The sequence below is a fragment of the Dendrobates tinctorius genome, unplaced genomic scaffold (genome assembly GCF_039654945.1).
Source record: "Dendrobates tinctorius isolate UK_male_01 unplaced genomic scaffold, ASM3965494v1 ptg000193l, whole genome shotgun sequence".
Classification (NCBI taxonomy): Eukaryota; Metazoa; Chordata; class Amphibia; order Anura; family Dendrobatidae; genus Dendrobates; species Dendrobates tinctorius.
Window position 1 is genome coordinate 3,205,135 of NW_027361860.1, and position 72,089 is coordinate 3,277,223.

Sequence of the window (72,089 nt, forward strand, 5' to 3'; positions counted from 1 at the left end):
CGCCTAGGACAGGTAAGAGAGGCCTCCCTAGGTGCCTTCGACACCTCTCTGCCTTTGACCCTTCCTGTTTTGTTTATCCAGGGATCCAAACATTTCTCAGAGCTAGCCTATATTGACTCAGGGGCTGCTGGTAATTTCATCCAACTCGAGGCGGTGAAGAGATTGGGGATACCTGTTAGGTCCTTGGAGGTTCCCCGGCAGTTAGCCTCAGTCAACGGGATTCCCTTGCGCGAGACCGTAACGTTGGTCACTGAAGAGCTGGAATTACAGATCGGGGTCCTGCACCGTGAGAGAATAACCTTCTTCGTGCTGCCGTCTCTATCCCACACCTTGCTCCTGGGCCTTCCGTGGTTGAGGATGCATGAACCTGTCCTAGATTGGCGGACCGGAGACATCCTTCGCTGGGGCTGCGTTTGCCAGACTAGATGTCTTCGTCCAGTACAACCCCTCAAATGCTCGTCTCCTGTCTCGGGTCCTGCGGATTTGCCCTCGGCCTATTGGGCTTTTTCAGATGTCTTTGATAAGAAAGAGGCAGAGGCTCTTCCACCGCACCGGCAATATGATTGCCCCATCGAGCTTGTACCCGGCTCGACTCCGCCCCGGGGGCGAATCTATCCGTTGAGTCCACTCGAGTCCCAGGCCATGTCTGAATATGTACAAGAGAATTTGGCCAAAGGCTTCATCCGAAAGTCTTCTTCTCCCGCTGGGGCTGGCTTCTTTTTTGTTAAGAAAAAGGACGGGTCTCTCCGCCCCTGTATTGACTATCGAGGTCTTAACCAGATTACCATCAAGAACAGATATCCTCTGCCTCTCATCCCCGAGCTGTTCGACCGGCTGCGAGGTGCGCGAATCTTCTCTAAATTGGATCTCCGTGGAGCCTATAATCTCGTCCGTATTCGCTCCGGAGATGAATGGAAGACCGCCTTCAACACCAGGGATGGACACTACGAGTACCTCGTCATGCCCTTCGGGTTGTGCAACGCTCCCGCAGTTTTTCAAGAATTCGTGAACGACATCTTCCGAGACCTTCTGTACTCCAGTGTGGTTGTATACCTTGACGATATCCTGATCTTCTCTCCCGATCTGTCCACCCACAGAAGAGATGTCCGCCGAGTGCTGTTCCGATTGAGGGAGAATCGCCTGTACGCCAAATTGGAGAAGTGCGTCTTTGAACAGTCCTCCCTTCCATTTTTGGGATATATCATCTCCGACTTCGGCCTGCGTATGGATCCGGTGAAGGTGTCTGCCGTGCTCAACTGGCCACGTCCCCAAGGGGTGAAAGCCGTTCAGCGATTTCTCGGCTTCGCAAATTATTATCGGCAGTTCATCCCTCGTTTTTCCTCATTGGCCGGCTCTATCTCATCTTTGATTCGTAAAGGAGCCAACCCGCACGTCTGGACCCCTGAAGCAGAGGAGGCCTTCCTATCTCTAAAACGAGCTTTTACCACGGCTTCCGTACTCCATCGTCCTGAGGTCAACAAACCGTTCGTCCTCGAAGTGGATGCATCAGCAACTGGAGCCGGAGCGGTTTTGTCTCAAAAATCTTCTTCCGGTAAACTCGTCACGTGCGGCTTCTTTTCCAAGTCCTTTTCCACCTCAGAGCGGAATTATTCCATAGGGGACCGAGAACTGCTGGCCATCAAGTTAGCTCTAGAAGAGTGGAGATACTTATTGGAGGGCGCCGCACATCCCTTCACAATCTTCACAGATCATAAGAATCTAGCTTACCTTCGGTCTGCGCAGAGACTCAACCCACGCCAGGCCAGGTGGTCTCTGTTCTTCGCTCGATTCGATTTTGATCTACATTTTCGCCCAGGCAACAAGAACCTCAAAGCTGACGCCTTGTCCAGGTCCTTCCTTCCCGCAGATGTCGAAGAAGAACCCACGCATATCTTGGATCCATCCCGGCTCATCACGGTGGCACCACTCTCTCTTCTCTCACCTCCACCTGGCAAGACTTTTGTGCTGGAGAAGGACCGAGGACGAATCCTTCACTGGGGACATGCTTCCAAGCTGGCTGGCCATCTCGGGATTAAGAAGACACTTCACCTGGTATCCCGCTACTACTGGTGGCCGACTCTTCCCCAGGATGTCCGGGATTTCGTCGCCTCCTGTCTCTCCTGTGCCAAGATCAAGGTGCCTAGGCAGCTGCCTTCTGGGCTTCTACACCCGCTTCCTATACCCTCGTCCCCCTGGCAACACATTGCCATGGACTTTATTACGGACCTACCCCACTCTGCCAACTGTACAGTCGTCCTAGTGGTGGTTGATAGGTTTTCTAAGATGGCACACTTCGTTCCCCTTTCCGGCTTACCATCAGCCCCAGCCTTGGCGAAGATCTTTGTTCAGCACATCTTCCGTCTTCATGGACTGCCCCAACATATTGTTTCTGACAGAGGAGTCCAATTTACCTCTCGCTTCTGGAGAGCCCTATGCAGATCAATGGATGTCACTCTCGACTTCTCCTCATCTTACCACCCCCAGTCCAACGGTCAGGCCGAACGGACAAATCAGTGCTTGGTGAACTACCTCCGGCATTTTTCCAATGTCCACCAGAACGACTGGGCTGAACTTCTCCCGTGGGCTGAGTTCGCCTATAATAACCACGCCAGCGAGTCTTCAGGCAAGTCCCCTTTCTTTATCGTCTATGGACAACATCCTGGTGTACCTCTTCCGGTTCCTCCTGCCTCGGGTGTACCGGGGGCTGACCTTCTGACCGGGGAATTCTCCAGGATCTGGCAGGAGACCAAGGCCGCTCTCGAGTTGGTACGTAACAGAGTTAAGAGACACGCCGACAAAAGACGCCTGGATGCTCCGCCATATCACCCTGGTGATAAAGTTTGGCTGGCCTCCAAGTTTATTCGCCTCAAGGTCCCTTCCCATAAACTGGGTCCCCGTTATATTGGACCTTTTGAGATCTTGTCCCGTATTAATGATGTCTCCTATAAACTACGGCTTCCTGCCTCTCTCCGTATCCCTAATGCCTTTCATGTGTCCTTGCTAAAACCAGTCGTCTTCAATCGTTTCCTTTCTAAGGCCCCTCACTCACCTCCGCCTGTCTCCGCAGACGATGTATTTGAGGTTAAAGATATTTTGGCCATGAGGAAGCAAAAGGGGAGAACCTTTTTCTTGGTTGATTGGAAGGGCTTTGGTCCCGAGGAGAGGTCCTGGGAGCCCCAAGAGAACATCCAGGCCCCTCGAATCTTGGCCAAATTCTTTTCCGGACTGCGGAGGGGGGCGCGTAAGGAGGGGGGTACTGTCACGCGGCGGCTGCCGCACGCTCCTCTCTCTGCCTCCTCCCGGCCGCAGCTTACCCTTCCTCCGGCATCCTGCTTCCCTCTGCGCCGGCGTCCTCGGTCCTCCCCGGCTCCTCTTCTCTGTCCGGCGGTCCCCTTCGTCCGGTCTTCCGGACCGCGCCGGGTGCACGCCCCCGCCCCTCCTGCTCGGCGGGCGCGCGCACATACTGTGCCTGGGCACGCGCGCTCCTCCTCCTCCTCCTCCTCCTCCTGAGGACGCGCGCCTGCTCCTCCTCCACTTTAGGTCACGACCCGGAAGTCCTCCTACTAGCCCCTATATCTGGCCGCCTCTTCCTGCCAGCGGTGCCTGAGTATCACTGCTTTTCCCTAGTGATTCTGGCCGCCCTCTATGCACGCTATCGCGTCCTGTCCATCCGTTGTTCGTTCACCTCTCCATTTTTCCTCTCTCCTAGGTCCTGTGTCTCCCTGCCGTGCCCACCTGTCCTGTGTCTCCCAGCCGTGCCCGCCTGTCCTGTGTCTCCAAGCCGTGCCCACCTGTCCTGTGTCTCCCAGCCGTGCCCACCTGTCCTGTGTCTCCCAGCCGTGCCCGCCTGTCCTGTGTCTCCCAGCCGTGCCCGCCTGTCCTGTGTCTCCAGGCCGGTACCGTCAGTCCTGTACCCCCAACTCGGCTCTAGCTGTCTGTCTGTCGTTACTCTCCAGGGTACCAGCTGCCGTGGTAATAGTTACCCGCGGGCTTGCCCCAAACGCTCCCTGTATAGGGGGTGGTCCACCTGGTCAGCTCGCCCCCGGGAGGTTCGTTGCCACGGTCTAGCGGGTCCACCCCAGGTGTACCTTACAGGAACAATTTACTGCTACACTTCATCCCATATGCCGTTCACTGACATAACTAATCAGCAATCTGTTTCTGCCCTATCAATACCACCATTCAATACCGATGCACAGTATGCCAATGCCAGTGAAAGGAAAGCAGCTTTAGCACTACGACAAAAACAACGCCGTGCTAATGAGACTCCTGAGGAAAAATAGCATCGACTTGACAAGATTAAGGCTTACAAACGCCGTCGTCTCACACACAAATCCCCTAACTCTAAATCTATTACATTGGCTGAAGAAGCCTCTACACGCCATCACCGCCAACAACAGACGGCTTCTTCCTCATCATTATTAGTAGACTCACAACAGGATGCTTCCACATCAGCATGTGGAACAAGTTACTACCACACTTCATCTTATATGCCGTTCACTGACATAACTAATCAGCAATCTGTTTCTTCCCTATCAATACCACCATTCAATACCAACGCACAGTTTCTTCACATACAAGCTGCAGTTAGCCCGCAGAAAGTGCAACCAAGACAAATATACGTTGGTCTCAAAACTAGGCGCACCCCATCGGTTGGACATGCACTTCTACTACAACCTCACATTTTCACTAATGATGAAAATAGTATTACCGAACACAGCTGTGGTGACATGACCCATGTATGTGAGCATTGCGAAGCTTTGCATTTTGTAGCAGAGATACCTTCTGATAACAACTTTACGCTCTGCTGTCAGAAGGGTAAAGTCCATGTACCCATACTACAATATCCTGATGTCTTTACACGTTTGCTGAAAGGGCAAAGTGAATTTAGCAAAAATTTCATGGATAATATTCGAAGTATTAACAGTTCCTTTGCTTTTGCCTCCATGGGTGCAAATATTTCACCACCTCCTGGATATGGCCCATACTGTTTCCGCATACATGGCCAGATCTATCATAGAACTGGAACACTACATCCCTCAGATGACCAGCAACGCGCATTTGCCCAACTTTACATTCTTGATACCACTACCGCAAACGAACAACGCTTACGATGTAAAGAAAATCAAAAATGTCATCCTACATTGATGAACATTATTGCCCTTCAAATCCAAACTATTAATCCTTTTGTGGAAGCTTATCAAATGTTACGTGATGTGGAAGAACAAGAAAAAATTAAATCTCTACAAAACGGAACTGTCATGCCAAACATCACTATGGCTATTAAACAAGATCGTACTCAAGACCCTCGACGCTACAATAATCCCACTGTCAGTGATGTAGCAGTCGTGTTTCAAAATGACAATGGTGAGCCACCTTTCAATAGAGACATATTAATTCATTTAAAACCTGATCCCCATAACCCTTTAGCTCCAAAAACACAACAAATTAGTATTCTCCATAGCAATTTGGATGCCCTCCTCTATCCAATATTTTTCCCTTATGGAGACCAAGGATGGCATGATGGACTCAAACAACAAGGCAAAAGTTCGAGGAGGATCACTCAACTCCAATACTATTGCTATATGTTATCTGTCAGAAATTACTTTAATCCACTCCTCAATGGTGGTAAGCTAACACAGCAATATTTAGTAGATGCTTATGTCAAAATCGAAGCTAATCGCCTACATTACATCCGCAAACACCAAAAAGATTTAAAAGTGGAAGATTACTGCCTCCTTCAAGAACATTTACTCAAAAAATTGGTTCAAAAGGGCATCCCTATTGGGAAAACCGTCATTTTACCATCTTCTTTTGAAGGCAGTCCAAGAAACATGCAGCAGCGCTACCAGGATGCTATGGCTATTGTTACAAAGTATGGTCGACCAGATCTATTTATCACCATGACATGTAATCCTAAGTGGAATGAGATTACTACACATTTAGAACCGTGGCAGCGTGTTGAACACAGACCAGACTTGGTTGCACGTGTCTTTAAAATTAAACTGGAATCCCTCTTAAAAGACATTAGCAGTGGATTATTTGGAAACGTCACTGCAATGGTCCATGTCATTGAATTTCAGAAGCGTGGTCTCCCACACGCTCATATTTTAATTATTCTTGACAGCCTGTCTAAATTACGGACTGAGGCGGACATAGACAATATAGTCTGGGCTGAAATACCTGATGAAACAATCTACCCTCAGCTCCATAACATTGTTCTTCAACACATGATTCATGGTCCCTGTGGAGAACACAATCCTAATTCTCCCTGTATGGATCTTGGAAAGTGTAGCAAAGGTTTCCCAAAACAAAACCAACCATATACCATCAAAGAAAAGGATGGCTATCCCACTTACCGCAGACCCATTGGCAAAACATATGAACACCATTCTAAGACGATTGACAATTCATGGGTAGTTCCATATAACCCATTTTTACTCACCAAATACAAGTGCCATATTAATGTAGAAATATGTGCTTCCATTCAAAGTGTAAAATATTTATTTAAATACGTTTACAAAGGACATGACAAAGCCAACCTTGAAATTTCCCAAAATAACATCCAACATGATGAAACACACCAATTTACGGATACCAGATATGTTAGTGCACCTGAGGCTGCATGGCGGATATTTGCTTTTCCTATGCATAAACAATCTCATGCCATCATTCGCCTAGCCGTACATCTGCCTAATTCTCAACCACTCTATTTTCATGAGAATGACTCTGCAGACAACATCCATCAAAAGCTCAATTCCAATTCTACACTTATGGCGTATTTCAACCTTAATAAGATCGACCACAATGCACATAACTATTTCTACCGCGAAATTCCAGAACACTAGGTTTGGAAACAAGGCACATGGGAACAAAGAAAACGAGGGGGTCTCACAGTTATTGGAAGAATGTATACTGTTAGTGTGAAAGACCAAGAATGCTATTATTTACGTTTGTTGTTACTGCATGTAAAAGCTGCTACCAGTTTTGACAGCATTAAAACCGTCAATGGAGTTATGCATGAAACCTTTCTAACAGATGCTTGCATTCTTAACATGCCTTCCCAACTTAGAGACATGTTTGCTTATATCTGTATTTTTGGCCCCCCCAGTAATCCACTTGAATTGTGGAATGAATTTAAGGACCATTTTTTACAAGACTATTGTCATACATACCACAGCAACACTGAAGAGTGTATCGATTGTGAAGGATATGCTATGAAAGATGTCCAAGATGTCCTCATAGTCCATGGAAAAACTTTTGCTGATTATAATTTACCACGCCCAGCAAAAAATATTAAACAACTCCTTAAACAATATGATAAGGATTATGAGTTAAAAAAAGCTGCAGAGATGAAAGAAACTCTTAATCAGGAGCAACTTTTTGCCTATGATGTCATTACTGAAGCTTTACAAAATAGCAGTTTAATACCAAAGTGCTTTTTTCTCGATGGACCTGGTGGCATTGGAAAGACCTACCTATACCATCTACTTACACATCATTTAAGAGGACAAGGAGAAATTGTGTCACCTGCAGCAACTACAGGAATAGCATCTAACTTGATACAAGGAGGCCGAACAATCCACTCTCTATATGGCATACCTATTCCGATCAACGAAACATCTGTTTCCAGGATTAAAAACGATACAAATGCAGGAAAACATTTACAGAGTACAAAACTTTTTATTATTGATGAGTGCACTATGGTCCAAAAACATGCATTGAATGTGATAGATAGACTTCTACGTGACATCATGACAACAAATGTTGCTGAAAAAAATAAAACACCATTTGGAGGTAAAGTTATTGTTCTTGGAGGAGACTTCAGACAATGTCTTCCCGTCATCGCTCATGGAACAAGAATAGACATTGTAGATTCCTGCATTAAATATTCAGAACATTGGCAACATTTTACCAGACTATCGCTAATTAACAACATGCGCTCCACTGATCCTGAATACAGCACTTGGTTGCTTAAACTTGGAAATGGTGAGCTGTCTAATGAACATAACCTTGGAGAGGATGTCATTGAAATTCCTCCAGACATGCTTTGCACTGGCTCTATAGTAACCGAGATCTTTGGAGACCATATTTGCATTGATGTTAATGACCAACAAAGCCTCGACACTGCTGCATCACATGCTATACTATGTCCGAAAAATGATGATGTCGATTTTCTGAACTGTAAAGTAATGGATCGCATTAGTGGTGATTATACTGTATATACAAGTGATGATTCTGTCGATGCTGATGAGGCAGAGGAATGTGAAAACTACCCTATTGAATTTTTAAACTCTCTGACATCTTCAGGAATGCCATCACATCTCTTAAAACTTAAAATTGGCACCATTGTGATGCTATTAAGAAACCTAAACACCAAGAAAGGTCTCTGCAATGGCACTCGCCTCATTGTCATTGCCTTACTCCGCAACATCATACAGGCTAAAGTGATTACTGGCTCAGCTGAAGGAGACATTGTGTTTATTCCACGCATCGATTTGTGTCCTTCAGAAACTGGGTTACCTTTTAAATTAAAACGTCGACAGTTTCCTCTAAAACCTGCTTTTGCTATGACCATTAACAAATCCCAAGGACAGACCCTCAAATCGAGTTGGAATTTTTTTGCCCGAACCTGTATTTGCCCATGGACAATTGTATGTTGCATTCTCCCGAGTAAAGCAACGCAGCAACATTAGGGTCAAAGTGGTGGATACACCACTTCAAGGACAATTGCTACCTAATAGCCCAAAAATCTTCACTAGAAATGTCGTTTACAAAAATGTCTTACTTTAAACTATTTAAGTTGGTCCTGGAATTGATAGATATATAGATATATAAATAATAGTTACATTCTAAATAGATATAGATAATAGACTTCTAAGACTTCTAAACATAGCTTGATATATGTTATATATATAAATATTTTAAGCAGATAGATATATCTTACACTAATTATCTCTTTCACATATATGTCATAGACATATTTAAATCCATAAAAATATACATAGGTATAGGTATATATAGATTAAAAAAAAAAAGGCAAAAACAAAAAAAATTTAGGCAAACATACGTAGACTTCAACTACATAGCTAACACATACCTACATAACTTAGGTAATAATAATTAATTTTTTATTTATTAATAGAGTACTATTATTTCAATAGCACTTTACATACATCAGTAATACTGTCCTTCTTGAGGCTCACTATGTAAATATCTTATCCACATAAAAACATAGGTGTGATACATCTATCTACTATAATAAATGCGCTAAGCAGCTTCCGGGTTGTAACAACTTCCGTCCAGTTGTAACTGGTGATGTCACAGCACACCTCTTGCCATGTTAACCCTCAACACACCACTCCTCCTCAACACACACTCCTGTCACCTTTCACTATCTCCACTAATGTCCAGTCGCAGGATTTTAGAATACTCAAGATGGCGTGGCCGCAAGAACATGTCGCCGGCGTGGACAACGTCGGGATTTAGGATGGCGCCGGTGGAAGAAGATGTCGGGGATCGTGGAGCAGCGATGATGACGGTGTGAGTATGAGAGACGGAGTGAGAGAAAGGGTCGTATGTGGAGTGAAAGAGTGAGTGGAGATGGTGAAAGGTGAGAGGAGTGTGTGTGGAGGCGGTGTGGTGTGTTCAGGAGGAGTGTGTGTTGAGGGTTCACATGGCAAGAGATGTGTCACTATCCTCCCGATGCGATAGCATCAGGCCTTAATCTACTATAATAAATGCGCTAAGCAGCTTCCAGGTTGTAACAACTTCCGTCCAGTTGTAACTGGTGACATCACAGCACACCTCTTGCCATGTTAACCCTCAACACACCACTCCTCAACACACACTCCTCTCACCTTTCACTATCTCCACTGATGTCCACTCGCAGGATTTGAGAATACTCAAGATGGCGTGGCCGCAAGAACATGTCGCCGGCGTGGACAATGTCGGGATCAAGGATGGCGCCGGTGGAAGAAGATGTCAGGGAACGTGGAGCAGCGATGATGACGGTGTGAGTATGAGAGACGGAGTGAGAGAAAGGGTCGTATGTGGAGTGAAAGAGTGAGTGGACGTGAGTGGAGATGGTGAAAGGTGAGAGGAGTGTGTGTTGAGGCGGTGTGGTGTGTTCAGGAGGAGTGTGTGTTGAGGGTTCACATGCCAAGAGGTGTGTCACTATCCTCCCGATGCGATAGCATCGGGCCTTAATCTACTATAATAAATGCGCTAATCAGCTTCCAGGTTGCAACAACTTCCGTCCAGTTGTAACTGGTGACGTCACAGCACACCTCTTGCCATGTTAACCCTCAACACACCACTCCTCAACACACACTCCTCTCACCTTTCACTATCTCCACTAATGTCCACTCGCAGGATTTCAGAATACTCAAGATGGCATGGCCGCAAGAACATGTCGCCGGCGTGGACAATGTCGGGATCCAGGATGGCGCCGGCGGAAGAAGATGTCGGGGATCGTGGAGCAGCGACGATGACGGTGTGAGTATGAGAGACGGAGTGAGAGAAAGGGTCGTATGTGGAGTGAAAGAGTGAGTGGACGTGAGTGGAGATGGTGAAAGGTGAGAGGAGTGTGTGTTGAGGCGGTGTGGTGTGTTGAGGAGGTCTGTGTGTATTGAGGGTTAACATGGCAAGAGGTGTGTCACTATCCTCTCGATGCGATAGCATCGGGCCTTAATCTACTATAATAAATGCGCTAAGCAGCTTCCGGGTTGTAACAACTTCCGTCCAGTTGTAACTGGTGACGTCACAGCACACCTCTTGCCATGTTAACCCTCAACACACCACTCCTCAACACACACTCCTCTCACCTTTCACTATCTCCACTAATGTCCACTCGCAGGATTTCAGAATACTCAAGATGGCATGGCCGCAAGAACATGTCGCCGGCGTGGACAACGTCGGGATCCAGGATGGCGCCGGCGGAAGAAGATGTCGGGGATCATGGAGCAGCGACGATGACAGTGTGAGTATGAGAGACGGAGTGAGAGAAAGGGTCGTATGTGGAGTGAAAGAGTGAGTGGATGTGAGTGGAGATGGTGAAAGGTGAGAGGAGTGTATGTTGAGGAGGTGTGTGTGTATTGAGGGTAATCATGGCAAGAGGTGTGTCACTATCCTCTCGATGCGATAGCATCGGGCCTTAATCTAGTTGTGAATAACTGCTGTAGAGACTTAATTAAGAGTACAGTGTTTGTGGATTATAAGACTCACAAGACCTTGGGCTGCAAAAAATCAAAAGAAAAACCTTTTTAAAGAAAGTGGAGGTGCATCTTATATTTCCTTTATAACAGTAGGTAATTTTGGGTGCAGCTGAGCAGAGTAGGGTCAGAGGAGGCAGGGTTGTTGCTTCAATATGCCGTGATGGCAGCAGGAGAGGGGCAATGGGATATCATAGGAAAAATGGACCCCCGCTAACTGGTGCCAACACCGTCTGAGATACCTCAGCACAGCCCATTCCTGTTGCTGCTGGCTTCCTGAAGCAGTGACCATGTCTCCTGTCACCCCTCCCCTCTGCCACAGGCTCCCAGTAAGTTCACATCGGATTAAAAGACACACTCCCACTTGTCTCCCAAATTTTGAGGGAAAAAAGTTCATTTTCATAAACCAAAAAATTGGATAATACAAGCCAAAGTGTTGAAGTGACCGAGGGGACTGTAATACAACACATGATGGAATGCTATTTTAATGATATCAATGTTCATGAATTAGTTGTGTGTGCCCCGTCCTGCCCCAGCTTGGACAAGTCTGACAAATTTTAGAAAAGTCGGCCATTTGTGGCAAAAAAAAATCAGCTCACAACATTTTTGCGCAGGCAATAAAGTTAATTTTTCTACATGACGGGTTCCCATTTATGGTTGGAAATATTTTTATCCATGATAAAATCTAAATCGCCTGCGATGAAAGGTGCTGGACACAACAGGCAGGTAGGTAGCAACTACTTACCGGTTAGTGCCTAAGCACTTTTTTTTTATAAGTCCCAAATATAAACCTTTAATTTATGGACATCTATGGTTTGCTTTCTTTTCCTGTGTGGATTGGATGGGTTGTTATCGACATCTGGTATGAAATTCATGTCAATAGCACTTTAGATAATTGGTGACGTGTTTCATACTTATTTCAGCATGTCACTTTTTTTTTCCTTCAGGTCTGCATTTCTCCTGATAAGTAGGGTTCTCATGGATCAAATTTGAAGGGCTTCATTTAGAAATAATTCAACATTTTCTATTGTTACATAAACCAATGATAGTGAGCAGTTATTGACTAAAGGCCCCGTCACACACAGAAATCTCGCTAGCAAGATCCCTGATTTTATGACATCACAGCGATCTCACCAGCGAGATCGCTGTGTGTGACGGGGATCAGCGACCGCCCCCCTCGCCGGGTATCGCTGATCATGCACTATCGTTCACGGCCGCTTTTTGATCGTTTCTCTTCCGTTGGCCAGCGCGTGGCAGCCGGAGCCAACGATCATCGAGGCTCCCAGCGGCACGCGCCGCTTAGTAAACCGATGTGTACCTTAGAAACCAGTGTCCTCGCTGGTGCTGATCGCTGGTGAAGCTGCCTGTTTGGCTGCTCACCAGCGATCATGTAGCAATGCACCAGCGATCCTGACAAGGTCGTATCGTTGTCTGGATCATTGGTGCATCGTGTAGTGTAACAGGGCCTTAAGACATAGAACCTCAGCCACAGCCCTGGTGCCGACATTAAGTGCAAATCATTATGGAAAGTAAGGGAGATTAGTTAGAGCTAATTGTGTAAGTGATGTTAGAAGAGTGTAACATAACATCAATACATCCCAAATGTTATGCAAGTGGCCATTACATCCAACCCTGATGGGAAATGAGCTGTAATTGTCCCATGGACGCTCCATTGTATTCATGCCCTGATATTAAGGAGATGTTCTCTGATGAGCACAAGGATCCTTCCCTGGGGGGTTTTCGCTCCTTCCTTTTTCAAAGAGTACAAGGACTGTACAAAGGTTTGTTTTTTGCAGGAGGAGTTTTAGTTTGGAGTTACCTCATTAATTTTACCATACAATGTACTGAAAATATGTGCAAAAACCAATCCGAGTGGGAGGATATGGTAAAATAAATGAAATTCTGCCATTAGCATTTTGGGATTGAAGTATTCATGGTGGAATAGAAATGAGTTCGAATTCCCAGGTCAGAACGATGACGGTGAGGCCAAACTTCAGTACACTAGATGTTTTTTTTCTAACTCTTCAAACAAGAGATCATTATAACGCTTTCTTTCTTCCTATAGATCTGTGTATCGGAATTTTTTTTGCGTTGATGCCTTTACTGAATACTTCAAAAAATAATCAAAACATTATGTTCCCTAAATAGCTTATTTTTCCTTACGAAGGTGCGGAGGCGGAACTAAGTCAGAATTGTGTGGGGGTTACCTGCTCTTTTAATCACAGCATTTACCGATTTTCCCTCTGAGTCCTTGAAAAACACAGCACACAGATGTCGTCAGTGTGATGTCCGTGTGCCGCCCATGTTTAAAATTGCAAACTATAGGAGAATTTCTAATTATTTGTTTTATAGATGCCACAGAATACTGATGACAACTCTTAAGGTAGTGTCACACTTAGCGATGTACCAGCGATCCTGACCAGCGATATGACGCGGTCAGGATCGCTGGTACATCGCTAAGTGGTCGCTAGTGAGCTGCCACACAGGCAGATCTCACTAGCGACATCGCTGGGGACGGGGATCGCTACTTACCTGTCACACCAGGCGATCCTGCGTCCTCCCGCCCGGCTCCACGCGTCGCTCGTCGTCACAGCAGGAAGCGCCACAGGAAGCTGACGACGAGAAACAGTCCTGAACGTTCTCGCGCGATCAGCGATAAGCAGCGGGGGAGCCGGTCAGAGGTAAGTATCAGACATAGCGATATCGCTAGCAATATCGCTATAACGTCACTAGTTATAGCGATATTGCTAGCGATATCTCTTAGTGTGACATGCCCTTTAGCAAAAATTTATCCTAAATACTGATGACACTTTTTTTTTTATGTACATGTCTAATAACGGATTTGGGAAGGAGGCCTAACACTGCGGACATGCAAATTTGCAGGCGTGCAGGATCCTCTGAACCACACGATTGATCTCCAAGTTTTCCTGTCTGATATTGTGGGTGATCATCACTGCTCGTGGGGCAACGGCTGCTTCTATACTTCAACTTGATTTATAATGTGGATGGAGCATCAACAGGGGTGGTTGGAGTGGCGTGAGAACACTTGCTAGAAAACCTTTCTTCTCATTCAATTTTCTATTTTTGCAAGTTCATTTCTTCCAAATAAGAATACATTTTTCATTGACCTGGTCGCACACTGGCTTTGATTTTTGTTGGATGAGCCATAGACTTAATAGACCCCATTCACCTGACAATATAAAGTACTGAGAATGAGGAAAATTAATTAAGTGAAATGGTGAAAAAAATCTTGTTTGGGGATTATACTTGATGCCGTCACTCAGTAATAAAAATGACCAAGTAACCTGATTCTCCAGATTAGTGAAAAATGCTTTTGACAATAGCAGACTTGTAGTGTCATGGATTTTTTTTTTCTTCAGGGTTTTTTTTGTCCCCAATTTGAGACCCATTTGTCCACTGAATTAGATTTTCTGCAAGCTGACATGACACCCTCACTCCAATGGGTCGGGTAAAGAGCGGTGGGTTCCATCAGTCATAGACCCCTGGAAGCTGCCCGAGGCCTATACTCTCAGCCCACCCTAAAGGGCCTGTCACACTAAGAGATATCGCTAGCAATATCGCTATAACTTGTGATGTTATAGCGATATCGCTGTGTGGGATACTTACCTACAACCCGCTCCCCCGCTGGTTATCGCTGATCACGCGAGAATGTCCAGGACTGTTTCTCGTCGTCAGCTTCCTGCGGCGCTTCCTGCTGTGACGACGAGCGATGCGTGGAGCCGGGCGGGAGGACGCAGGATCGCCTGGTGTGACAGGTAAGTAGCGACCCCCGTCCCCTGCGATGTTGCTGGTGAGATCTGCCTGTGTGGCAGCTCACTAGCGACCACTTAGCGATGCACCAGCGATCCTGACCACGTCATATCGCTGGTCGGAATCGCTGGTGCATCGCTAAGTGTGACAGTACCTTTACTTTCCATCATGGTATGCACACACACATGTTGATTGTATAAAACATGTAAGAAAAGAAGAAACTGAGAGTAAATGTTATGTAAGCGGCCACAACATCGAGCGCTCATGGTTAATGAGCTGTAATCGCCCCATGGAGGCTTGTTTATATTCCTGTTCTGATACTATGGAGATGTTCTCCGGAGGAGCATGATGCTTTGTCCTGGGGTGGATAATATGTTCCTCATCAAATAGGGTTTCACTACTTTCCTTCTTAGATTTGAGCTGTCTACAAGATGCCAGCGTCCCAGCGCACGTGGATGTGGCGCCCCTGAGGGTCAGTCGCCACAGAGGTACTGCACCTCCTCCTGAGGTGTGGTGCCCCACCATCCAGGTAAGTTGGAGGCTCCTGACCATGCTCCAACACTTGTACCCCACACAACACAGTAGTTCAGCAAACCACATTGCGGCTCCCTGCTTGGAGTGTAGCAGAGCACCTTTGGTGGCTCCCTGCTTGGAACACGAAACGTGCTGGGAGGCGGGTAGAGTTGAGAATACATAAAAGAGCGGGAAGGTTTAGGATTACAGGTCAGTCAGACAGTGGGTCAGTCTGGGAGAGGAAGCCACTCAGAGGAGTGAGGAAAGAAGATCCCTGAGAGAGGGATGGAGGAAGGAGGTGATGCAGCAGACCTCAGTGACCTGGGTCTGCTGGCACGGGAAAGTAAAGAAGGAGAAAGACATTGAACTGAAACCTGATCTTCCATAAGAGAGAGATTAGTACGGAACGAAGGAGTAAAAGGGAACAGAGGACGTGGGTTAGGAGAGAACCCTGCCTAGTAGTTCTAAGCGCAAGGCCGGGGTCCAGTCCCCGAGGTTGTATGGATGCTAATGGTCCTGCAGCAGACACCGGTGGAGTAGTGGGCTGTAAATGCACTACTCCCATCTAAGACTTGGGGCACAACAGCAACTTGGAGAGTGAGCCGGGACTCAGGAGTGAGGAGTCCCCGAAACAGGCTACAGCTGTCTGCCTTACAAGTAGAGTTCTTGGGAACATCTGTCAGGAGGAACTCCAGTGTAACTCAGTACTAGGAGATCTTCACACTTAAAGGCGCTATAAGAGGAGACGTTCAGAAAGGTACATGTTGGCGGAGCGTTGGAAGGGAGCATTCCATTTTTCCTGGAGGTTGACTGAGTCCCTGACCCGGAGGACACGGGACGGAGGTGGGCACCAGTGTGTACTAAAGACTGTGAGTAAAGCTTTGGAACTACAAGCCCTGGTGTCCTCCATTCATTCTTGCGCCAACGCACCCAGCACCGTTACACCTGGGTACCAGCTTCTACACCACTTGTGCCTCTCCTCTTCCCCTACATCTACACTGCCCTGGGGCTACAGCTCCACCTGTGGGGAGCTTCACCATCTTGGCTGCAACACACCACCAGCCCCAGAGGATCTGCATGCAGCATCGGCCTAACATCTCACTTGCCAAACACCACAGGTGGTGTCACGAACTATTCCATTCACTACATTCTACCATTCAATTTCCCCCATTAATTGGGCGCCCAGGGCCATGGACCGGGTCACCGCTGCTGTGACACATCCCGCCGACACCAGCCCGGTGCCGAGTACCCCACAGCCCTTGGAGGGTGACCCATGGATACATGATGTCACGATAGTGCTCCACACACATTATGGGTGCACTAACATTTTTTTTTATTTCAGCGGTGGTGGCACAAAGGTTGAATTAATACTTTCTCGGCATTTGAGGGACTATAACTGAATTAGGGTGTGCCATACTTGCCTTGCTCATGGGGCTGGCTGCAGTGATAAAGCAATATTCATGTTAGACAAGTCTTAAAGGTGAATTCCCATCTCCAAGATCCTATCCCATTATGCAGTAATAATTTTACTAAATGACTCCATTTAGAAATGTAGTATAGTTCTTCTGATTGGCTATGTCACTTATCCTATGTGAAGGCCAATGCAGTAGCTTAGATATCCATGGGTATCCATATTATCAATGACCTCCCTTTTGATCTTGTGGGTTTTTTTTTAATCCAAATACAAAACAACGTAGCTAAGCATTCTTACTTTGCAAAAGTTATAGGCAGGTGTGGGAGAAATGCTGCCGGGTAAAAACATTTGCTTTTATCCTGCCAATTTGCACATTTTTTTTCTATAAAAAGAGAGCGATTTGGTATCACCATGTCAGTAATCGCCAAAACAAGAATGTGCTTGTGATTGAACCTTCCAAAAAATTCCCTAATCCTGGAAACAAAAGCTTAAAACGTGAGCCAGAAAATATTTTCCACCCCAAAATGGAACCAATGAAAAGGTCTTCCCACACAAAACGAACAAACCTCAAAGCAAGTGTAAAATCACGTACAGGATGTGTCACTAACACCACACATCTAAGATGGCTCCAAGAACACAGGCAAATATTAAGGTGCGGGTGTCCATCCAAGTATTGGGTGCGCCTTCTGGAATATTGATTCTGTCCAGCACATTAATTGACCCCTGTACCTCAATATTTCATGTAGTTTTGGCTTTTATCCAATTGATCAAAGGTTTTGTACCAGTTTTTAGCCTCATGTTGCACATTATCGATAGCAGTGGTCTAGTCAGCCATGTGATGTGTAACGTGTCTTCTCCCGCGTGTCTGAGGAAGGGCCGAAAAATATTTGAAAACTGAAACGTTGCATCACGGGAGAGAATAATTCACTGCTGGATTTTACCTCCTTATCGAACGCTACCATTGTCTAATAGATGACAAATGAGATGAATGGACAAAGAACATCTCATAAATCTCATATTGTGGACGTCATGTTGTCTGTGTTTCAATATTTAAACAAATCATATCATAATTTTTATGATTTCTATGAGAGAAAAATAGACATTACATAATGTGGGTTTATTATGGTCTTTTCATGGTACAGCGCCGACGTCTACCAGATATTCCTTTAGCCATTTATTTATTTCCCTGACTAATGAAACTAACCCTAATCTAACTCTAGTATTTTTTTTCCTGCTAACCCCAACTGTTATACGTGTAAAGGTCCTGTCACACTTAGCGATGTACCAGCGATCCCGACCAGGGATATGACGCGGTCAGGATCGCTGGTACATCGCTAAGTGGTCATTAGTGAGCTGCCACACAGGCAGATCTCACCAGCGACATCGCTGGGGACGGGGGTCGCTACTTACCTGTCAGATGAGGCGATCCTGCGTCCTCCTGCCCGCATCCACGCTCGTCTCTCCACAGGAAGCGCCGCAAGAAGCTGACGACGAGAAACAGTCCTGGACGTTCTCACGCGATCAGCGATAACCAGCGGGGGAGCGGGTCGTAGGTAAGTATCAGACACAGCGATATCGCTAGCAATATCGCTATAACGTCACTAGTTATAGCAATATTGCTAGCGATATCGCTCAGTGTGACAGGCCCTAAACCCTAACCCTAATATGTGTGACCCTAACCACAAAAAATTATTTAAAACAAATTATAAAAAAAAAATATATATATAATCCCCTGACAATGAGGATGCAGGGATTACAGAGCACAGGGGTGGGTAATAGGAGATTTTATGAAGTTGTGGACACAGAAATAAATTTTTACAATTCTGACAGGGCAGCACTTCACCTGTAGTCTACCTCTCTTCTCTCCCAGAACAACTAGAAGGAGAGAAGAGAGAGGCACAGCCCAAATGCTGCCATATTTACCAGACATTGGGGGTTTGATCACTGTGATAGGGTCTATCAAAACCCAGCAGCCATTGAGAAAATTCTCATTGGGTGCAGGCAGGCAGATCTTGGCAGGTGCACTGTGCATGTACCCGCCATTTTCTTTCTACCGAAAGAAGGAAGGAGGGTGCCGGGGGACTGGGGAACAACCTAATCCAGTACATAAGGTATTGGGGACATCAGCGGACCCTGTTTGCAATCACATCAGATCACATCACAGGGTTTCATCAGAGGAGAGAGACATTAATTGGACTTTTTTTTTTTTTGAGGTCGCTGTTAGACCATTAACAGCGATTGCAACACAGAGGTCGGTGAAAAAACAACCCGAATCATGTTCTCTGGGGACTCAGCTAACCCCGGTAGCCAATAGCCCAGAGAAACTTTGACTCTGGGTGGCGCTATACCCTTAAACCACAGCGCCATTAATTAAGAGCGCTGTGGTTTAAGTACCCTTAACTGCTGCCGTTAGAAGGCGTATCGGCGGTTAAGGGGTTAATATCAAGTGATAAATATCCTAAAAAAATTACCGATTTTATACACAGATAATGCACTAAAAATATTTTATGCAATGGATGTAACCTTGTGTCAAAACGTAGCTTTACAATTGGCAAAGTACACCAAGTTACCACACTAATATGGGTATCAAAAATAAAAACAAAACCTGGTTATCAATTGTCGGCTCTTACAGATGCAGACAAAAATACGTGGACTGTGTCCATATATGTACAATTACCAAGAAATGCAAATCAAAGACAAGACATGGATATAAAATAGATGATTTCATAAACTGCAGTACAAATTAATTTATGACATAACATGTAAAAAATGTAGCGTACAATATGTTGGGTTCACTACCAGAACTCTGCGCAGACTCATCTCAAAACACATACCAAAATGAGCAATTGAAGGACAAAGATCGAAATTATGAAAAAATATAAAATTCAATTTTTCTTTAAATTACATAGAATACCACATAGTAGGGACCAATTCTCACAGAAGCACACAGGATTATTTGTACAAAAATATGTGTCAAATAATCAAATGCATAAATACCCAGGCTGTCTGGTATGCATGCAAAGACAAATTGATTATGCAAAGGTATATATTAGATAATTAGATGTGTAAATACCTAAGCTGCCTAGTACAAAGACAGATTATATATATGTTAGATAATTAGATACATGAATACCTAAGCTGCCTGGTACATATACAAGAAGGATAAAGAGTGTTAGCAAAGAGTCACCTATCTGTACAGATAGATGACTATGGCGTTTAGTATAATAACATAAAGCTCCAACAACAAACAATAGCCTCATTATCCCGCACCTATAACTGCTTGAGATAGTATATCAACGGTATATACCTTCAGTCATGATGCTTGTGGGGTAGCCGCCTGTGATATAGCACCTCGACGCGCATTTCACCGCCACAGCACGCGGTTTTGTCAAGAGGTCCTGAACAGTCTCTAAGTGAATGCAAATCAAAAAAGTCCCTCCACCCAAAATGGAAGGAGACAGATCATGTATTTTAAAACAAAGAAGCATCATGGATTTTGAAATTAAATACAGGAATGCCAAAAGGCATGAATAGACAAACAGATCTAATGTTTATACATTGATTGTTTTAACACTCAACACAAAATATATTTCTGTATTATAATGAAATGATGCAGTCACTATATAAAACCAACCTTGTGATAGTCGGTATCTTGCTACACTACGAATAATATTGTTCATTACAAGTCAGTGCCAGTATGCCTAGGTGTACATAACAACCTTTATTTTAATCATGACTTTTTAAAGATTAATGTTCAATAACTATTGTTTTTATAACAATTTTTCATCTGAAATTGTTGCTGGATGTTTGTTGGATCAAATTGTCATTACCTGGATACCAACCCAAGCCTCACATCCCTGCACCAACCGGACAAATCAGGCCCCCCTGCCGGTATCGCTGATCGTTCTGGGAAATCTCTGGACATTTCTTTCGTCGCTGATCTCCCGCTGGCCAGCACGCATCGCTGCGTGTGACAGGCGGGAGACCAGTGATCAAATAATAAAAAAATAAAAAATATTGTTATTCTCACCTTCCGACGTCCCGCGCAGCATTCCCGCCTCTCTCCATGCTCCGGTCCCAGTAATCCTTTGCAAGAATGACCGCGAGACTTCGCAATCCCACGAGAACGGACGTCATCGCGGTAATTCTCGCAAAGGATTACTGGGACCGGAGCCTGGAGAAAGGCAGGAAGGCTGCGTGGGACGTCGGAAGGTGAAAATAACAATATTTTTATTTTATTTCTATTTTTGACATGAATCAGCGCTGAACACAGCGATGCCGCACGCGGCGTCGCTGTGCTAATCGCTGGTGAAGCTGTCTGACAGCTCACCAGCGATAACATAGCGACTCACCAGAGATCCTGACACGTTGATATCATTGTCGGGATCGCTGGTAAGTCGCTATGTGTGATGGGGCCTTTAGATTTGTATTAGCAACTTAAAAATAGGACAATTAGACAATTCTGTTCTATCCATGTGATAATAATCTCAGCTGGCACAAGCCCATTCTAAAAGATATGTTGAGTGAATTTACTGCCATAAACACTGGATACAGGAGCCTGCAGGACAAATGAATTTCTATAAAAACACAGGTCCAGTTTCTCTTTTGGTGAAACCAGCAGGAGGTCGGGAAGGTGAGATGTGACTGTAGGAATAAAATAACTTCAGAACTGATCACATTAGCATTTTACTAGAAGCATAAACAATACTAAGTTGGGCCTCCCTTATACCATTGTGGCCCAACCAGCTCCTTCCATCATCGGTTTACAGCCAATTAAAGGATAATAGAGTGTACATGAATGTCCTGGTTCTAGGTGACACATTCCTCAGTAATTCAATAGAAGATCTTGACATCCAATTGGAAAAGGAGTAGGATTTTCATCAATGTCAGCTGCTACTGTATAAAAAGTCTAGAAGCTCATTGGTGTTTCTCACTTATTCCTGAGAGCTTCTCTGTGGAGATAGGACCTCTTAGAGCAAACCAAAAGAAACCAACATCACTCAACTTAATGGAGCAGAAACCAACTTCTCAACTTCACCAAAAAGCCAAGCCAGGTAAGACCAGACCATATTTCAATACTATATTTGTTGGTGTTATTTATTGTGTGTTTTGCGTCTTCTCCACATATGGCCATTGCACAATTATTCCTCTTTCTAGTAACATTACACCTGGCATAGATTCTAAATTTCAAATTTGTCTTAAGCACCAAAAATGTAAAACATATTTATATAGAAATACTTCTGTAATAACTATTTAGAATTATCTTAGTTTGGACCTTTTCTTTCATGGCAATAACTTCATGGAAAGGTTCATTCAAAAAATGTGGGGTTCTTCAGGGGTGAGGTGTATCAGGGAGCACAATTTCCAAATGTAATGTAGAATCATTGTCTGCAGACCATTTACACAATACAAGGGACAAATAGTGATATTTATGGCTGACATTCTATAATTTATATCTCTTATTCATGGGCAGTCATGGAAAGTAATATAGCTTAACTATAATAGAAGCAGTCTAATTTCATATACGGTATCCAGCATTTGGCGTATACCTCAATGTAAACTACACAGACTTCATTATAAAGTGATATATCTGATGATTTTTGCTTCCGATATGCAACAAAACTGATGGCTGTTCTAGTGCTGGAGATGTATTCCTGTAATGATGGTGGCTCTGTTGATGTAGTTATGATGATTCTAGTGATGAATTAATCACCGCAACCATCATCGCTATGAGCACAAAACTAAAATCATCAAAAGCCCATAAATAAACACCAGAACTATCAATAGTACATGAATCATCATCAGTATATAAATGCCACCAGAACCATCATCAGTACTTGAATACAGCAATAGAACTATCATCAGAAAATAGATACAATATCAGTACATGAATATATCACTAAGAAGTCATCAGCACTGGAATACATCCCCAGAACCACCATAAGTACTCGAGTACAAGAACCGTGCTTAGCACAATATTCAATTGTAATGGCAAGTTAGCCCTATATAGGATTGTATTGCATTTACCTCCAATTCAGAGTATTTACTTAGCAATGTTGAGGAGATACTGGGAGTTGTTGTATTTAGACCATACAGGAGCCACAATACTGATAAGACATTTTCACACATAACCATTTACCCCCAGCCACCTTCTAGGTGACATTTTCTCTGAGTAGATCTTTTTCTTTTCATCGTGTCCAGATACCACGATGACATTTCACATCCACAACTCATCTTTGCAGATTTCCATCTTCTTCCGTCTTCTGCAGCACATCCCAACACCCAATGACATGTGCACTATATTAATTTTTTTTATTTAATTCTGAGGCTAAGTCCCCAGACCGGTGCATTCAAAAATACTTTTTCAATGGGTGAAAATAGAAGACCAATGAGGGTAAACTTTTAATGAAAAAAAGGATTCTGTCATGGAAATTTTCTTTCCAGTGTTAATGTAGTTAATTTAATGTAGTTAATTTAGTTTGTTAATTTCCAGTGTTAGTTTAGGCTGAACTGAATGGACTAATGTCTTTTTCGGCCTTACTAACTATGTTAGTATGTTAGTTGTACAGACATCACAAAATGATTCTTCATGTCAGTTACATCTGTCCTGGTGACAAACACGTATGAATTTCATTACTTAAAAGTTGAGAGAAAATTAGTTTTACATATAGAAAAATAGATTTGTGTCTCAAAATTCTGAGACCTTGGAACATTTATTTCATCAGATTGATTGAGCTGTGTGAAGGCTTGATTTTTTTTCTTGTGTATCGAGTTGTAGATATTATTGATGCCTTTTCTGGACTGGCAGGACATGGGGATCTCTCTTTATTGCATTATTTGGTGCATTCGATTAGAGAAAAACACTTCTGGGGTTTCAACTTTTTTTTTTCTAATTTCAGTGTGTATGGTTTGGGTTATTGGATTAATTATACATTTTTGTACTTATTCAGATATAGTCATACCAAATAGGCTAATTATATTTTATTTCTTATTGGGGAAAATTTGGAGATTCAAATACAATATTAATAAATCTTGTATAATCCCTGCAGTTAGACGGTATATGAGGACCTGTGATGCTGCAGACATGCTAGGAGAAATTGACAACACGAAAAAACCTTTTGACCTGTCCAACTTTGACTTCTGCAAAGAGCTTGGTGAGGGAGGATATGGAAAAGTAAGTGTGGATTTATCCTCAACAGTGTTCCCCAGTGTATCCTGCACCAGATACACTGGAGGGACATACATATTTATTGTAGTGATCCATTACACAGATTCATATAATATGGCAGTTTGTTCTGATCTGTTGTGATTTTCCTCCAGGTCATCTTGGTATCAGATCAAGTCAGCAAGGAACTGCTGGCTGTCAAGATAATTGAAAAAAGTCAATGTAAAGAGAAAAAAGTATTTACAGAATTAGGAATCCTGCAAATGGCCACCGGGTGCCGTTACTTGATGTCTCTGCGGGCATTTACGAAGACACCAGAGGAATATTTAATTGCTATGGAGTATATGGCCGGAGGAGACCTTTTCGACCACATGAGACATTGGATGCCGTTTAATATTCAGACGACAAGGTAAAAGTCTTATACTGAACTCTGACAATCATGCGCCCGTACATTGAAGCCCTTATATGTAACCACTGATCCATCCTCTACTTTCTACTACACAGGCTTTTTGCAGCAGAGATGGTATGCGGCCTCCAATTCCTGCATGAACATGGCATCATACATTGGTAATCAGTTCATTTTCATAAATCTGTCCCCTCTGTCTCCTTACATTGGCTTTCTAATGGTATATCTTACTGACCAGTCATGAATAGAAATGTATGAGATTATACCAGAACAATCCTGCTGTTATGTTGTAATTCATGTCTATGTTCTGTTGCTGTGATGCTGTAGTTTCCCTCGGTATCAATAGTATCGTATTTATTGTAGAAAATTATTTTCATGACTTATTCTCACAATCGGTGTCTGCTCCTTCCTCTTGCAGTGACCTGAAGCCAGAGAACATTCTTATTGATGACAACGGACACATAAAAATCACAGACTTTGGCTTATCAGCCATAAATGTGTTTGACAGAGTCATATTGAAGAAATTTGTTGGCACTAAGGGATACATGGCACCCGAGGTAAGGAACATCCCCGTATGATTAGTGCCAATAGTAGGACTGAGGCGTAATCTGATCCCAATATATCCTGCTCATATCTAATCACAGACCGGTCCTGACTGAGTGTGTGCAGAACTCCTCAATGGTATAGTCAGCTCATCTCCTATCTTATTTTCCAACAGGTAATGAATGGTCAAGGTTATAACCATCCAGCCGACTCCTTTTCTTTCGGCGTGATCTTATATAAAATGACTGTTGGTGATCAGCCATTTTATAGCAGAGGATCACTGGAGGAGTACCGCCAGTCTCTGGAGGAAGACGCTCTGTATTTTCCACCCGGGATCTCCTTTGATGCCGTTGACATCATAGCAGGGGTGAGTAGTATTATATAAAGATATATGATGGAGGATGATAAGGAGAGATAAAAGAGAAAATGTGGACATTGCCTAGATATTGTGTAATAACTTGTTACATGATATAATGACTAATGGTCTCAATTCTTTTCTAGCTTCTGTGCAAAACTCCTTGTTTCCGGTATGCCATAACATCGTACTTCAGAACCCACCCTTTCTTCTCCTCTATATCCTGGAGTGATGTTGATTCCGGCAGATCCGACCCACCATTCAGATGGACCATCTGTAAGTACAATATGTAGGGACATCCATGGTGTGATCACTACCCAGTAACACACTTGCCAACTTTACACCTTATCGTTATATCCCACAGTATACTGTATATACATGAACAGCTAATTCTTAGACATGTATATTTCTTTTCTTACAGGAGTATTAGACTGATAACAATCAGCCCCATGCAAGTATCATCCATGAAGGAAGTTTTTCGTCATGATATGAAGATAATCTGACATCGAGTCCTCTGGGTTAGTTTTTTTTCCTTTCTCTGGATCAAAATAGCAAGTTTTTAAAAGCTGAAATTGAAGGACGTATTTCAGCCATACTTGCTCTGCCACCATCTGGTAGACTCATCTACAGCTTGATGGTAAAGAGAAGACAACCTGATATGGACAGAAAGCAGGCAGCAGCTGCTCACTGACCTACCTGGCCATGTAGAAATAAAAATTTGCCCAAGCAACATGAGCAGAAAATCTGTGGTTGTTTCTCTAAGATGTTTGGATAAACCTCCCTACCGAACTCCTTCAAAAACTGTGTGCAAGTGGCAAATACCTAGATGAGCTGATGAAGACAATGGGTGGTCACTAAATATATATGTAATTTAGATTTATGTTTTGTTTAATCATTTTGTATTTTATTAATAAAAAAAACTATTTACACTTTTTTTTTAATCTTACTTTAGAGGTTTTTCTCCACACATGCCTAAGTGTATCTGCACACGTTGCGGATTTGCGTGCGGAATTTTTCTGCACAGATTCTGCATCTCTTGGTGCAGATAAAAATCTTTGCGTGTTTGATGCTTTTTTATGCAGGTTTTCATGAGTTGTTTTCATACAGCTTTGTATGCACTTTTGTAAGCTAAATAAAGATATATATTGTTTAACAAAAAAGAGTTGTGTTGTTATTTCTTTTACATACTGCATTGAAGAATAATGTTTACACACACAGATAGATAGATGTATAGATAGATGGATATAGATCTATAGATAGATGGATATATCTGTAGATCTATCTATCTATAGGTCTATCTACCTATCTATTTATTTATACAGGGTAGGCAATTTATATGGATACATCTAAATACACCTAATGGTTGGTGATATCAGCTTCCTGTTTGTGGCACATTAGTATATGGGAGTGGGGAAACATTTCATGATGGGTGGTGACCATGGTGGCTGTGTTGAAGTCAGCCATTTTGGATCCAACTTTATTTTTTTCAATGAGAAGAGGGTCATGTGACATATCAAACTTATTAAGAATTTCATAAGAAATACAATGGTGTGATTGGTTTTAACGTAACTTTAATCTTTCATGAGTTATTTACAAGTTTATGACCACTTATAAAATGTGTTCAAAGTGCTGCCCATTGCGTTGCATTGTCAATGCAACCCTCTTCTCCCACTCTTGACACAATAATAGCAGCACCGCAGAAGAAATGATAGCACAGGCTTTCAGCATACATTGTTTCAGATGCTGCACATCTCGTATATTCACAGCATAGACAATAGCCTTCATATGACCCCAAAGATAAAAGCCTAAGGGGGTCAGATCGGGAGACCTTGGTGGCTATTCAATTGGCCCATGACAACAAATCCACTTTCCAGACAACTGTTTAAGTAGGAATGCATGGACCTGTACCCATAATTGATGATATCGTGTGGCATTTGGGGTACAAGATAGTGGGGCAATTCTTCATCAATGTAAATTGCTACATGACGATGTGTTGCACTCTTTATGCACTGAATATGGCATGTTTCCTGAGTTTTTCCAGCAAGATGGTGTACCACCACATTATGGGTGTCTGGTCCGAGCATTCCTGCAAGGAATCTGACCCCCTTAGACTAGCATTTCTTCTGCAGTGTTTCTATCAGTGTGTGAAGAGAAAAAATAAAGTTTGATCCAAAATGGCTGAAGTCAAAATGGCCGCCACGGTCACCACCCATCTTGAAAAGTTTCCCCCCTCCCATATACTAATATGCCACAAACAGGAAGTTGATATCACCAATCATTCCCATTTTATTTAGGTGTATCCATACCTTGTAGATCTATCCATCTATACACACACACATACATACACACACACACACACACACACACACAAAATCTGCATAGGCCGGTGTCACACTTGTGAGAAACTCGCATGGGTCTCACACCTCAATACCCCGTACTACTGCCGACACTCGGGACTGGAGAGTTCAACTGCATAGAAATACATGCAGTTGCATATTCTGGTCCCGAGTGACGGCGGCAGTGTCTCGCATTGAGGTGAGAGTTTCTCGCAACTGAGACCCCAGGCTTAAAAGCAATATCTATTTAATTTAAAAAAAATTGAAAATAAATGGCATCTGCTCCCGCATAATTTTCTGCACCAGAGAGGTAAAGCCAACAACTGGAGGCAGATATTCATAGCCTAGGAAGGGACCATAGTTATTGCCCCCCTCGGCTACAAACATCTGCCCCCATCCACTCCAGAAATGGTGCATCTCTAAGATGCACCAATTCCGGCACGTAGCCTCTCTCTTCCTACTGCCCTGTAGTGGTGGCAAATGGGGTAATATTTGTAGAGTTGATGTCACCTTTGTAATGTAAGGTGACACCAAACCCGGCTTAGTAATGGCGAGGCGTCAATAAGATACCTATCCATTACTAATCCTAGAGTTGGTAAAGGGTTAAAAACACAAAGCCAGAGTAAAGTATTTTAATGAAAAAAACACAAAACACCGCTTCAAATCTTTATTTCCTGCAACGTCCTCGATCACCTTTAAAAAAAATAAACCAACAATATACTCCTTGCTCTGACGTAGTTCATTTAATAACGATTGTCTCATGATGATCTCCCCTTTAGAGCAGTCACATCAGGAGATGTGACAGCGCTATAGGGCCTCCAGTGACACACTGACAGGAGACAATGGCTCTTGCAGTGTTATCACTGAGTGTTCACTGAAGTTCATGCTCTCACTTTATGGCATTGCTGCTTGAGAATTTTCCCACACAGCGGTGCCACAAGTGACAGCCTGAACTCCATTGACCTCGGACAGCGGAGTGATACACTGCGGGAGGATACGTGCATTCATTGTATCACAATATCCCCTGGAAAGCGGTCACATCTATCGATGTGATCGCTCTCCATGGGAGATCGTCATGGGATAATCGTTATTACATGGATTATGTCGGAACAGGGAGTATATTATTGCTTTATTTTATTTTTTTACATGTGATCAAGGGCGTTGGGGATTAGCTGCATGGCAAGTATGTACTCTGTGTATGTTTTTTTTTTACACTTGAACACACTAGCCTGATGATTGGACTACCACTGTCCCATCATTGGCTAGCTGTCACTGAAGCAGGTATAGTCGAATGGGACTAGTAGTTCCATCACATGATGCCTGACTACATACAGACACACACCCACAGACCCCCGCACACATGCACACAAAAACACAGACACACGCACATACACCCGCTGTTAGGAACGGTGGAACGCACTAAATAAAAATAAAAAAGTGCGTACGCCGCTCGGGGTCCACCGTGCAGTAGGTGTTACACCGCTGCTAGGTAATGACAAAGGAGCAATATGGCGGTATAATGCGCATGGGTTCAGCTTCACCCAAAGTGCGCAGAGCGGGCTCTGTTCACACACAGAGGCGCCGCAACATAAACATACAAAAACGCTGAGCCTGTTAGTGTTAGAGGCCTCAGGAAAATGCCCACATGGTATCCGGTCACAGGAGCAGGACCTAAGACAGAGGAGCTGCGTCCGTCTAGATCTATCGTGTGTGTGCGGCGTCGCTACTGCAACCGCAAAGAAGGGCTGCATCGCGGCGTAGGACACTGCCACTTGACGACAAAGCTAGAAAGCATGCGTAATGTCGGATGCTAGCGTAGAGGTGCGGTGTGCACAGTGGCCTAAGGCTAGCCACTGACTGGCGCTGACTGCTAAACTAATTCCCTATCCACATGCGTAATATCACAGGGAAGGGGTTTAACATCCGTCACCATTCACACATAGCAAGTATAGTCTACACTAGCGCATGGCGGAATGGCCATGCGTGCTTTTTATAGCCGTGTGGGACCTTCCAGATCTCCGAGATGGACCAATGAGATCTGGAACAGGACCTGGGCACATGAATCCCCATCTCCAATGGGAGATCGTCTCGTGACCATGCCCAGTAGGAGCACACAGGGACTTAGTCTCTGGAGCGGTCTGCTGCAAAGTAATCTCCTCTGCAGTAGAAAGACAGCAGGAGACCGCAGAATGTGAGGCTCTGGATTCCTGCAGAGCAGACACAGAAACCTGACGCCTAACACCCGCACACACGTACCCATACACACAGACACCCACACACTCTTACTCCTTCCTATCTGCAGCATTTCTCGCACCCACATCTGCAGCAAAACAGCAGATCTTTTTAAACCTGCTGTTTTGCTGTGGATTTGCTTGACTCAATGGAAGTCAATGGGTGCAGAAACGCTGCAGATCCACAAAAAATTGACATGCTACAAAAATAAAACGCTGCAATATTTTTCCACAGCATGTACACAACAAATCTCCATTTCCCATAGATTAACATTGGTGTTGCATTACACTGCGGATTTGATGCGATTCCGCGCATCCAAAAATGCTGTGGAAACTTATCAAAAGCCGCAATGTGTGCACACAACCTAACACTTTTCCAAAGTACTGTATTTTTTTTAGCCCTGCTAATGTACAATCAGGTCCTCTCCAGAGGTGTCCCCTTTCCCCATTATTATTTGCAATATTGCTGGAACCTTTAGCAACACTGATTAGGCAGGATAACAATATCAGGGTCATAAATAGAGTTGAGCGAAACGGGTTGAAAAATTTCAAAAGTCACCGACTTTTGGCAAAGTCGGGTTTCATGAAACGAAACCCGACCCTAGGATGAGGTCGGCCACGAGGTCGGCGACTTACGCGCCAAAGTCGCGTTTCAAAAGTTTGTTTTGCGCTCTTTTTCAGCCAATCAGGATCCACGGACACTGTGGGCAACGTGATGACATAGGCAGGGGTCACCACCATCTTTCAGAAGGGCATGCAAGTGATTGGCTTGCTTTGGTGGGCGTCACAGGGGTTATAAAAGGGCGTGCACGCCGACCGCCATCTTACTTCTGCCGATCTTAGCATAGGGAGAGGTTGCTGCTGCTGATTCTGTAGGGAGAGCGTTAGGCAGGGAAGAAGAAAAAAAACTGCTTCTGCTGCTAGCGATTTTGCCTGTACAACACACCAGTCACTGTGTGTGCAGTGCAAGGGGAGGCTATATTGTGGTGGATCAGCGGTGTTGGTTGTTAGGCTGCCTTCTAAGGCTTCCTGACAGCTGCATTGCTGTTTTCCCACTGCTCTGCAAACTGCTTTTTTAAAAGCAATCCCAATTTTTTTTTTGTCCTGCTGAGGTACTGAGCGTGCATTTTTTCACACCATACAGCAGTGTACGCTCCTCACACAGTACCGTGTAACGGCTGTTATCACAGCCACAGTGAAGCTATCTGTGTGTCACTCTGTGAGAATAAGTCGAGGACATGTTCCGTTCTTACAGACCTGCACCTACTAGTTTTGTCTAGCTTTCAAACAGTTAAATATATTTGCTGTTTGATCACATTCAAAACTATAGAGAGACAGCGTGTCAGTCCGTATACTTAAAAAACACGGAGCTTGACAATTTTACGTACACCGGACAGCCGTGTACGTGCACGCTCCTCTCAGTACCGTGTAACGGCTGTTATCACGACCACAGTGAAGCTATCTGTGTGTCACTCTGTGAGAATAAGTCGAGGACATGTTCCGTTCTTACAGACCTGCACCTACTAGTTTTGTCTAGCTTTCAAACAGTTAAATATATTTGCTGTTTGATCACATTCAAAACTATAGAGAGACAGCGTGTGTCAGTCCGTACACTTAAAAAACACGGAGCTTGACAATTTTACGTACACCGGACAGCCGTGTACGGGCACGCTCCTCTCAGTACCGTGTAACAGCTGTTATCACGGCCACAGTGAAGCTATCTGTGTGTCACAGTGGAAGGATAAGTGGAGGACTTGTTCCGTTCTTACAGACCTGCACTCTAGGGAGATTCCTATTCTGCCCAATTCTACATACACCTTGTAGGTTGTGATACACTAGCCAATTTCTGCCTGTGACTTAGCGCTCTGATATTCAGTGGGCCTCACACAATCCAAAATTGTCCAGTGTCCACTAGTGTGTGCAGAAATTCAAAATCTCCCTTATCCTGTAGTCACTTTTTTCACACCTGTGCCATCGAGCCTGTGACATAGCACTCTGATATTCAGTGGGCCTCACACAATCCAAAAGTGTCCAGTGTCCACTAGTGTGTGCAGAAATTCAAAATCTCCCTTATCCTGTAGTCACTTTTTTCACACCTGTGCCATCGAGCCTGTGACATAGCGCTCTGATATTCAGTGGGCCTCACACAATCCAAAAGTGTCCAGTGTCCACTAGTGTGTGCAGAAATTCAAAATCTCCCTTATCCTGCAGTCACTTTTTTCACACCTGTGCCATCGAGCCTGTGACATAGCGCTCTGATATTCAGTGGGCCTCACACAATCCAAAAGTGTCCAGTGTCCACTAGTGTCTGCAGAAATTCAATATCTCCCTTATCCTGTAGTCACTTTTTTCACACCTGTGCCATCGAGCCTGTGACATAGCGCTGTGATATTCAGTGGGCCTCACACAATCCATAAGTGTCCAGTGTCCACAACTGTGTGCAGAAATTCAAAATCTCCCCTGTCCTATAGACACCTTGTACCTTGTTTTACATTACTATATAGTTTGTTGGATTTTGTCTACATTTCTACCAAAAATGAGGAAGGCTGGTGGAAGAGGCCGTGGAATTGGGCGGGGGTTGGCAGCTGGTAATGATGGAGTTGGTGGTGGATCTGATGGTAGTGGCAAGAGCAAAATAGGACCGAATGCAGGAGATGTTGAGCCTGCGTCATCGTCTGGCTCCATATGGCTTCGAAGGCTTAGTTTTCTAGGAGTTGGCAAACCGCTTTTAAAGCCAGAGCATCAGAAAAAAGTTTTGTCTTACATTGCTGACTCAGCCTCCAGCTCTATTACCTCCTCTTCTGAAGTTGTAAAAAGTAAAAGCACTGAGTCGTCATTGGAGGCTCATGTTCATGAACCACACCTTTCCTTGTGCCCTTCACTCCAACCAAGATTGAAGGATGACGCAGGCCATACTACTGATTACTCCATGGAGCTGTTTTCACATACCATGCCTGGATTATCAAGTGAAATGGTGAATTACCCAGGCCAAGATGAATCTGACATGGAGTGCACTGATGCACAGCCGCTGATAGATGATTCTGCTGGTACATTCACTCAGAGCACTACATTGTCCTCGCAGTGTACAGAGCCAGATTCTGACCCTGATGAGACTCAGGTGCCCCTTCCCGCACACTATACCACCATACACGGTGACACAGAGGAAGGTGCACATGACATTGAAGAGGAGGTGATGGATGACCCAGTTGTTGACCCAGATTGGCATCCATTGGGGGAAGAGGGTGCTGCTTCCAATAGCTCAGATGAGGAGCATCAACAGCAGACATCGACATCGCAACAGCTGTTATCTGGCAGGCCCGGAGTACTCCAAAGACAGGTTCCAAAAATCAAAAGAGTTGCTGGACAGCTTGTCCAGACGGTCAAAAGATCACAGCGTGCTAGGCTGCAAAATGTTGGCCAAAGTAGGAAGAGTGCAGTGTGGCACTTTTTTGAACAAAATCCTCATGATCAGGCCAAGGTTATCTGTAAGAAGTGCGCAAAGACCTTTAGCCGAGGGAAAAATCTGAAAAATTTGAATACCAGTTGCATGCTTAGACATTTAACCACCATGCACTTGCAAGCGTGGACACAACACCAAACCTCAAGTGCCACATGTGCAACTGATCACAAAGAAGGTAGTCAGCAACGCTACATTGTTTCCCCCCCTGTAAGCCCACCGGTTAGCACAGCAGCAAATGTTGAGGTGTCGTTGCAAGGCCACAGCAGTCAGGGAATCCCACTGTTATATCAACGAAATACTGAATCTAGGCCATCAGAAAGAACACCAACTCCATCACCATCATAAACCCTCTCTCAGTCTGCCCTGTCCACCGCTACTTCCACCATATGCAGCTCTCAAGTCCAGCTCACCCTCCCAGACACTATGAGTACGTCAAGAAAGTACTCAGTCTCTCATCCGCATACACTGGGTTTGAACGCCCGCATTGCCAAACTAATCTCGTTTGAGATGATGCCCTATCGGTTGGTGGAAAGCGCAGCTTTCCGCGAACTCATGGCCTATGCAGTACCACGCTATGACCTACCCAGTCGCCACTTCTCTCGCAAAGCCATCCCAGCCCTCCACCATCATGTAAAAGACCACATTGTCCATGCACTCAAGTAGTCAGTGAGTGGAAAGGTGCACCTCACAACTGATGCATGGTCCAGTCGGCATGGCCATGGCCGTTACGTGTCCATCACTGCGCACTGGGTTAATGTGGTGGATGCAGGGTCCACAGGGGACAGCGGTGGTGGGACAGTGCTGCCTAGCCCACGGTATAGGAAACAGTTGGCTGTAGGCGTTCGACCCTCCTCCTCCTCCTCCTCCTCCAGAAGCGAAAGCTCGTCCACAGAGCGCAGTCGTACGAGCAATCCATCTGCAGCTGCCACTGTTGCACACAAGGTGTCCCCCTATCGAGCAGCTAGTGGAAAGCGTCAGCAGGCTGTGTTGCAGATGATGTGTTTGGGCGACAGACACACCGCCGACGTGCTGGCCGAGTACTTGAAGCGACAAACTGAGTCATGGCTGGGCAGTGTACATCTTGAGGCAGGCAAGGTAGTTAGTGATAACGGCCGTAACTTTGTGGCAGCCATAGCCCTTTCAAAACTCAGCCACATACCTTGCTTGGCTCACACCTTGAACCTGGTGGTGCAGTGCTTCCTCAAAAATTATCCGGAGTTAACAGCCCTGCTCCAGAAGGTGAGAAGACGGTGCGCGCACATCCGCCGGTCGCCTGTACACTCCGTTCGTATGCAGAAGCTGCAGCGATTGCTCCACCTTCCCAACCACCGCCTCATTATCGACATTGCAACAAGGTGGAACTCCATCCTGCACATGGTGGAGCGGCTGTGCGAGCAGAGGCAGGCCATAATGCATTTGTGGGAGGATACACGGCCAGGCACTTTGAGAGCAGACATGGAGTTGACAGGTGTGCAGTGGTCGAAGCTGAAAGACCTCTGTAAAGTCCTTCAGTGTTTTGAGGAATGCACACGGCTGGTAAGCGCAGACGACGCCATCCTAAGCATGAGCATCCCACTTATACGTCTGCTCATGCAAACTTTGACGCACCTTAAGGAGCAGGCATCTGCAGCCAATGTTGATGAGGAGGAAGAGGAGGAGGGAATCCTTGATGACATTCAGCCATTGTCTGCTCAGGGACCTCTCCTGGACGAGGTGGAGGAAGAAGAGGAGGAGGAGGATGATGATGGGGATGATTACTTAGGGGAGGAGGATGCATCTCGTGGGGCAAGTGAAAATGTTGGTGTGGCAAGGTCTGGTACAGGGTTTGTGCGTGACTGGAGGGATGTGGATTTGCCAGAAAGTGCTCCTCCACCCAGCACTCGCAGTGCATCATTGACACCGGGAACATTGGCCCATATGTCAGATTATGCCTTGCAGATCCTAAAAAGGGACCCTCGCATTGCCAAAATGATGAACGATGACGACTACTGGTTGGCCAGCATCCTGGATCCATGCTATAAAGGTAAATTACAAAACATCATGCCACAGGAGAACCTTGACCTAATATTGGCTAATAATCAAGCAACTCTGGTATATCGGTTGCTTGAGGCATTCCCAGCACACAGCAGCGGTGATGGTTCTCACACGGGCCGGGGGCCGCTTGGCAGAGGTGTTCGTGGTGCACACAGCAGAAGTGGCGTTGGAGACAGGGGTTTCATGACAATGTTGTGGACTGATTTTTCAAGTACCGCTCACACAACTGGTAATACAGCATCGATGGAAAGTGACAGGAGACAGCAGTTGTCAACTATGGTTACAAACTACTTTTCCTCCCATATCGATGTTCTCCCACACAGGTCATTCCCCTTTGACTATTGGGCCGCTAAACTGGACACCTGGCCTGAATTGGCACAATATGCCTTACAGGAGCTCGCTTGCCCAGCTGCAAGTGTGCTATCGGAAAGAGTCTTCAGTGCAGATGGATCATTCCTTACAGAAAAAAGGACCCGTCTATCAACCCAAAATGTGGATGATCTAACCTTCATTAAAATGAACCATGCATGGGTTTCCAAGGATTTTGTCCCACCTTCCCCTGATGACAAATAGGGTGACAGAAAAATGGCTTGCTTTGGTCCACCTCTTCCTGGGACTTGACCTATTTCGCCTTTTGCATCAGCTGAATGTCCAACATCAACATATGTCACTTTCTAAAACTACCTAACTGGGCTGCCCCCCCCCATGGCCGGGGTCACCACCTAGCGCACGACACCGTGCTAGTGCCGTTGCCCTGGACAGGTGGGTAGGCCGACTCTTGGGCGCGGGCACTGGCACAGGGTCCCTCATAGTGCAATCAAGTGTCTCTGACGGTGGTGGTGCACACCTGCCGTCAGACACACCGCCGTACAATGAGGGGCCCAGTGCCAGTACCAATGCCCACGAGTGGGCCCCCCTTGCTTGGGCAGGGCCCCAGCATTTGCAATCTTTACCTCTCCCTGCTCCTCCTCTGTGTAGTCTGGGCCGTCAAATCCATACTGTGCCTGTCACCGTCTGAGCCTGCTTCCTGATGTATAGACATATATTTTGAATGTGTACGCTATCCATACATGTTATCCGGGGATACGGTACCCTTTCTCACCTTTGTGCAATCACGTGCAATCCATACTGGGCCTAACACCGTCTGAGCCTGCCTCCTGATATATAGACATATATTTTGAATGTGTACGCTATCCATACATGTTATCCGGGGATACGGTACACTTTCTCACCTTTGTGCAATCACGTGCAAGCCATACTGGGCCTAACACCATCTGAGCCTGCCTCCTGATGTATTGACATATATTTTGAATGTGTAAGCTATCCATACATGTTATCCGGGGATACGGTACCCTTTCTCACCTTTGTGCAATCACGTGTAATCCATACTGGGCCTGAGAACGGCTGGCGAGCTGTTAAGCAAGCTACAGCACCTGTGGTTTGCACACGTAAGTTTTTCATTTTTTCAGGAATGATAGTTAGGCCTAATTCCGGAACTGCGGTTGACCTGCACTTACTGGGAAATCATCGTTCGCGGGTAATAATTGTAATCAGTGATCCCCATCACTAACGTTGTTCAGCGGGTTATCTGCACCTGTAAGCGACAAACGCTGGCCTTTTCAGTGTAGCGCACATGCAGCCACGGACATGTAAGGGCATGACACACCAGTTATTGGCCAATCTCATGTGCCAGAGCCTCACGTGTCCCTCTAGTAAGCCGGACTCGGACCGTGGGGCATGATGGAGTCTCGTTCGTTAACGGAATTAAGCTTGCAATGTGTGCATCTTTTCTGTAGCTGGCATGGTTGAGGTTTCCCAGGTGGAGTCGAATTTAACCGTAGGCTCCACTCCTGGTGGTGCCCTTCTGGACATTCCTTTAAGGTTCAGCTTTGCAACCATACTGCCCACGTAAAACAAACACTTTGCCTTCATGAACGCTGTTTGGAGGGTCATGACTCGTGGGAATAACGCCGCCCAAACAGTTAACCTGCTAGAGAGATCCTTCATTGCTCCCAAGCATGACATCACACTCCCTAGGAGGAAGGTAATGCCACTGTGGCGACCGTACTCCTGGGGGCGACACAAGTGCACTGATGCCCAGCCACTGCTCGATGAATCTGCTGATACATTGACCCAGACCACTACATTCCCCTCGCACGCTACACGGCCTGAATCTGACCCTGATGAAACTCAGGTTACCCTTCCCATATACAGTTCCATCTTACACGGTGACAAAGAGGAAGCTGCAGATGAAAGTGCAGGTTCGGCCCACCCGCCATCAGACACACCACCGTACTATCAGGGGCCCTGTGCCAGTGCCGTCGCCAACGAGTGGGCCCCCCTGCTTGCTCAGGATCACAGCACTTGCAAGGTTGAAATACTGTGCAGTGAGATGGAAGATGGGGACGACGAGGAGTCCAGACTAGTACAGGGATTCCCTAGCGAGGAGACTTATTTGATTGTTTTCAATGTTGGGACAGCAATTTTTGGGGAGCACTATACTCTGGAGAATGATAGATGGGGCCCACCATACACTGGAACATTCCAAAGGTGGACATCAGACACTGGAGCAGGATTTACAGGGCCCATTATACACTAGAGCATTAGAAATGGGGCCCATTATGTTTGGAGCATTATTTGGGCCCATAAGACAGTGGAGCTTCATCCATGGGGACCAACATATACTGTAGCATTCTGTGGAGCTCATCATATACTGTTTCAAACATTATATGGGACCAATGATTCTGTATGGAGAAATAGATGGGCCTCGTCATGAGATGTAAAAAGTGAAGTATTTTTCATTGTACTATACCGCTATTTCTCTGCCGTATCGGAGCATGATGAGTTGTGGTATGTGTTAAAGGGGCGCTCTTTCGCCCAGGGCACATGAAAACCTGGAGCCAGCCCTACCCCCCCACAACTTTAGCCAAATAACCCCCATTTTTCAGTGCGTAACTTGTATTATGAAGTTAATTAAGGTTGACAAGCTTAAGTAAGAAGAATTGATGCTTTTGGCATTCAAATGGGCACTGTAGGTGTGTTTCCTGTCCTCCTCTCACTGCCGACTTTTTGTTGACTTACATTGGGTTTCGTGTTTCGGGACGACCCCCACTTTTCCCTATAATCGGCCGATCTTGGTCGACCCGACTTTTGGAAAAGTCGGGTTTCACGAAACGAAACTCGACCCTAAAAAAACAAAAGTCGCTCAACTCTACTCCTTACCAAATCCGTTATTAGACATGTACATAAAAAAAAAAGTGTCATCAGTATTTAGGATAAATTTTTGCTAAGAGTTGTCATCAGTATTCTGTGGCATCTATAAAATAACTCTAGTCATAAATATGGAAGTGAAAATGAAGAACGGAATACAAGTTGATATAATGTTACTTCAGGAGACTATTGGTGCTATAGTAAGGGCCTTAGGAGAAAAAATATCCCAATGCATACATGTGACAGAAACAAGTTGTGGCTAAGGAAAGGTCTGTAAAATATCTGAGGATCAATGTTTGATCACAAGTTGGGGATTTTTATACATTAAATTAATTGTCCCTGGTAGATAAAGTGACAAGGAAAATGCAATTGTGGAAAAAACAAACTTGCATGATTGTGGAGCCTACTGAAACAAACTATAGCCGTTTTTTCCAGACGCCGGATTGAGACACATTGCCGGATCGGGCGAAAACCGGATGAAACGCATGGCCATCCGGCCCGATCCGGCGCAAATGCAAGTCAATAGGGGGGAAACCGGATCCGGCATTGCATTTCGCCGGATCCGGTTTCTGTCAAAAGCGCCGGATCGCGCCTGACGGCGAAAACCTGATGTGTGAAAGAGGCCTAAGCGACCTTTTTAAACACATAGGAAGCCTTTCCAGGTGTTTTTTGTCAATAATTCAAATTTACTGAGATAATGACTTTGGTTTTTCATTCCCTGAAAGCCCTAATCATCAACAGTAACAGAAATTTGCAAAAATAAAAACCCTGTTTGGGAGAGAAGAACAGACAAATTGCGGCACCCTAAGTGCGTAAACACAATATTACAGTCTTTAAAGGGTGCACAATTTTATGCACTCACCTGATAGAAGACTAATAAGGCTTTACAGTCATGGCCAAAAGTTTAGAGAATGACACAAATATTAATTTTTACAAAGTCTACTGCTTCATTTTTTCTAATGGCATTTTGCATATACTCCAGAATGTTATAAAGAGTGATCAACTTAACAGCAATTACTTGCAAAGTCGATATTTGCCTAGAAAATTAACTTTATCCCCCAAAACACATTTCAACATCATTGCAGCCCTGCCTTAAAAGGACCAGCTAACATCGTTTCAGTGATTGCTCCATTAACACAGGTGTGGGTGTTGATGAGGACAGGGCTGGAGATCAATCTGTCATGATTAAGTAAGAATGACACCACTGGACACTTTAAAAGGAGTCTGGTGCTTGGCCTCATTGTTTCTCTTCTGTTAACCATGGTTATCTCTAAAGAAACACGTGCAGTCATCATTGCACTGCACAAAAATGGCCTAACAGGGAAGAGTATCGCAGCTAGAAAGATTGCACCTCAGTCAACAATCTATCGCATCATCAAGTACTTCAAGGTGAGAGGTTCCCTTGCTGCCAAAAAGGCTCCAGGGCGCCCAAGAAAGACCAGCAAGTGCCAGGACCGTCTGTTAAAAGTGTTTCAGCTGTGAGATCGGGCTACCAGCAGTGCAGAGCTTGCTCAGGAATGGCAGCAGGCAGGTGTGAGTGCATCTGCACGCACTGTGAGGCGGAGACTCTTGGAGCAAGGCCTGGTCTCAAGGAGGGCAGCAAAGAAGCCACTTCTCTCCAGAAAAAACATCATGGACAAACTGATATTCTGCAAGAGGTACAGGGAGTGGACTGCTGAGGACTGGGGTAAAGTCATTTTCTCTGATGAATCCCCTTTTCGATTGTTTGGGACATCTGAAAAACGGCTTATTCGGAGAAGACCAGGTGAGCGCTACCACCAGTCTTGTCTCATGCCAACTTTGAAGCATCCTGAAACCATTCATGTGTGGGGTGGCTTCTCAGCCAAGGGAATGGGCTCTCTTTCAGTCTTGCCTAAAAACACAGCCATGAATAAAGAATGGTACCAGAATGTCCTCCAAGAGCAACTTCTCCCAACCGTCCAAGAGCAGTTTGGCGATCAACAATGCCCTTTTCAACATGATGGAGCACCTTGCATTAAAGCAAAGGTGATAACTAAATGGCTCAGGGAACAAAACATAGAGATTTTGGGACCATGGCCTGGAAACTCCCCAGATCTTAATCCCATTGAGAACTTGTGGTCAATCAAGAGACGGGTAGACAAACAAAAACCTTCAAATTCAGACAAAATAAAAGCATTGATTTTGCAAGAATGGACTGCTATCAGTCAGGATTTGAACCAGAAGTTGATTGAGAGCATGCCAGGGAGAATTGCTGAGGTCCTGAAGAAGAAGGGTCAACACTGCAAATATTGACTTGCTGCATTAACTCATTCTAACTGTCAATATAACCTTTTGTTACTCATAATATGATTGCAATTATATTTCTGTATGTGATAAAAACATCTGACAAACACACATAAAAACCAGAGGGCAGCAGATCATGTGAAAATATAATATTTGTGTCATTCTCTAAACTTTTGGCCATGACTGTATATTGTGTATCCTCAAAATCCTTCCTTCTGGGATACTTCTCAATAGACAGGGCTTGCAGCTTGCCTCCGATGGATCCAAGTGAAAGAGCCAGATGAGTAAATTAAGAAAGGCACATCCAGCCCATGAATGGCAGTGCTTCCCTGGACTCATATCCAAAGATAATATTTCATATTTTTTTTTATTTGATAGGTTAAAAAAGAGGAGATACAACGCGTTTCGGATACAGTGTATATCCTTCATCAGGTATCATAAAATCACGGAACAAATCCTAATAGCATAAAATTCAGTTACACTTATATATAGCAGCAACCTTTTATCCCAGTCTCAAAAATTTGATTTATGGTGTGGACCAAGCTCAGGAACACACACACTGATTGATCCAACCTTGACAACATAGATGCAAGAAGACGAAAAGAAAAAAAACCAGAGGAAAAAAAAAACAGAAAAAAAAGGCAGTGTTCAAACTCTCTATGATATCATTCCATCCATTTGAATATCATGTTCCCAGACGATATATCCAAATTGTTTCTTTCCGGTTTAAAAGATCATTCCTTTTTGCAACACCAGAGGGTATCTGTTCCACCAGAGTTACTTTCATGTTAAAAAATTTTGTTATGTTTAATTAGCAGATGCCTTGAGAGACTGTTTTAAAAAGCCATTTTTTGCTCTATTTCTGTGATCATTAATGTGGGACCGCAGTGTCTGCACAGTGCGTCCCACATATTGCAAACCGCAAATGCATGTGATGACATATACAACAAAATCACTGCTACAGCTGAGTCTTTGTGGAATCTCAAACACCTCACCAGTACTATTACATTTGATAGTTTTAGCCCCATGATCTAGGATCCCACAGGTACAACATTTTTTAGAGGTGCATTTAAAAACTTCGGTTCCTTGAGAAACACCACAAAAAATTTGATGAGTACTTTTTTTTTTTTTATTTTGAAGTCCAACTATTTTTTTAATTTACTGGGGGCCACCAAATTTTTCAAAGTTTTCCCCCTTCTATATGTAATCCCTGGTTTATCAGGGAGATGTTTTCCCAAAACAGGGTCACGCTTCAAGATACACCAGTATTTTGAAAGCACAGTTCTTATGACTTTGCTTCCCCTATTGAATGTTGTCACAAAATTCAATTTCCAGAAATCATCACTTTTTTCTTTACCAATGGTCAAATTATCCCCCTTCCTATTTTTTCCTTTTAAACATTCCTCCTGTGTTTTTACTTTGTTATCCCTATATGCATTATTTATCAAATTTTTTGGGTATCTTTTTCCTTAAATTTTCCTTTTAAAATTTTAGACTGAGCTACATAATCAGATTCTCTTGTACAATTCTTTCTTATACAAAAAAAATTGGCTGTGGCGTATATCATCCTTCCACTTCTTGTAATGTGCACTGTTCAAATCTAAAAAGCCATTTGAATCCACCTTTTTAAAGTGGGTTTTTGTAGTAATTTTTTTCCCACTATGGCTGATCTCTAGATCAAGAAACACCATTTTTTCTTTATTAATTTATGATGTAAAGGTAATCCCCCAGGTGTTATTATTGAGCTCCTTTATTAACTGTGCCGATTCCTCCTCTGTCCCCTTCCAACAATCAGATCATAAATGAAGCGCTTATAAAGCCTTATTTTGTCATTTAAAACAGGCTTAGAGAGTGACTATGAGGACTCGAATCACCACATGAATAAGTTTGCGAAACTTGGCGCGACCCAAGTCCCCATAGCGGTGCCGAGCAACTGTAAATACAGTATGCCTTCAAAAATGAACACATTGTGTTCAAGAGTGAATTTAAGACCCTTTAACAGAAAATCTCTTTGTTCAGGGAGCATCTCTGTCTTTGCTAAATAAAAACCCAACGCATTTACCCCCATTTCGTGATCTATGTTGGAATATAATGAATTTACATTCAACGAGATAAAGGAATAGTTATCTTCCCTTTCAATACCCCTCAGTTCCTCGATTAATTGTGTGGAATCTCTCAAATATGAAGGAAGAGACTTTACTAGATCTTGTAAAAACAAGTCAATATAATGAGAAAGATGACAAGTCAAAGACCAATTCCTGATATAATCGGTCTGCCAGGTGGTTTTTCAGGGTTCTTATGCAATTTTGGTAAATGCTAAAATAACGCCATGGTTGGCGCAGGATTTGCTAAAAACTTTTTCTCTGTTTTATTAAGAACTAGCTGAAGAGCCCGGCGCTGCCCGGGGTATATTAACTAACTGTGGTTAGTTATAGCAAATTATAATTATCCTCCATCCCATAGTCCCGTGCCCATTAACCCATCATTCATATCCATGATCCCATAGGCCCGTGCCCATATACCCATCATATGTATCCTCCATCCCATAGTCGAGTGCCCATATACCCATCACACATCCTCCATCCCATAGTCCCATGCCCATATACCCATCATACATATTCGCCATCCCATAGTCGAGTGCCTATATACCCATCACACATCCTTCATCTCATAGTCCCATGCCCATATAACCATCATACATATCCTCCATCCCATAGTCCCGTGCCCATATACCCATCATACATATCCGCCATCCCATAGACCCGTGCCCATATACCCGTCATACATATCCTCCATCCCATAGTCCAGTGCCCATATACCCATCACACATCCTCCATCCCATAGTCCCGTGCCCATATACCCGTCATACATATCCTCCATCCCATAGTCCAGTGCCCTTAAACCCATCACACATCCTTCATCTCATAGTCCCATGCCCATATACCCATCATACATATCCTCCATCCCATAGTCCCATGCCCATATGCCCATCACACATCCTCCATCCCATAGGCCCATGCCCATATACCCATCATACATATCCTCCATCCCATAGCCCCGTGCCCATATACCCATCATACATATCCGCCATCCCATAGTCCCATGCCCATATACCTGTCATACATATCCTCCATCCCATAGTCCAGTGCCAATATACCCATCACACATCCTCCATCCCATAGTCCCGTGCCCATAAACCCATCATACATATCCTCCATCCCATAGTCCCGTGCCCATATACCCATCATACATATCTGCCATCCCACAGTGTGATGGGACTGTGCCAAATTTTGTGGCTGTAGCTGCGACGGTGCGGATGCCCATCCCAGACATACATACACACAAACACACACTTGAGCTTTATATATTAGATATTCCTCTCATAGGCTTCCTTGATCATATGGTGATAGTCCCGGACAAAGCATTGTGTAGGATCTTCTTTTAAAATGTTATAATATCTCATATCAGACAATATGTTCAAAGCTTCCTCAATATAGCCAGATCTGTTTTTCACAACTACTCTCCCCCTTTATCAGCTTGTCTTATTACTATATCTGTATTTTTTCTCAAATCCTCCAATGCCACTTTTTCTCTTTTAGATATATTGTTCTCCTTTTTTACCTTATTTTTCCCAATTACATGCTTTTCAATTTTATTTTTATTATTTTCCCACTTTCTAAATTCTTCAGATACTAATGAAAAAAGTGTCTATATTTGGTCCTCTGTGTTGATGAGGATTAATTAGAGATTGTGGGTGTACCTCCTTGTGGATATAGTCACTTTCTTTGTTTGTCTCTGTTGGGATCAGTATTTTTTTAGATCCCCAATGTCCCCATTTTTTTCAGTCAACAAGAAATGTCTTTTAAGAGTAAGTTTGCGAGTGTATGCATTTAAATTGAGAAAAAGATCAAATGCATTCATATCCTGAGCAGGACAGAAATTAAGTCCCCTACTTAAAATTTCTATTTCTGAAGAGGATAAAATGTGGGATGATAAATTAAATATTTTGACCAGAGGCAGATTTGGTTGTTTATTAGTTTTTGGGCTCCTTGGTTTTTTTTTTATATATATTCTCAGATTTCTATTAGATCTCTTTCTTCTTTTTCCTCTTGCTCTACTTTTCTTTTTTTGGACCTTGATGTTACAGCAGGTGCAAAGTAATTTGTAATATGATTCTTTTGTATTGGACTTAAAATTTGGGCTGTTTGTGAAGAGTTGATTAGTGGTGGTAAAATCATTTCTGAAACACTTGGACGTGTGGGACCTATCTATAAAAAAGGAGATTATGGATATTACTGAGGATGGGGATGGTGTAGGCGCTTTTATTACTGTGGGTATCTGTTCCACCGGAGTTACTTTTATGTAAAAGATTTTGTTATGTTTAATTAGCAGATGCCTTGAGAGACTGTTTTAAAAAGCCGTTTTTTGCTCTATTTCTGTGACCATTAATGCGGGACCGCAGTGTCCGCACAGTGCGCCCCACATATTGCAAACCACAACTGCATGTGATTACATATACAACAAAATCACTGCTACAGGTGAGTCTTTGTGGAATCTCAAACACCTCACCAGTATTATTACATTTGATAGATTTAGCCCCGTGATCTAGGATCCCACAGGTACAACATTTTTTAGAGATGCATTTAAAAACTCCGGTTCCTTGAGAAACACCACAAAAAATTTGATCAGTACTTTTTTTTAAATGTTTTTTCCTTTTGAATCTGTTTTTTTCATTTACTGGGGGCCACCAAATTTTTCAAAGTTTCCCCCTTCTATATGTAATCCCTGGTTTATCAGGGAGATGTTTTCCCAAAACAGGTTCACGCTTCAAGATATACCAATGTTTTGAAAGCACAGTTCTTATGACTTTATTTCCCCTATTGAATGTTGTCACAAAATTCAATTTCCAGCGATCACTTTTTTCTTTACTAATGGTCAAATTATCCCCCTTCCTATTTTTTCCTTTTAAGCATTCCTCCTGTGTTTTTACTTTGTTATCCCTATATGCATTATTTATCAAATTTTTTGCTTTTTTTCTTTAAATTTTCTTTTTAAAATTTTAGACTGAGCTACATAATCAGATTCTCTCGTACAATTCTTTCTTATATGAAAAAATTGGCTGTGGGGTATATTATCCTTCCACTTCTTGTAATGTGCACTATTCAAATCTAAAAAGCCATTTGAATCCACCTTTTTAAAGTGGGTTTTTGTAATAATTTTTTTCCCTCTATGGCTGATCTCTACATCAAGAAGCACCATTTTTTCTTTATTAATTTGTGATGTAAAGGTAATCCCCCAGGTGTTATTATTGAGCTCCTTTATTAACTGTGCCGCTTCCTCCTCTGTCCCCTTCCATATAATAATCAGATCATCAATGAAGCGCTAATAAAGCCTTATTTTGTCATTGAAAACAGGCTTAGAGAGTGACGATGAGGACTCGAATCGCCCCATGAATAAGTTTGCGAAATTTGGCGCAATCCGAGTCCCCATCGTGGTGCCGAGCAACTGTAAATACAGTTTGCCTTCAAAAATAATACATTATATGTAAATTACATACAATATATATACAATGCAAAGTTGACATCAACCCCAAAAATATGAACCCCAATTGCCAAAGCCAAAGGGCAAGTGTGAAGAGCAGGGCAAATGCCAGAATTGGTCCATCTAATAGATGCACCTTTTCTTGGGTGGCTGCTGGCTGATATTTTTAGGCTTGGGGGAGCCAATATCTATGGCCTTTTACCAGCCTGAGATTAGTAGCTACCAGCTGTTTGCTTTAGCTTGGCTGGTTGTCCAAATTATGGGATCCCAAGCCATTTTTTAAATTATTTAAATCATTAAAAAATGTGGTGTGGGGACCCCTTTATTCTTGATAACCAACCTTGCTGAAGCTGACAGCTGAGGGTTGCAGCCTGCAGCTGCCAGTTTTGCCTGGCTGGTTATCAAATATACAGGAAAATCCAACATCATTTTGGGATGCGTCTCCTATTTTGATCAGCAGGAAAGGCTAAGTATACAGCCATGAACTGATGGTAATAGTCTGGAAACCTTTATGATTATTACCTTTTCCCAGAATATTAATATCAGACCCCAGATGTTGGCTTTCCTTCAGCTGTTTATGACATTTATGGGGAATTTTCATTTATTTACTAGTAAAGTAAAATACACACCCCAGGTAGTCTTAGTTTAGAGCATTCAGATTTTCCAGCAGCTGGAGACATCAGGAACCTGAAAATGGCACTCAAAGTTTCATATGAGGTTTTCGGGCCTCCCAGCTGTGTGGAAAAGGTTACCTGAGTTCAAGCCACCAGGTCTTAAGATAGCTCCAGTACAAGACTGTTGAATGCCAGACTGCCGAGTGCAATGAACGGCCGTTCATCAGTGCAACGCTGGCACTTGCAAAGCAAGAGAAACAGCTGAACTCTGGTGACCTTACTGTTCTTGTTGACAATTAAAAAAATTTGAAAAAACGGATGGGGTCCCCTATAATTTTCATAATCAGCAGAGGGAAAGCCAATGGTTGGGGGGTGATGTTAATATTCTGGGAAAGAGATAGTATTCATAAAGCTTCCCAGGCATTTAATATCAATATCAGATCACAGCTTTATACCTAGCCTTTCCTGGCTATTTAAATGGGTGAACCCCCCAAAAAATGATGTAGTGTCCCCCTATATTTAATAACCAGCAAAGGCTATGCAGAAAGTTGTGTATTAATATTAATAGCCTATGAAAGGGCCATGGATATTGGCCCCAACCAGACTAAAAATATCAGTTCTCAGCCGTCCCAGAAATGGCGCTTCAATAGGATATGTCAAATCAGACACTTAACCTCCCCCTTCTATTTCCCCTGGTGTGGTGGCAATTGGGGTGATAGTTGGGGTGATTGATGTCACCTTTGTATTGTTAGATGAAATGAAGCCCAGACGATGGTAATGAAGAGGCATATATAAGACTCCCCCAATACTAACCCCATTGTCATATTGGAAAACCAGATCCTGATGCTAAAATAAAGCCAAGATCAACAACAGAGCATTCAGTGGTAAAATCCACTTTTATTAATTCACATATAAAAAATTTAAAAAAGTTTTTTTATGTTTACAACAGAGGTACAAGAAAAAGAAGAACACAAAACTCGCATTGTCATAAAAATTGCTGTATGGCTCAGGACCATATGCCTACAATTCATGAAAAATAACACAGAAGGTATAATTAATTGAACAAGTAGATGTGTGCTGATTAACCCAGTAAATAATGATGGCTGGAAATGCCAAAACAGTTTTCAAGAGGCACAGGCACAACTACTATTCTGACTGAAAGCACCCACTATGTCCTGACAGCCACAGATGATTAGCTATAGTATTAACCCACAGTTGTAAGGGCTGTATATTTATAAGGACTGCTGTCTCAACCAGACACAAAGGAAAAATCTAGTGAATGTAATTCGTGATAGGAGCCACAGGGGCCATTACCTGGATCCTAGTAGCATATTCTGTGTGTGTAAGGTGAAAGTCCTGTCCTTCTGCCCCGACGTGCACGTTTCGCCCTGCTTCCTCAGGGGGCATGTCTAGGCAGAGGGTGTGTGTGGTTTATATATGAGCAACATCCAATCAACAGGGTTCTTTAATTAATGCAACTTAGGATGGCAAAACGGCGCATGCGTCAGCCTCGCGACGCTCACAATAATAAAGACATGTAGCGGTCATGGTGACTCATCCACCACCCTCCACCCTCAGTCACGTGGTGGGGAGTGAGTGATGTCAGTGTGTAAGACCGCAATTAACATGTCGAGAGCGCGCCGGCCTGCGCATGCACACAGCGATCCACAGAGCTGATAGTGTCTGAAGAAAAAAAAAATAGACATCTAATTAGTGTGAATGTTAGTTTCACCTAATTATTCATCATAAGAGGATAAAGAATGGGTATAGTGCCAATTGCCACCATTGTCATATTGTATAAAAAAAACACACACCCAGAATAAAGTCCTTTAATTTAAATAATGACACAGACTCCTTTAATGAATATTAATTAAACCATACTTATCGCCCAGTCCACAGAAGAAAATGTCTCCTGTAACAGAATTAAAATAATAAACAAAGTTATTCCTCACCTGTCTACAGTGATTATAATCCATTTTTCCCATGATTGGTCTAACTCTGCTACATCTAGAAGATAGGCTGCATTGTTGCATGATGCGACTATACAGCCTGCCATCCAGCAGAGACACTGAGTAGCGTGTGCTACCGCTGCTCAGTGTCTCATGGTGTACTCCTATGACCTGACTGATGTCACAGTGAGTGTGAGAAAGCCAATGAACTCAAAGCTAATGAACTTTGCTCAACTCACTGACAGCACGATCGCTGTTGCAACCTTTCCCACTGCGCTGTAGCTGACATCAGGGCTTCTAGCTCCTTCTGCAACTCCTAGCTAGAGGTAGCCAGAAGTGATGCTATGGTTCCAACCTCTCAAGAACCCTCCAAGACCTGTTGAGGGCCAGTCCCTGGCTCTGTTATTCCGCTGGCTGATGAACGCCTGGAAAGCAGAACGTTACCTGCATTCTACCCTCCAAGGCGGTGAGTAACAGCACCTAGGTAGCCTGTCTCTCCAAGGGACAACAACATAGACCTATCGGACCCAACTAAACTACTATCCGGACCGGCTGTAAATATTACCTCCCTGCCACTCTGACAGTTTGTGGGACATACCTGCAAACCACCCTGACCGACTGGAGACACAATTTTCCCACCCCTCTGACAGGCTATGGGTGTCTCTTTCACATCATCCAGACAGATGGAGGAAAAGATATTGTTGTGGGGTGTACCTTTCTCCATCCCACACAAGCTGGGGGTAAGACCTTCTCTGCCCTCCTTGCTAAGAGCTATGATAACTATGAGGAAGCAACCCCTGGCCATGTCAGAGTCTGTCGCGACACTGGTCAGCTGCATGGGATCACCTGCTTTTTGAACTCCGTACCAGCTCCCATCACCATCACCCTGCAGCATAATGTGGCTTAGTTCTCCTTTACCAAAACACAGATTTTCATTAGGCATGACATTCACACTAATGTAAACAAAGAGAAAATTTCAGCTCACCCCTGAGCTGTAATCCTGGTCTGGCACGGAGCGTGATATCCTTGCTGCTGCACAGCGCCAGGGACAATGAGGAAATGGAGGTGGATCCAGCTCGACACACCTGGCAATTAATTTAAATTCAACAATCTTTATTGGAAAATCCTTTCAAAACTTGTAGTGGGGTGGTGTGTGTAAGAAATATTGCCAATATATGCTTTGTCATCTGAGATGTCAATTTTTTGGTCTTTTCTACAAGTTTTGAAAGGATTTGCCAATAAAGATTGTTGAATTTTAATTAATTGCCCGGTGTGTCGAGCTGGATCCACCTCCATTTCCTCACGACATTCACACTATTAACTTTTTAAATGCATGACGTATCAGATCTGGGAGGGTTGTCAGATAGGTATTGGGCAACTGACCATCCCAGAACAGTTGCCAATAATACATTTGTGAGGAGATTCTTGGACACCTTATCCTACCTCCCCGCACCCCAATCCAGGAAAACCCAAGCCATCGATAAGGGACAGTGAATACCCCCCCCAACATGGTGACATTCAGGGTCTTCCCAGGGATGAGTTATTTCAGTAACACAAACTCAGAGTAGATGAGGAAACGTTTTGCGCACATGTCTTGCGTCAAATAGCCACAGTGTTGCCCACAGTAACCAGCTGCAAATTTTCACTGGCCATCCCAACTATCTCACCCACAAAAATAATAGCTGTACTTAGCCCCATTTGAGGGACACAGTCTCCCATTTGCTGCAGAAGGAGGGGCACACAGGAGTTCACTCCATTCTGGCAGCTGTGGTTTCTGCTAGTTCCCCCTCTGAGTCTGACCGCTCTGAAGCTGGAACCATGGTGCCACATTGTGCTCGTCACTGGCATCCTTAAACAAGTACGGATTAACATCTCTTTGATTTTGTCAAAAATATCAAGAACTCGCTTCTCACATAGAATGAACAGCACCACTTTCTCTTGCTATTTATGAGCTCAAATGGGCCTCTTTAGCTCATCCCAGTTGCAGTCACTCTTTTTCTCTGGACTCTGCTTTGCACCTGACATGATCTAAACATGACACATAGGTCAGCAAGGGAAGCCAAAACAATCAAATAGGACCTCTAAGGCCCACAAACACAGTCAAAATATCTTACTAACCTAGCAGACCCGAGTGGGCTCTTCTCATTATCTCAGTTGTAGACAACAATCCTTTTTCAGACTCTACTGTTTCTGGGATAATCTGAAAAAGACCATCAGGTTGCCTTTCCTGGACAATGCTCTTTCCTTGGAATGATTTGAAAAGATCTTCTCAATGATACAAAAAGAGTGAGAACATCTTGCTCATCTAGTGCACTCAAATGGGCCACTTCAGCACACTGCAAAATGGCCACTCAAGTCCAGAAAGACTGCTGGAGCATCTGACTCATGATGCAGAGTTGAGTGGGTCTCTTCAGCTCATCCTAGGTATTTAGGTAGTTATCCCTTTTTTCAGTCAGTTAGGGTCTTACCAGACAATGAGGACCCTTCACATGGGTTGTGAGCTTACAGAATTTCAGAAAAAATATTCAAAATTTATTTTTTGTTTGATTATTTTGGGTAATTTACTCTGATATGCTCTGAACACTGTATTCACAGTGTCGGGGAGTGGTGATCAGCAGCCTGGTATTGTACTACTAACCCAAGGCTATCTGTCATGATTCCAGTGCAGGTTTTTGAGCTGCACACCGGGGGTTAATGTCTGGAGCTCTGTGCAGGTTTTGACCTGCACACTTGGGGTTAATGATTGTGGCCTCTTTCTGGTTCTGGGAGAGCTTCCTAAACCTCTGGGTAGCTTCAATCCCTGCCAGTTATACTTTTGCCTTTGGCCTAGTGTGCTGACCCCCCGTGTGCCTGTTTGTTGCTATAGCTTGTTTATATGGTTCTGACCCGATTCTGTTTCCCGTTGTGAGTTTGCCTGTTGTTTTTGTACTGCGTTATTATCTGTGTATGACTCATTGCTTGTGACCTGACTACTCTCTGCTCACCCCCTTTGGTACTTTGCAGCTATCTCTGTGTGTGACTCATTGGCTATGCCCTGACTATCCTCCCTGTCTATGCCCCTTGGTAACTTTGTCTCGCAGTTACTCTGCTAGGAATTGTCTTGCAGCTCCTAGTTCTGTGGAGTTTAGGCCACGCCTCTAGCAGTCACGTGCTTCAGGCCCTGCAGCTCTGAAGTACGCATCTATTCGGTTGCTGCCCGCTCCACAGGTATCTTTGAGCACGCTTTCGCTTTACTCAGGACACGCGCACTGGCTCAGTGAGCAAGTTCAGTGAGGTGTCTCTGACATTATAACAGGCCTACAATTTTTTTTTCTCTCCTCACTTCTGCAGCATGGACCCAATGTGTGCTTTATCTGAGCAGGTGAAAAGCTTGACTCAGTCACTGCAGAAGCTTAGTTTGGAACACCAAGCTCTGGCCCAGTCCCAACGGCGGGTTGAGGACTCAGTTCAGGGGGTACTTTCCGCTGGCTTCCAGCAGGTGGGGAATAGAGATGTCATTTTAGTCCCACCTGAATCCCCGGTTAAATTACCAGATATGTTTTCTGGTAACAAGGATGGTTTCAGGGCATTTAAGGAGGGCTGTAAGCTTTTTTTTTTCTTTGAAACCCCGCTCCTCTGGGTATGAGAAACAGAGGGTGGGGTGGTGATGTCCCTGCTTAGGGGGTCCCCACAAGCCTGGGCATTCTCGCTTTCCTCTTCTGCCCCTGAGAGAATGTCTGTGGATGCATGTTTTGAAGCCTTAGGGCTTATTGATGATGAGCCTGATAGAGTGCGGTTGGCTGAGGACAAAGTGATGAGTGTCTGTCAGGGGGAGCACTCGGCCGAATGGTTCTGTACTGAATTCAGACGTTGGGCAGCGGAGATTTCCTGGAGTGACGCCGCCCTGCGGGGGCTGTTCCACAGAGGCCTGTGTGAACGTCTGAAGGATGCTTTGGCACTTCATCCTCCACCTGACTCCCTGGAGGATGCCATGGTCCAAGCGGTTCGCATGGATCGCAGGCTGCGGGCTAGAGGCATTATGCAACGGGAAACGCCCTTATTCTTCAGTGGAGATGAGACCCAGACTCTTCCTATGGCTATGGAGGTGAACGCTGTCACCTGTGAGGGAAAGGAAAGGATACGCCACCGGGAAAAGCAGTTGTGCTTCTATTGTGGGAAATCTGGACATTGGAAGAAGGACTGCCCCTCCTGTCCGTCATCCTCCAAGATGGCGGGAAACGACTAGGTCTGGGTAGTAATCGAGGAGGCTACCCAGACCTTCAGGTACAATTTTCCTCATGTGCAAAAATGGTGCTGCAGGTGGAACTGGAACTTGGTTATGGTCCTGTTCAGACTACTGCTTTTATTGACTGCGGTTCAGCTGTGAACCTGATTGATACCAAGGTTATGACTCTTTATAAGATAGGGACAGTCAGGCTTCACGATCCTGTTAAACTTGTGGCAATTGACTCATCTCCTCTTACCCAAAACGGTATCTGTTGCAGGTCTGAACTTTTTTCTCTAAAAGTGGGTTCCACTCATGTGGAGAAACTAAGTTGTCAGGTGGTAGATAACTTGCCTGCAGGACTGGTACTGGGGATGCCTTGGCTTCAACGCCATAATCCTACCATTGATTGGGTTACAGGAGAAATCACTCAATGGGGATGCAATAGTAAATGTGGTAACCGGGGACATCTTGTTAACGCTGTTAAATCAGTGTCTGTGTCATCTGTCGATCTGGAAGGTATTCCGGAGTACCTGAAAGATTTCAAAGATGTTTTTTCCGAAAGTGAGGCTGAGGCGCTGCCACCACATAGACCCTATGAATGTGCCATTGATTTAGTACCCGGAGCCAAGTTACCTAAGGCTCGATTGTTCAATTTGTCTGGGCCTGAGCGCCAAGCCATGAAGGAGTACATAGCTGAGAGTCACCGCAAAGGGCATATCAGGCCTTCTGTGTCACCTGTGGCAGCAGGGTTCTTCTTTGTGAAGAAAAAGATGGTGGTTTGCGGCCGTGCCTCGACTTTCGGGAACTGAACAAGATAATGATTAGGAACTCTTACCCGCTTCCACTCATCCCAGACTTATGTAACCAGTTAGCTGGGGCCCAATGGTTCTCCAAGTTGGATCTGTGGGGGGCCTACAATCTGATAAGGTTTCGGGAAGGGGACGAGTGGAAAATGGCATTCCTCACATCAGAAGGACTCTTCGAGAACCTGGTAATGCCATTTGGGTTAACTAATGCACCCGCTATTTTCCAAAACTTCATCAATGTTGTGTTTTCTGATCTGATAGGCTGTTTTGTTATTATTTATTTGGATGATATTTTGGTGTATTCCCCGGACAGTCAATCTCACTTGCAACATCTAAAGACAGTTCTCCAGAGACTCAGGGAGAACCAATTGTTCGCCAAATTGGAAAAATGTTCATTTTTTGTACAGGAGCTGTCTTTTTTGGGGTTGATTGTGTCCTGTGAGGGGTTTCGTATGGATCCTAAGAAGGTGCTGGCGATCGCTGACTGGGTTCAGCCTCGAGATCTCAAGGGGCTCCAGCGCTTCTTAGGATTTGCAAACTATTACCGGAGATTCATTAAAGGTTTCTCACAAGTGGTTAAACCACTCACGGATCTTACCCAGAAGGGAGCTGATGTAAAAAATTGGTCTGTACTCGCTAAGGAATCCTTCTCAGCTATTAAGAAATGTTTTATGTCTACCTCGGTGTTGGTGCAACCTGACCCGTCCAAACCATTCATTGTGGAGGTGGATGCTTCTGAAGTGGGGGTGGGGGCTGTGCTGTACCAGGGTCCGGCCAACCTTACCAATCTCAAACCCTGTGCCTTCTTCTCCAAGAAGTTCTCTTCAGCTGAGAAAAACTATGATGTAGGCAATAGGGAACTTCTTGCGGTCAAGCTGGCATTTGAGGAATGGAGGCACTTTTTGGAAGGGGCAGCTCACCCTATCACGGTTGTCACGGATCACAAAAATTTGGCATACCTTGAATCTGCTAAGAGGCTTACTCCTAGACAGGCCCGTTGGTCATTTTTTTTTTCACGATTTCAGTTCTCAATTACTTTTCGACCGGGATCCAAAAATGTTAAAGCGGATGCCCTGTCCAGAAGTTTTGATCCAGTGTCTCCCCCTGAGCCGCCGTCCTCCTTTCTTCCCCCGGGGTGGTAGTGGTGGGGGTCTCAACTGAGTTGGAACAAGAAATCCTAAGGGCTCAGGCCCATGCTCCGGCAACCAGGCCAAGCGATAAACTGTTTGTTCCTGATTCATTGCGGCCTAGACTTCTGCAGGAGTTTCATGATTCTAGGCTGAGTGCTCATCCAGGTATCACGGCCACTAGAGAGGCAGTAACCAGGGGTTTTTGGTGGCCTTCATTAAGGTCCTATGTCAAGGAATTTGTTTCTGCTTGTGGCATGTGTGCCCGTTCCAAAAGCTCGCATAACCGACCGGCTGGGGAACTCATACCTTTACCGGTTCCTGATAGGCCATGGACTCATCTTTCCATGGATTTTATTACCGGTCTTCCACCTTCCAGGGGCAATACCATGATCTGGGTGGTGGTGGATAGGTTTTCTAAACAGGCCCATTTCATTCCCTTGGCAGCATTACCTTCAGCAGAAACATTGTCAAGGTTGTTTGTGCAGCATGTGGTCCGATTGCATGGGGTATCCCTGAATGTTGTGTCTGACAGAGGTGTGCAGTTTGTGGCCAAATTTTGGAGGGCGTTCTGTATGAAATTGGGCATCTCACTCTCCTTCTCGTCAGCATATCACCCGGAGAGCAATGGTCAGACGGAACGCACCAATCAATCCCTGGAACAAATTCTCAGTTCTCTGACCTCAACCAGACAGGAGGATTGGTGTGATGCGTTACCGTTGGCTGAATTCGCTTTTAACAACCGGGTGAGTCAGTCCACCAACATGTCCCCATTCCTGATTAACTACGGCTTTAATCCGCATTTTGGGGAGTTTTCTCGGGTGGATTCCTGTTGTCCAGGAGCAGAGGGGTCCGTTCAGCGGTTAAAAAACCTCTGGGCTGAAGTCCGGCGTAATATCTCTCGGGCCCAGGGGAGATACAAATATTTTGTGGACAAAAAGAGAGCCTCGGGAGACATGTTTCAGGTGGTAGAGAAGGTTTGGCTCTCCACACGTAACTTCAACTTAAAGGTACCATCAGTTAAGTTGGGACCAAAGTTCATTGGTCCGTACGAGATTATGGAGATAGTCAACCCTGTGGCATATAGGTTGCGTCTCCCCGCCTCCTTAAAAATATCTAATGTGTTCCATAAGTCTCTGTTGAAACCAGCAGGATCTGTCAAAGAGAACTCTGAGACTGTTGTTCCTCCAGTGCTGGTGGAGGGTCAATTGGAGTATGAGGTCGGACATATTGTGGACTCTCGGAGGGTGCGCCGCTCTTTGCAGTACCTGGTCCACTGGAAGGGATATGGACCAGAAGAGCGCTCATGGGTCCCTGCTCGTTCGGTACATGCAGATCGCCTGGTTCAGGCGTTCCATGCCAAGTACCCGGGGAAGCCTGGGGGTCCAGAGGCCCCCCGTTGAGAGGGGGGTACTGTCATGATTCCAGTGCAGGTTTTTGAGCTGCACACCGGGGGTTAATGTCTGGAGCTCTGTGCAGGTTTTGACCTGCACACTTGGGGTTAATGATTGTGGCCTCCTTCTGCTTCTGGGAGAGCTTCATAAACCTCTGGGTAGCTTCAATCCCTGCCAGTTATACTTTTGCCTTTGGCCTAGTGTGCTGACCCCCCGTGTGCCTGTTTGTTGCTATAGCTTGTTTATATGGTTCTGACCCGATTCTGTTTCCCGTTGTGAGTTTGCCTGTTGTTTTTGTACTGCGCTATTATCTGTGTATGACTCAATGCCTGTGACCTGACTACTCTCTGCTCGCCCCCTTTGGTACCTTGCAGCTATCTCTGTGTGTGACTCATTGGCTATGTCCTGACTATTCTCACTGTCTATGCCCCTTGGTAACTTTGTCTCGCAGTTACTCTGCTAGGAATTGTCTTGCAGCTCCTAGCTCTGTGGAGTTTAGGCCACGCCTCTGGCAGTCACGTGCTTCAGGCCCTGCAGCTCTGAAGTATGCATCTATTCGGTTGCTACCCGCTCCACAGGTATCTTTGAGCACGCTTTCGCTTTACTCAGGACACGCGCACTGGCTCAGTGAACAAGTTCAGTGAGGTGTCTCTGACACTATCGTGCTAATCTCACCACTGGAAGAAGTCAACTCTGCAGACCTGGTCTCACCACTCAGAGCAGTACTGTGGTAGTAGTTTCTCCAGCACTGTGATCAGCTCAAAATCCAGGGATTAGCTGTAAATTGTGAGGCTGTTGACCTTTGCTGCACCTCGGCACCTCCCGTCATTGCTTTTGCTGAGCACTGTGAGTGGAGACGGGATAACTTGTACCTCACAGCACAGCTGCAAGCTACAATAAAATTATTCCTTGATCTGCCAATGGCTATGACCTGGACAGCCCAGGGGATGAGACCAGTTCACATCTGGAGGCAGCCACAGTGTAGGAGATACTGTAAGGGTACCGTTACACTTAGCGATGCACCAGCGATCCCGGCAACGATATGGATGGCTGGTGCTTCGCTAAGTGGTCGCTAGTGAGCTGCCACACATGCAGATCTCACCAGCGACATAGCAGGGGTCGGGGGTCACTACTTACCTGTCAGACGCGGCGATCCTGACGTCCTCCCGCCCGCATCCACGCGTCGCTCGTCGGCGCCACAGGAAGCCCAGCAGGAAGCGCCTGACAAGAAATGGTCCAGGATGTTCTCGCGCGACCAGCGATGAGCAGCGGGGGAGCCAGTCGGAGGTAAGTATCACATGTAGCGATATCGCTAGCAATATCGCTATAATGTCACAAAATCGGTGATGTTACATCGATATTGCTAGCGATATCACTATGTGTAACGGGCCCCTTAGACATGGACTGTGGCCTCCTAGAAATTCTGCTGTGTTTAGCTGTCCAAGCAAAGTGGATGTGATTTCATGAAAACTGCATCTGCTGTGGTCTAAAGACACTGATGAGCTTTGCGGTTTTGGGTCTTTTTTTCTCTTTTGTCTTCTATGTGCAGTCTACAAAAATGCATGTAGAAAACTAGTTACTTTTTAAGTGCAGAGTCAAAGCTTTTCTTTGACATAAACCATGGCCTCCTTTGCCCAGGAGTTTCCATATTTAAGGTGTGTAAGTATCGTGCCCAGATACTTCACATCAGCGAATACAAATGGCCACCCCAGTGGCTGCAGGAAAAAGTAATAAATAAAAAAGTTAAATCAGGACATTTCATTTTCTATTAAAAAATTTAATATATAATCAATAATTATTTTTATGATAGTAATAAAAAGCATGACGCTTTCCCTTTAACCTCTTAACGTCCAATGACTGACACAGTCTGTCAATGTACCCTTCCCCTGTTTGGTGCAGGCTCAGGCGATAAGCCTGCACCTTTTCCGGCACATGACAACTGATCTGATCAGCTGACATGTGCCCAGAACAGTCACGGGTGGAATCGCGATTCACCCGCAGCTGTTAACATTTTAAATGCTGCTGTCAAACTCTGACAGCGGTATTTAACATGGTTGCACAGCAAGAGCGTCTTTACCTTCTCCCATCGACCCCCGTGTCACATGACCACGGGTCACTGATGAGTTGGCATTACAACCCTGGGTCAGCAGAAGACCCTGTATTGCTGGATCGCTATGAGCGCCGCCTTGTGGTCGGTGCTCATAGCACGTGAGCATATTTGCTACATAGAGCAGGGCTGCAGCCCTGCTGTATGTAACAGATGCGATCAGACAAGTGCAGCTTCTAGTCGTTCATGGAAACTATTGAAGAAAGTAAAAAGTAAAAAAAAGTTTTTAAAAATATTAAAAATATGAAAATTCAAATCACCCCCCTTTCGCCCTATTCAAAATAAAATACTAAAAAAAAAATCAGACGTATACATATTTGACATCATTGCAGTCAGAATCGTCTGATTTATCAATATATAAGAATTAACCCGATCGCTAAACAGCATAGCAAGAAAAAAAAAAATCGAAATGCCAGAATTACCTTTTTGGTCACTGAAACATTGCAATAAAATACGATAATGGGTGATCAAAAGAACGTATCTGCACCAATATGGTATCAATAAAAATGTTTGATCGGCATGCAAAAAATAAGCCCAAAACCAGCCCCAGATCCCGAAAAATGGAGACGCTACGGGTCTTGAAAAATGGCAAATTTTTTTCTACAAACTTTGGAATTTTTTTTAACTACAAAGATAAAAAAACCTAGACATGTTTGGTGTCTATGAACTCGTAATGACCTGGAGAATCATAACGGCAGGTCAGTTTTAGCATTTAGTGAACCTAGTAAAAAAAAGCCAAACAAAAAAACAAGTTTGGGATTGCACTTTTTTTGCAATTTCACTGCACTTGGAATTTATTTCCGGTTTTCTAGTACACGACATGGTAACACCAATGGTATCATTCAAAAGTACAACTCATCCTGCAAAAAAAACAAGCCCTCACATGGCCATATTGATTAAAAAAAAAGTTATGGCTCTGGGAAGAAGGGGAGCAAAAATTAAAATGCAAAACCAAATATACCCCTGGTCAACAAGAGGATAAGGCCCATTAGGACACACACCTGTGTTTTAAGATTGAGACTCAAGGCTGTGATTTGGTTTGCCACACCTTCTGTGCACACCATGCTTTACCTTCCTTCAGTTCCTGCTGGAATCTTCTGCATCCATCCTGCTGCTCCCAAGTCCTCTGTCCCCAACTGCTTTCCTGCATCAACCCCTGGGGTCAGTATGCCCACCAAGACCTGAGGTCTTTAGGTAAGCCTAAACAGGGGCTAATGTGATGCTAATGGCTCAAATTAAGCCTTTCTGAGAAAATTCATATGTGAGTATTGACACCCATATATTATATTTCTTTGGATTTTTACGAATATGGAGGATGAATGTGTGTGGCTTTTTCTTTAACATTTTAAAGTAAAAAAATTTTGTATTTTTTTTCTTCAAAGAGTCATAACTTTGTTTTTATTTATTTTTTTGCCAAAGCTGTCCACACGAAGTCCTTTTTTTTTTTTTTTTAGACTAGTTGTAATACTGAATGACACCACTTTACAATGTATTATACTAAAAAATTAGAGAAAAGCTAAGTCTGGTCAAACTGGTGAAAAAATGTGAAGTTATTTGCATTCTATTTTTATCAGCGGCAATGAAGGTGATGCACCTGATATTATTGTTGCCACCATCTCATGAGTATGGGGATCTCCTTTCTGAGAGTCATCTGTTGGGGAAAATCAAGGAATCACCAGTTTGAATTGAAATTGCGCCAGTTCATGTGTCTGAGGGAGACGGGTCATCATGGGATCTCAAAAAAATAAAAAAATTCGTAGATGTGACACCGTAAAAGGCAGGCAGATGCTGTCAGTAGTGATGAGCAAGCACTAAAATGCTCGGGTGCTCATTGCTCGGGTCGAGCAAATTGGATTACTCTGGTACTCAGACAGAATAACAAGGCCAATGTAATTCTATGGGAGACCCTAGAATTTTTACTGCGATTCCTCCCGGGGGTCTTTTCAAGGTCTAAAAACATCAGAAAATGATGGAAACACTGCTAAAATACCACAGGAACATTGTGGCAACTGCCCCTGGAAGCATTTCTTACTCTTAGGTCACAGTTCTAAGCAATGTCAGAGTTTCATGCCCTTTTCCAGGATGTCCCTCCTGATAGCACCACCATGAGGATGTCCTTCTTATCCTTGATAGGGATATGAACACAGGAGAGCTTAAATAGCCCCTCCCCACTAACACCCTTCAGTGTTTTTCCTGTCCCTATCGGGGACAGATGCAGAGGAGCACAGGTGCATGAGTACCTGTTAGGCCGGCGTGGAAGCGTTGGGACCCGGTGGTATGAGCTCCTGGGAGAAGCGGTGCCCTCTTCAGAGGGTTCCCGGCGGAGGAGGCAGGACGGATCCCCTCCGCAGCAGCGCTGATATCGCTGGAGGTCCCTCAGCGCTGGGGTCAAGCTGGCTGCTCCCCATCGGGCTACATTCCATCAGAGGGCTCTGTGCTACGGCAGCTGCTGCTCCAGGCTGCATGATGCCAGCACCTCGTGCCCTGATTTCCGGCGCGCCGCATCATCGAGGAGCGTACCGGTGGTGACTTCTGGGGGCGGGGCCAGGAAAACATGGTGGCGCCCAGCGCGACATGTCCCGGGCAAAAAGGGATCCCACCAAGGCCGGCGTAGCATGGATTCTGGTACCCAATGCATGGTGGGGATTTAGACCAGTGCAGATTGACGCACCGGGAGCATGCGCAGTAGGGCAGCCACATCATTACCAGCAGCTGGCTCGGAAGGAGGACTAATCAGATGTCTTCAAGCCAGGTGAGGCGACTACTTAAGACACGCTGACAGACAGCACACTGACTCAGTAAAGATGGAAAGTGGTAGACGTCCAGTTCCTAGAGCCAGCTCCGGACCGTGTGAGTAAAGGGGTTAGTAGGGTCCCTTACATGTCTCCATACACAGAGAGACAGGGCCCTCTTTCATATATATATTTTGCAGGCCAAGGAAGTACCTAGGCAATCCACCTCAGCTACCTGGAAGAAACCTAATAAATGCCCCTTATGCTTTGCACACCAAAAACCTACAAAAACTAAACCAAAATGGATTTTGCTGGGAAATTTATTCAGGAATATCCTTTCCAGGTTAAAATTTTTTATCTAAGCCAAAATAATTAACCCAAAACAAAAATGTTCCTCCACCACTTGGGCTATGTTCACACACAGAGTTTTTGAGGCGTTTGGAAACTTTAGTATTGCATTCAACCAAAACAAATGCATTCACTGAGAAATGTCATTGTAACATTTAACAACCCTTGCTGGCCATGTGGTGTGTGACACATAAGCAGTCACATCTTGTTTCATTTATGAAGGAGGGACTCTTAAAGTCACAGAGCCTATTTTTTACAGGAGCATCAGGCAGCATTAATCTTCCTAAAGGGCCATTACTAAATAGTGGGTCTCCTATGCTGTTATTGCCTATGCAGTGAGTGGATGGGCATTAGTGATAAGTGACCGTGCTTGCTACTACTCGGTACTCGCCCGAGTATCACTATGCTCGGTGTACTCAGCAAGCACCGAGTATTTCCGGGATTTTTCGAACAGCGTTCGGGTCTCCGCCCTGCAATTGTGGTGTCAATGAACACGCAGGGATTCTGTGCCATGCACTGTAATACCGCCACCATCTTTGTTGTGGTATTACAGTGACTGGCTGGCCGCACAGCGGCATCTGGTCTGTAACAGACCCGACGTCGCCCTGTTTGGCGCCTTCTGCTCCGGACTCAGCTAGTGTAGGGAAAGGTACAACTGAGATGGGGTCATATTTGTTCTTTTATTTGTTAGTGTAGGTCTACTAGTGTTCAGTCCACAAATCCTGATAAACCAACAGTACTTTTTAGGGCTATTTTGGGGGTGTATATAGATCATTGTGCTAGATAGGCAGGGGAATCTATGTGCACATATCTATATCACTGCAAGGCATGCAGGCACTGTATGTGAGTATATAGATCTCACTGCATACATCAAAAGGCTCCATTACAGTCTGCTGCTGTGTATGTTGTATATACTGTACCAAGCTCTGGAAATCCGTGCCCAGTATTATTTACTTTATTTTTTGGAGCACCTTATATCTGCTAATTTTAGTCAAAAGCAATCCTGAGCCCCATTTTTCTCTACATTTACTTGCTTGGTCACACTGCTGACTACAGCCAGGTAATTTTAATACAAGAGTGTTAAAATCTAACCATTGAAAATGGTTGTTTTTGTCAGATGTGGCATCAGATGTGAATGCGCAGAAAAATGTGTTCTTTTTTTGGGGGGGGTACTATTTTTTTTTTTTTTTTTTTTTTGTCTTATGACATTTTTGGACAGCATTTTGCTAACCAAAAAATTTGTACATGGCAAAAAAAAATATTTAGCTACTGTTCTTATATTTAGCACTGTGATTTGTACCACACATGCATTGCATATCATTGCGCTTAATATTGTACAATTCTACTGCTCCAATGTTTTTTTTAAGTGTCACAGCCTATTTATTGACACAATTTTGCTGTTCCCAAAAAAATAAAGGCCACATTTAGATCAGTCTGTTATCTTCGTCACACGCACGGTCTATCTGTGCTGTCCAAAAACTTGGTTTTCAGGCATCCATTCCACTTTTTGGTCTGTCTGTTACCCTTGGTCTATACATTATTTTTTATTTTTTTTTATTATAAAAAAATAGAAAACTCAAGGCCACATATTGAAACAGTGTGTTATCTCCGTCCAACGCCCAGTCTGTGTGGTCTACAAATAGTTGTTTTTCATGCATACACTCCAATTTTTGTTCTGTCTATACACTATAGAAAAAAAAAAGGAACATATATTACAGTTTGTTGGTTCCGTGACACGCCTCATCTATCTGAGGCTACAAAGTGTGCTTGTGAGGCTTCTGTTGACCTTTTTTGCGGTGTGCTACCCCAGCTCTAAACACTATTTAGCAGTTAAAAATAAATGAACAGTCTGGTATCTCAGTCAAACGCCAGATGTGTGTGGCCTACAAATTGTGGTATTTCAGGGCTACATTCCACAGTATTTGCTGCCTTTGACCTGATTTCTATACACTATGTTTGGGGTCAAAATAAAAACACAGGCCACATATTTTAGTGTGGTATCTCCGTGACACACCTCATGTGACTTTGGGCTACAAAGTGTGCTTTTTAGGCTTCCATTCACCTTTTTTTTTGTTGTGTGTTACCCTAGCTCTAAACAGTAACACTATTTTGGGGTTATTTTTGGTTTTTTTAAAAGGCCACATATATTTCAGTGTGGTCTTTCCCTGGCACACCTCAATCTGTGGCATACAAAGTGTGCTTTTGAGGCTTCCATTCACATTTTTTGGATGTGTGTTATCCTAGCTCTAAGCAATATTTATCAGTAAAAAATAAATATAAAAGTCACATTGAAGAGCCTTGTATCTCGGTAAAAATCGTTATGTTTCAAGTTATGGCTGCTTCATGACTGTGTCTTCAATGCACCAACTACTGCCATCATCATCATCATTCTGCCTAGAGGCAGATAGAAAGTCTGAGGATCAGAGGCTGAATGCTTGGCCGGTGTTGGACTCTGTCTCTGGATTACAAAGATCAAATCTTCTAGATTAAATCATGACTGGAAAAGTCAGAGGAAGAGCACAGGGCCAGTACTCACAACTACTGAAGCCTTGTGTTCCTTTGACAGATTCTGATAATCCATCAACTACTAATTCTGAACTTGTTGGACGAGGATGTCAAAAAGGAGACCCTGCAGTTTCTGGAACAGAAGCTAGATATTTTGACATTTCTGCTGTATTTCAAGAGGTGTCAATATTAGAGCATGGTGGCCATAGATGTAACTTCTACTATATGGGTGTTTCCACTAGACAATCCATCCCGCATGTTATTGAATCAAAATGTTGTTTTTTTTCTCGCACTCTGTAAAGCTGTGCACAAACTGTATCAAATTGCTAGCTAGACCCCATTGGTTCTTGTCAGTGTCATGTTGACTACAATCCACAGATGTTGTGTAGATCCCTAATCTCACCTACTTTACAAGCATGATTAATTCATCGGAAAAGCACAGGGTATTGATAGAACGGTTGTTTTCTTGACACCGAAAAAAACTAAGCTCAAAGAGGTGGTTAGTCGCACACGCAATGGAGAAATACTCAAGATGACAATTACTTTCACATTTGAGTTAACACACACTTCAGCAACTTGCTTTAAGTTTTACATTATATTCAGAAGCATTGAAGAAAATGAATATATTGTGGAGCAAATAGATCTGAATAATTATCACCCAAATGATGTTACAGAAGTCAGAACATGCCCAACCTGTGGGCAAATGATTGAATTACCAACGAAACTTTGAAGCATGAGACGAGTGTTATCTTGTGGATTGATGTGAGCCACAAAGTGAAAATGTTCTGAATGTAATGTACAATTTGATATTTAAAATTAGAACATGCATTCTATGATGCTTGCTTTAAAGAACTGATTGGCCAGATATGTACAGACTCAGGATGCCCAAGGTTTGGGTACCTGTGCTTCCCTGAGTCCAGAACTGTCAAGGCTGTGTCCCCTGTTCCCCGAGGGAAGGAATAGGGGAACGGAAAGGCCCCATTACCCAGGAAGAGGGGGAGTGTTTAGACAGGGAATCTGGATGGAAGCTGAGGGAAAAAACACGCAAAGCAGGAGTGAGTACCCAGATGTCAGCGTGTGAGCAGCAAGGGGGGCAGTGCACTACGCATCAGAAGCATCGGCACTACGAAGAACTGCAGCTGCCAGACCCGGTGACCTAGAGGCAGGAGGGTCAGCTTAAGAGAAAGCGTGCACACAGTTGAAATTTTTGGCATGGCCAAGCAGCGCATAGGAGGCTGAGCAGCATGCTCTGTCCTTAGAGCACTGGCTCTACAAAGCAGTGATCATGTTTGCTCATGCAAACTGCCAGAGAGAGGCGCTGTGTGCAGAGTGACCGCCATAGAGCAAAGCTCCATGCTCTACATGAATGTGAGTACAGCGTACGTGCGCAGGAGAGAAAGCTAGTTCATGCAATGTATTCAGCTTCACTAGCCAATAATTATAAGGCACAGAGGAATGACAGAGGATGTTGACACAGTCAGCAAGGTACTCCCTCAGCATTTTCAAAAACTTTGCACTCCTTGGGAGAGTCCTCCGCATCTCAGGTCTGATAAAACTCACCCAGAACTTTGCCAGTGTTCCACTGCCTCTGCTGGATTGGAGTTGTTTCTCTTAACTGTACTCCTTGCTTAGCCAACAAACTGTGTCTGTGACCTCTGCTGCCAGCGCTTTCAGATGGGAATTTTTTAATCCGCAATAAAGGCACTCTGGTTCTCCAACACTTTAGTATGCCTGTGGAATAAGAGCTATAAAGTTTTCCTTCTAGCGTGGGTCTAGAACTGTCACCAATCCAGTATTGCCTGTCACCCAAAATTTTGAGAATTCAAGGGTGATGGGAATGGCAGCATAACATAAACTTAGCCATGAGTGCAAGACTGCTAACAGTCAATACTTCCGTGTCCTCACCAACAGGATGAGTGACCATGCGCTCCTCCTCCTTGTCCTCAGGCCTCCACAACTTTCGACAAACCTCAATGCTATCATTGTAAATACAACCCTGTAGTTTTTATTCCTCCCCCCCCCCCCCCCCACACACACCTCATTGTAGATTGTAAGTTTGTGACAAGCAGGATGGCTTTTTTTTTTTTTTTGTTTAATTTATTGTTCTTTGTTAAGCTGTCATGTGCAGGGTCATTTTATTATGGTTGAATTATTGTATTAGTGTTATCGTTGTTACTTAGGACTGTTGTGTTTGAAACTGTTAAACTGTAAATATATTTGCGCTTCATAAATCAATATAAACTTTATTATTAGCACACAGACAAGCAGGATGGAGACATTAATTATGGTATCATTGCCGCTCGGCATCTTGATTGATTCATCAAAGTTTTGGAGGATGGTACATATGTTTGACATCCATGTCCACTACTGAGATCTTATGTGTAAAGTCAGAACTGAATACCGACGTCCTTGTTGATGCTTGTAGTCACCAACTGCCCTCTTCTGCTCACAAATCCTTTCCAACATCTGCAGTGTAAAGTTCCATCGCTTGGGGACATCACACACCAGTCGGTGAGCCATGAGCTTCAAAAGCTGCTGAAGCACGGCAAGGGTGGATGAAGCTCTAGCTGACTTTCTAATATGGGTGCGCACGGTGTCATACTTTCCCTAGGAGATACGGCAGCTCTGTGTTGCTTTTCCTAAACTGTTGAACAATAAGGTTAAGCACATAGGCCAGGCATGGCATGTGTGTGAGCTTGCCTCAGAGCAGCCACCAGGTTCTGGCCATTGTCACATACGACCATGCTTGGCTGTAGGTTTAGCGGTGTCAGCCACAGATCTTACTGCTCTTTCACAGCTGTCCACAACTATTAAGCATTGTGCGGTTTGTAGCCTAAGCAGATTAGCTTCAGCACAACCTGTTGCTGCTTGGATGAGGCAGTGCTTCCATGTTGAGACTAATGTGCTACTTTCAGAGGTGGAGGCTGAAGAGGAGGAGGTACAGGAGCTGTAGACTGTGCGGGCAACCCAGATTGACTTGGGGCACACAATATTGGGGGTTGGGACGACGTACACCATCCCAAGGTTGAACTTTTGGCTTACATCATGTTAACCCAGTGTGCTGTCAGAGAGATGTTACATCCCTGCCCACAAACACTTGCCCACGTGCCTGTGTAATGACCGGACGGCACACTGGGACAAATAGTCCCTCATGTTTGGGGCCTTGAGGTGATCCTCAACTATACTTTCTCTCTTTCAAGCTACATATCTAAGCATTTGCCTCCTCCTGCCCACTACACCTCAAACATTTCCCAGATCAATACATTACAAGAAAATGCTAAAAAAAATGGTGCACACCCTCAACATCTCCCACCTCGACTATTGCAACCTTATACTCTCTGGCTTCCCCTATACCACTCTTGCACCACTCCAACCTATCCTAAACTCTGCTGCCCAAGTTATCCAACTGTCCCTCCTTTATTCCCCATCCTCTCATGTATGCCAGGCCCTTCACTTCCATCCTATTGCCCAAAGGCTACAGTTCAAAGCACTAACTGGGACATAGAAAACCTTCCACAACCTGTCTCCTCTTTACATCTGTGACATGGTCTCCCAATGTCCGACTGGATCATGGCTTCCTCTACACTAACCCAGTGTGCCATCAGCAAAATGTACCATCTCTGCCCACAAGCACTTGTCCACGTGTCCGTGGTTAGGTGCACTTTCCCAGTCCCTGTCATACAAGCGGTGGATACCGCGTTTTGATCTACATACCCCAACCGACCTCCACAAGGCCAAGCATCTCACAATGTGCATCATCCTAATTTGAATCCAAGGAGTTAGATACCGCACCAAAATCAATATATATTGAGTCTGGCTAGTTTACCAGCCCATACGCAAACAGTATCAAGTGAGTGCACAGTGCACACCTGCACCAACCTTGATAGCAGGAATCAATATATACAAAATTTTGGACTTGCATTTAGTCACCACACTGTGACATCAGGGCAGCACGGTGGCTCAGTGGTTAGCGCTGCAGCACTGGGGTCCTGGGTTCGAATCCCACCAAGGACAACATCTGCAAGGAGTTTGTATGTTCTCCCCGTGTTTGCGTGGGTTTCCTCCGGGCACTCCGGTTTCCTCCCACACTCCAAAGACATACTGATAGGGAATTTAGATTGTGAGCCCCATCGGGGACAGTGATGAAAAATGTGTGCAAACTGTAAAGCGCTGCGGAATATGTTAGCGCTATACAAAAATAAAGATTATTATTATTATTATCAGTCGGCAGACCGATGAAGGCCTGTTGTGGGCCGAAACGTTTCTGAGACTGCACATAATAAAATTTTCTTTCAAAAAGGATCATTCAAGTTGAGTGCCAAGTTACTATTTGTTATTCATTTGGGTCTGGGTAACCTACTTGTGCACCCTGCGGTAGTGCCACGCTATACTTATCACACTTTCCCAGTAACAGCATTGTTGAGGGCACGGGTACTGTTGTGGGACACATGCTTGCTTTGCTTGTGTAATGCCATGACGGCAGACTGGGAGAAATTGTTGCAGCTGGGGACTTAGTACCTTGTGACAGTCTCTGCCATCAGGTTGCGGAAAGCTTCCGTCTCCATTGCTAGCGCAAGCAGATGAGAAATGCGTGAATTTAGTACTGTGGCTAGTGTGTGACATTGGCTACGTATTTCTGCTTGTGCTCCAAGGACTGGGGTATAGAGAACTGAACTCTGCACTGGGACAAGGATGTGGATATGCTTGATGATGATGATGGTAGTTGATTTTGTGTGCAACTACACATGCAGGCCAGGAGGCATAATTGCATGCACCATGGACAGAGGACTGGCTTGCACACACAGCGGAAGAAGCAGTGGTATCACCCGCAGACACTGTTCATGGATCCTGTTGTTCGGCCTACAAAGTCGGGTGCTCTGCTGCCATGTTTGCTGGTGGTGCTTAGGTTGGTAGTTTTGCTACCCCCTACTGATGCGGGCATGGCAGGTGGTGCAAATGGCCTTTTTTGTGGTTATGGGCAGAGTCTTTAAAAAACAAACAGACTGTTACGGGGACACTCAGTGTCTTCATCTCCGATACCTCCCCCTCACCTCGAATATTGTCTTTCTGTGTTCCAAAAGGCTTAGTTATTGGACTCCTATGCTTCTCCATCTACACTTTTGACCTGGGACAGCTCATGTAATGGCACAGTTTACAATATCAGCAGTATGCCGATGATGCAAATATCTACCTATCTGTACCTGACATCACCTCCTTAGTGACCAAAATCACACATCTTCCCGCTAATTGATCCTTCTTGTCTGCTTGCTTTTAAAAAAGTCAAGATGGACAAAATGGAATACATGAACTTTCAACCATCTCACACTAAATAGACATATGAGAGCTGTGGATGCATCATTCGGTACCTCTTTAGTAAGAGGGAAAGTTTGCCAAAGAGAAAATGATTTTCCAGATATTGATGGCCTTTTAGGCACATTTTTTTTTTTGCAGCAGTGATCTTCGACTTGGTGTGGATGTGGTTAATTTCAAAGTCGTCATCAATACTATCATCTCCCATATCTTGTAAAGGGGAAATCTGGTGTTTCCCAGGGTTGTAGTAATCTACGTTTAGTGGCATTCCTTTAGCAGTGCTTGGTACGCTATAGCAAATAATTGTCGACTGTGAGATTTGGATATTATTGGTAATATGTATGGAAGAAGAAACATGGGCCACGGTTGTGTTTATAGTTACGGATGGTGCACTCCTCTTTAACCCCTTCACTACCAAGGGTGGTTTGCACGTTAACTACCGGGCCAATTTTTACAATTCTGACCACTGTCCCTTTATGAGGTCATAACTCTGAAACGCTTCCGTGGATCCCGGTGATTCTGACATTGTTTTCGCGTGACTTATTGTACTTCATGTTAGTGGTAAAATTTCATTCATATAACTTGCTTTTATTTATGAGAAAAACGGAAATTTGGCGAAAATTTTGAAAATTCCGCAATTTTCCAACTTTGAATTTTTATGCCCTTAAATCACAGAGATACGGCACACAAAAAAGTTAATAAGTAACATTTGCCACATGTTTACTTTACATCAGCACAATTTTGGAACCAAAATTTTTATTTGTTAGCAAGATATAAGGGATAAAAGTTGACCAGCGATCTCTCATTTTTGCAACACCATTTTATTTTTACGCACCACATCACATTTGAAGCCACTTTGAGGGGTCTATATGATAGAAAATACCCAAAAGTGACACCATTCTAAAAACTGCACCCCTTAAGGTGCTTAAAACCACATTCAAGGAGTTTATTAACCCTTCAGGTGCGTCACAGGAATTTTTTGAATATTTAAAAAAAAATTAACATTTAACTTTTTTTCACAAAAAGAATTACTTCAGGTTCAATTTTTTTTATTTTACCAAGTGTAACAGGAGAAATTGGACTGCAAAAATTATTGTGCAATTTGTCCTGAGCACGCTGATACCTGATATGTGGGGGGGAACCACTGTTTCGGCGCATGGCAGAGCTCAGAAGGGAAGGAGCGCCGTTTGACTTTTTCAATGCAAAATTGGCTGGAATTCTGATCGGACGCCATGTCGCGTTTGGAGAGCCCCTGATGTACCTAAACAGTGGAAACCCCCCACAAGTGACCCCATTTTTGAAACTAGACCCCCTAAGGAACTTATCTAGATATGTGGTGAGAACTTTGAACCCACAAGGGCTTCACAGAAGTTTATAATGCACAGCGGTACAATTAAAAAATCATATTTTTTCCACAAAATGATCTTTTCACCCCCAATTTTTATTTTCCCAAGGGTAACAGGACCCTAAAAGTTATTGTGCAATTTGTCCTGAGTACACTGATACCCCATATTTGGGTGTAAATGACTATTTGGGCACATGGCAGAGCTCGGAAGGCAAGCAGCGCCATTTGACTTTTTTGGCTGGAATTGAGATCAGACACCATGTCGCGTTTGGAAAGCCCCTGATGTACCAAAACAGTGGAAACCCCCCACAAATGACCCCATTTTGGAAACTAAACCCCCCAAGGAACTTATCTAGATGTGTGGTGAGAACTTTGAACCCCCAAGTGCTTCACAGAAGTTTATAACGCCCAGGCGTGAAAATAACAAAAAAAAATTTTTCCACAAAAATGATATTTTTGCCCCAAAATTTTTATTTTCCTAAGGGCAACAGGAGAAATAGGACCCCAAAAGTTGTTTTGCAAATTGTCCTGATTAGGCTGATACCCCATATGAGGGGGTAAAACACTGTTTGGGTGCATGGCAGGGCTTGGAAGGGAAGGAGCACCATTTGACTTTTTCAACCCAGAATTGGCTGGAATTGAGATCAGATGCCATGTTGCGTTTGGAGAGCACCTGATGTGCGCAAATAGTGGAAACCCCCAATTCTAGCCTTAGCCCTAACCCTAATGGGAAAATGGAAATAAATAATTTTTTTAATTTTATTATTTTTCCCTAACTAAGGGGGTGATAACGGGGGGTGTGATTTACTATTTATGGCGGTTTTTATGTTTGACAGCTGTCGCACGCTAAAAGACGCTTTTTATTGTAAAAATAGTTTTTGCATCACCACATATTGAGAGCTATAATTTTTCCATATTTTGACCCACCGAGTCATGTGAGGTCTTATTTTTTGAGGGACGAGTTGACGCTTTTATTAGTATCATGTTCGGGCATGTGACATTTTTTGATGGCTTTTTATTTAGTTTTTTGGGACGCAGAATTTACAAAAACCAGCGTTTCATGAATTTCTTTTGGGTGGTGCGTTTACGCCGTTCCGGGTGCAGTAAAATTTATAAGGCAGTTTTATTCTTCGGGTCAGTACGGTTACAGCGATACCTCATTTAGGTCGTTTTTTTATGTTTTGGCGC